The sequence below is a fragment of the Lactuca saligna genome, chromosome 4 (genome assembly GCF_052625555.1).
Source record: "Lactuca saligna cultivar CGN05327 chromosome 4, ASM5262555v1, whole genome shotgun sequence".
Lineage (NCBI taxonomy): Eukaryota > Viridiplantae > Streptophyta > Magnoliopsida > Asterales > Asteraceae > Lactuca > Lactuca saligna.
In genome coordinates this window covers 215,921,404-215,993,492 of record NC_136420.1, presented here as the reverse complement: position 1 = coordinate 215,993,492, position 72,089 = coordinate 215,921,404, and positions in this window count along the sequence as shown.

Below are 72,089 nucleotides of genomic sequence, written 5' to 3'. Positions count from 1 at the left end.
TCGGTACCTGTCTACTGATGACCTGAGAATACAAGTTATTTTGAAAGAGAATACAAGCTGGTGAATTCATAAGTATTTTAGTGTCGAGGTTTATTATCAAAACGTTTGAACCTGTCGCAAGTATGAGTTGTAGATGTATGTAAGTGTTTGTAAAAGTTTGAATCTCTCAGAAAAACCTATATTTTCTGTTAAAGTAGCCCTCTACCAAGGCTTAACTGTTTTGTATGCTCGTTTGATGTAAAAGTGTGTAATTTCCCAAGTGTAACTATCATTTAACAAAATATAGTTTGTACATTAAAGTTTAAGTGAGGTTAACACCAAAATGTAATGGGTAAATTATTGTAGTACGGTAGTTTTGTTTTATAGGAACTACTGCTGTACTAACTACCTTAAACCGGATTTATATTAAGGTATCATGTGATAAATTGCACCATACTATCGACTGGTAACAACGACAACGTATAGTCGAAAAATAAGGTATGACGTTTGGCACCCGCAGACCTGTCGGTCCCGCTGTAGCTAGCAGCGAGGTGTAGGATAGTCAATCCAGTATAGATCTATACGCAAACTCACGCTCTCCCTCCAAGAGACTCTGGCTACAACTCGGGTCATGACAATTAAGACATGCTCCCATAGAGTGGATCACAACTGTTAACGTATTCGTGTATATGCAATATAATGTTACTTATTCTAGTATCATTGTATATGTTCTCTTAGTAATAAGTATTGACTCCTGAATGAACTGACTCGTTGATCTAGAAATCGTAGTAGTATGATCCTATGTTACCCCGATGGTAACTTACTAATGATGTGCTGATAAGTATGAATATGGAAGTACTTTTATGTCTATACATGTATATATGATATATAACTAATATTGTAACGACCCTCGGATGGTCACCCGAAATCCCACCAGACCACATCTCAGTGCGCGAAAAGGAAATAGGGCGGATGGCCTTCCTAAGCCCTTTAGACATTACTTATATATCTATACATATATGGGCATGCAATTTATAAGTAGTAAAACAAAGTTTAAATAAAAGCATTTGATAAGTAAAAGAGTTTGTGAAACATTTTGAAGTAAAACAGTTTGAACAGTGATAAAATCATTGGTTTCCTAGTTATTAATCACATGTGATTAATGCAATCACATGTGATCGAAGCAATAACTATAAGTGTTTAACTTGTATTCCCCCCATTAAGTATTTAAAACATTTAAAAGCATTTCAAAGGTTGAATAAAGGGGTATGAACTCACTTGGAAGCTTGAAGATAGCGAGATCGAAAACCGGGCAGAGTTTCGTCTCGGGAAACGGATTTTTCTCTGGATTCTCGGGAATCTCGGGAGTAAAATCAACTCTCGGGACTTGAGCAAAAATGACCAGGGCTTCGGGGTAGTGCGAGCACGGAAAACGAGGTAAAACGCAAGAAAAAGGAGAGTGAATGAGCAATTTTCCGGAACCCCTCGCACCCCTTTTATAGGGGCGCTGAACCGCCTCCGTACGCGGAGCGTACTGGTGTACGCAGCGCGTACGCGACATCATCGCTTACGTATTTCGGATGGGGCGGGTCGGATGGGAAGGCGGGTCGGGTAGCTTCGCATAGGGCGACGTGGACGATCCAAGGCCGTGGCCTCGAGTACGCAGGGCGTACGAGGGTACACGGCGTGTACCTCGGCCCTAGGCTGACTCCTCTTCGGATAATACCGAATTTTTAATAAAAATTATATATAAATTATTTATCAAACTTCAAAAATTCATATCTCCTTCATACGAACTCCGTTTTCGACGTTCTTTATATCCCCGCGAAGGTGAGACTACGATCTACAACTTTCGTTTAGATTCCGTTGGCAAATTCGGAAATTATTTTTATTATTTATTTATTAAAATGACGTGATTAAGGAATTTCTTTAAAAATTCATAACTTCTTTATCTGACGTCGGTTTTTGCTAGACTTTTTACCGTTGAAATACCATTGTCGAGACCTTCGATTCTCGTTTAGGTCATTCCGGCCAAATGTCGCTCGATCTTCGTTTCGAGTTTTTAGCTGTCTGTTGCTAAGCTGAACTTGGAAAAATCATAACTTCAATATACTAAGTCGGATTTGGGCGTTCTTTCTACGTACGATCATGGTTTAATGATATTTAAACATAGAAGAATTTAAATAGAAACTTTTTGGACATTTTATTATCAAAGTTAATTTTATTAACTCAAAAATGTTTACAATACTTGACCTATTAGGCCATTACAAAGAGTTAAAATATCAGGTTGTCACAGCATGCAGCTTCAACATTGGATCTTTCAGACTGAAGGGACCGTTGAAGATTATCGACCGAAGCGTTTACGGTTTGAGCATTCTTCTTAGTAGTAGCCTGCAAGGAATCTAGAAATAGGTGAGCTTCAAAAACTAGTTTATTGACTTTTGCGGTCGCTTCCTTGCACTCCTTAGTAGAAGCATCAACAACAAGTGAGGCTTGTTGACACTGTGAAGTAGAGTTTTCAATGGTTTTCACTGCAGCAGAGAGTGAGGCACTGTGTTCTATAACAACAGATGAGAACAAGGCCTTTAAAGCAGCTTCAGAGTAAGATCCAAAGGAAGAGGATGAGAGCAGTTGATCAAGTTTTTCATTCACTGCCTTGAGATGACGCTTTGTAACAGGCTCATCATCATCATCGTCACTTTGTACACGGTAAGCACTAAAATACGTGGAATCAAATCCCAAGTCCTCACCGCCTAGAACAGGGTTCTTTTTGTTGATTGAGTAGGAGATAAGGGTTTGGTAGTGGTTAGAGGTTTGGTTGTAACAGGTGGAGTGGGGGCGGTAGAATGAGCACATGTGGTAGTAGTTTCTGTGAATATGGGAGTAGGGATGGGTATAAAGGCGAAAGGTTATGTAGAGGGGATAGGGAAAACAGGAGGGATGGATACTGGGATGGTTACAGGTGGAGGTGACGGAGGGTGAGAGCCAATTGGAAGTTCTGGGGTAGGGGAGCAAGGCGGAGTATCACCTCGGCCTGAAGCCTCATCATCAGAGGTTTTGCTCTCAGATTCTGAAGGAGGAGCATTCTTATGTTGGGGAGGAACATACTCTAAATTTGAATCACTAGAGGATTGTAGTATAAGCCTCCTAGTGGGCTTCTTTTGCTTCTTCGGTTGAGCAAGTGATGTAACAGCCTTATCAGACTTTCGCTTCTTAAGGGTTTTCCCTTTGGTTAGTTTGGAAAATTGTGCCTCTTTCTGGGTTTCAGTTTTCTTGCCCCTTTTCGCTGGTTTGTCAGCCTCTTCAATGGAGCGAACCATGGCTAGGGGAAGATCTGTTGGACCTAAGGATGGAGTTTTCCTATATTGTTGCAAGACGTGACTCGCTAGTGAGACACGAGGAAGCATCGCTTTAGGAACAGATCCAATAAAGGAGAATTTGGTGGGATCTGTGACAATGATTTGGGTTGTGTGAAAAGTAGCAATGGAGCAGAGAAGAGAATCTGCCATGAGTGGAACATGTAGTCAATCCATTGCCCAGTTGGTGATGATTGACCAAAATCGCCCACAAGAAATCTCAAAATGCCTGGATGCAGAGACCAAGCTTTGTACCAGTTGTTGCCAGATGATTGTTCCAAAATCCAAATCAATCCCATGATACAGCCCATATAGCACAGTCATAAAAGACTTGCTCGCCCCATCTAATCCGGCACTGCGTCCAGATAGTCCTTTGAACAACAAAGTAAACAGGCCATTCCATTAAGGAGGAAGGCAGGACTTCTTGACCTTGGTTAGAGTAGTGAGGACTTCAGTATACCCCATCTGATAAAACATGGAAATTAATTGACTAGTGGTGATGGATTCAGGATGTACCAGATATTTTTCTTGAGAAAGACCAATTAGGGCACATAAGCGTTGCTTAGAGATAGAGGTCTTCTCATTGTGGATCTTGAAGTGAATCTTTTCATGAACCTTGTCGTAGTAGGCAATGGAGTAGACAAGAGAAATACATGACCTTGGTAGGACTTCGATTTTGGTCAGCGCTTCGACAAGAGGTGAGTATTTGAGACACTCAATAACATATAGCATATAAGGTTCATAGAAAAACGGAGTGAGATCAATGATCAGGTTCTGTTGGGGTTTGATTGTGAGAAGTGGTTGACGAACAGAAGTATCATGAACGAACGAAGAGTCTGCCATTGTAGAAGCTTGGAGAAGATGATGAATAGTAAGAGAAATCACAGTTGTTGTTTGAGAGAGTTTAGTAAGTGATAAAAGGTTAAAGAGTACCGTTCTAATTCCTTTTATACCTACATGGAGGAGAGAGAAAAATCCGGCTGAGATCTTGGATTATTTCAAAAATAGCGCCTGACTTGACGGATGAACAGCTGGCATACCAAGGATGACGTAGGAAAGAGAAAGGACATTTCCTTTTTACATACCATTCCATAAAATTCGCTTTTTCAAATCGCCAAACCGATTGGATAGCCGTTGAGTCAGCTTCCACTTTATCCTAATCGTCACTCCAAAATTCATTTGAATTGTCGTTGCTTGTTATGCTTTATTGAATAGCCTTAAAAAAAACTAGAGAGTGGAAAATTCAAAATTTTCATGCATAGGGTGTAAAGGAGAAAGAAATAAAGCAACCGTGTTGGGATAATCTGTGATGCCTTAAATAGACATAAAACAATGGATTCTAGGCATGAATCACTTCCTTCAAAGTCAAGAGAGACATTAAAGTGCTTGCTTGGTTTCCCATTAAATAACGATCAATAACTTGTTAAGAAGTGTTGAAAGGCATCTTTTTGAAGGTTATTGTCACACCCCAAAACCGGAACGGCGGAAACGTTCTGGGGTGGATGACGTCATGTCAAGTATCACAACACATGCATTATAGTAATCAAAGTACAACAAAACATTGCATTAATAGTAATAGTTTTACATTGTTTACATTACAATATATCAGAGTAATACAAGTAAATATAATAAATACAGTATGGTACTAATCTATCTTCATCAACAGCTGCGGGGATGTACCTGCCTAATGCTGACCTGAGAATACAAATTATTTGAAAAGCGAGTATCAGAATTTTTACAAATGCTGGTGAGTTCATAAGTATTTAGTGTCATTTTAATCAAATAACTTTAATAAAAGTGGTAGTTTTAGGGTATCCATTACATTAGTGTCTTTTCCAGAAAATCCTATATTTTCTTTAATAAAAGCAGTCCTCTACCGAGAATGGACGGAGTTATGTGGTAAAAAGTAGTTTTCCCTTAATCACTAGCATTATCAAAAAACATAATTTGATTATTAAAGAAAGCAAGAGAAATCAGGGAAATAACATATGCCTCAGTAGTGAGGACTACTAACTAAGGCAAAAGGAATCATGGACTCCAAGAGAGTATCGAACGAATGACATGCGTGGCTCAGTCTAACAAAAGGAGATATAGACCCCAGACGGTACCAAATGAAAGATACAGTTAGTAAGGTCTAAAACAAAGGATACAGACCCCAGACAGTATCAAATGAAAGATACAGCTAGTAAGGTCTAAAAACGGTGTGACTCCAAGAATGGGTTTCCAGCATACAGTGTAAGTTGCTGGTGAAATACCGTTACCTTAAGGCCATGAATTATAAGGCAACCTGGGATACAGTGTGGAATAACCGAATCATAAAGTGTGAACGAATAGTGTGGAATAACCGAATTGTGATGTATAATGTACAGTGTGGAATAACCGAATTGTGATGTATAACGTAAAGTGTGGAATAACCGAGTTGTGATGTATAATGTACAGTGTGGAATAACCGAATCATAAAGTGTGAAAGAATAGTGTGGAATGACCGAATTGTGATGTATAACGTACAGTGTGGAATAACCGAATCATAAAGTGTGAACGAATAGTGTGGAATAACCAAATCGTAAAGTGTAAACATATAGTGTGGAATAATCGAATCGTGAAGTAGGAGTGTTAACCAGTATAAGTGAAGTAGAAGCAATAACAAGTATAAGTGAAGTACAAGTGTAATAAATATAAGCAAAGTAAAAGTGATAACAGTATAAGTGTATCACGAAGTGAAAGCGTTATCAAGTTAGAACTTTAACTAAGGAGGAGTATCAAAACATGGAAGAAAACCTTTATTCTTGAGGAAGTCACGACAGGGTATTCTGTTGTAAAATAAGTTTGAAAACCTTTAGAAATTCTTTGGAAACCTTTCATAAACCAGTTTAAAATGAACTTTGATAAAACAGTACGAGTAAGAGTTATGAACAAGAGGAAACATTTTAGAAAAACCATTTATGGTATCCTACTCGGTAAAATAGTTTACAATGTGGTAAATTCTTGTGCATGGGGGTTATCAATCACATGTGATTGATATGATAACTGGCATGTTTAACTTGTATTCCCCCACTATAAAACATGTAAAAACATTTAAAACGTTCATTCAGGGGTATGAACTCACCTGGTGTAAGTGGATCCGACGAAGGTGTCGGTTGGGTGGTCGGTGTCAAGTAAAGACTTGGACACACTTTGTGACCTATTTAACATATGATAACATATGTTCACATACAATTAGTATATTATATACTAATTAAACAAATATACGCACCCTAAAGAGCAGAAAACACTTTGGTTAAGTGTTTGGGGTGTCCCGGGTAACATCTAAGCGCTTGAATGGCTTAGGAATGGAGTTTACTCTCAAAGAGTAAACTCTCCATATGGTTTTTACGGCCATGGGACAACTCCCCATGAGTTTACGGCCGTAAACTGATGGTGAGAGTGTTCTAGGATGTTTAAAGGCTTATTATCGATCGTGGAATTTTGCTAGGTCTAAAACTAAATGGTATGAAGGGATTTAAGGCTTTTAAAGGGACAATATGGGAGTTTATGGGCCATGAACCACCCCTATGGGAGTTCACGGCCGTGAACTCCTACCCTTTGATTTTATGGAATTTTAAAGTCCCTAATTCACTTCCAGTAATTTGAAATAAAGGTCTAAGGCCATTTGGGGGACAAAACCATCTTTTGACATAGTTTGGGGGTGTTTACGGCCTAGACACTTGATTGGGCTGTAAACTCCAATTTACCCCACATTTCCTTGTGTTTGAATGTTCTAAACCTGAAATAGCAAGCCCTTAATTTATGAATTAAGCCTAAGGGTGGTTTGGGAGTGTTTTTTGGGCATTTATACAAGCGTAAGAGGTGTTTACGGCCTAAGCCTATGCTTGGGCCGTAAACTCTCCTTTAGGCCCTAAATCTTTGTGTTTTCATATTTAAACACTCCTAGATAAATTCCTTAATTGGTATCCAAGCTCAAATAAGGAAGAATCGGGACTTTTGGCCACTTTTTGGGGGTTTACGGCCTAAGGAGGCTCTTAGGCCGTAAACTCCTTTTCATCAGTTTATATGGTCGATTTTTGGGGTATAATCACAAACTAAGATGTCTAGAACAAGCTAGGGTAAGGGGACTTACGATTTGGAAGCGTTTCGTTGCGGATTTATGTCGAAAATGTGATTTATGCGAGAGGGTATAGAGAGAGGGTGATATGGGAGTGGGAAAAGAGTGGAATGAAGTCCACTCCCCCTTATATAGGGGTTTGAGTTGGGGCTCAGTGGAATTCTACCCGATACTGCCGTTATACGGGGCTTTTCGTCGCACCCGATTTAGTGGTCGTAATAGAATTGAAGTTTTTTCCAAATTAACATGGAAATGTAATTTAAGTGTTTTTATTTACTTTATTATGACTATAACGACATAAAAATATAAATAGATAAAACATTTATTTATTTTACGACCTCGACTTAACGAACTGTTATAGAATGGAATATTCCGTTAACTGTTATGGGGTAATGTAATGGAATAAACTTTGGGTTGTCACAGTTATAAAGGGTGGCTTTTGCTTCAATTCATAATTTCGATACTTGACATATGTCCGAAACTAAATGAAGTATTTGTGAGATCATTGTGATCTGTTGAACAAGTAGGTAAGATATCTTTTATGGTGACAAAAGAAAGTATAGAAATCTCAAAATCAAAATTAAACTGGATCTTTAGAGGAAGAAAAGATTTGGTTTTAGACAAATTCATAAAAGATCACTTAAAAATAAAAACAGATTTCAGTAGGTAACAATTAAGATCTTGAATATAATAATTCACCATCAATTCATTATGGGTGTTGAATTGTGGGTTTCACTTAGCACATAGTGGCATGAAACTAAGATCATTAACACAGATTTGGGATAACCATAAACCTCAGTGGTAAATGTTGAGAGTCTCAAGGGTTATATTGGTGAAACGAAGTATAATGGAGAGAAATTGTAGAGATGGTATAAAAACCGAATGTACCTCTGCTCTAAAGAAAAAGAGTGACAAATCAATGTGAGTAGAGTAAGGTAGCTCATGATTAGAGTGAATAGTACAACCTAGATTGGGAAAACAGGATTTGTATATATCATGTTATTAAGGCTTCACACAAAATCATTCGAGGCTTTAGTCAACATACAACAACATGCTTCTAGGGACGCCTAACTAATTTGATAAAATAAAAGAAATATACCTGTTGTAGCTCCACCATCGAGAATTACACTTATACAAAGAAAAATACTAGATAAAAAAATAAAAAATATATTTTTGTATTTTGTGAGAGTTGTTTAAATGAACGAAAGAGAAAAATATTTTGGATTTTATGAATTAAAAGAAGTATTAAAAGGGTTGTACAAAAGAATACAACCAAAATGCCTTGGAAGCAAAAAGAAGCGAATGAGTTCAGAAGGACCGAACCCGAAATAAACCGTGCATTCGGTTCATTTTGGTTCATGGTCGAGCCAAACCCAAAATAGACCGAATTATCGGTTCATTTCAGTTCGCTTTATTTCACTTCTAACCTTTATTGAAGCGAAGGCGATTTGGGCACTGATTCTGCTTCCGTCATTCCTAGGCCTTGTAGAATCTTCTTGAAGCTTGCTTTAGGTAAAGCCTTAGTGAATATATCAGCCAGTTGATCAGTCGTTCTGACAAAATGGATTTCTATGATGCCATCTTCGACGTGATCTTTGATAAAGTGATACCTCAGTGCTATATGCTCGGTCTTCGAGCGTTGCACTGGGTTGTGACAAATCCTAATTGCGCTTTTAGAGTCGCAATATAGTGGGATTTTCTTCATGTTTAGCCCGTAATCCTTAAGCCGACTTTGTATCCATACCACTTGAGATGTGCATGATGTTGCAACAATATATTCAGCTTCTACAGTGGAGAGAGTGACACAAGTTTGTTTCTTTGATTGCCAGCTAACCAATTTGCCATCTAGAAATTGGCATCCTCCAGTGGTGCTTTTACAATCTAAACCACAGCCACCTAAATCAGCATTAGAGAATGCTTGAACAAAGAAACCAGAGTTGGCTGGATACCATAGACTGAGAGAGGAGGTTCGCTTCAGATAGCGAAAGATGTTTTTCACGGCTTGCAAATGAGGATCGCGTGGGTTAGCTTGAAATCTGGCACAATAACATACTGAAAACATGATCTCAGGTCTACTAGTTGTGAGATACATCAAAGACCCGATCATTTGACGGTAAAGCGTCATATCTGCAGCTGGTTTTCCAGAGAGGGTGCTAGCTTTGTACCAAAGGCCATTGGCACTTTAACTTTGGATACTCCCATCATACCAAACTTAGCCAAAAGAGTCTTGGTGTAAGCCTCCTGATTAATAAAATTCTTGTGATCTGCATAGGCAAGAAAGATACGAACAGACTCTAATCTTGTAACTGGAGTGAAGGTCTCTTCATAATTGATGCCTTCTTCCTGACAGTAGCCTTTGACCACCAGTCGTGCTTTGTTACAAATGTCATTCCCCTCCTTATCCATCTTGTTTCTGAATACCCATTTGAGACCGACAACCGAAGCATCCTTTGGAATTGGAATAAGACGTCATACTTTGTTTCTTTCAAACTCATTTAACTCATCTTGCATGGCTTGAACCCAGTCTGAATGATCAAGTGCAGATTTAACTATCTTCGGTTCAACTTTGGAGACAAAGGAGTTGAACATGCAAAACTCTACTTGTGAAAAGAGTGCAGCTTGTTTCGCTTTGATTTGAGATCGAGTTCACACCTTTTCTGAAGATTCCCCAATAATTTGACTTTGAGGGTGATCTTTGGTCCATTTGATAAGTGGTGGGTAATTTGGATGATAAGTGGGATCCAATTCTGCATTTATTTCTTCTTCTAACTCAGACAGAATGTCATCATCATTGACATTGGTGTTCTCCCCCTCGAAGGATGAAGACTATTCAGAATTTGGGTTGGTATCACCTCCTTCGATTGGATTATTAGAAGAGCTTGAAGAATGATATGATAGATTCTCCGCCTGGAACGGTGTACCTTGATCATGATGAAGAGATGGACCATCCCCCTGGACATTAGGACAGTCACTTGAAAGTTCCCTTGCTTCTGGCCTATCGGTTTCTTTTGGATTGTTCATCAGCTATCTTTTGAGCAGCCTCGCCGATATTTTGTTTTAGATTATAACCTTTATTGCCTTTTGCAGTTGATTCAGAGTCAATCACCTTTTGAGGCTCATCAAATGGAAGCAAATATTACTCAAAAAGATTTGAAGTAGAGGTTGTAACTTGGCCATTCTTTGGAAAGATTTCTTGCATTGCACCTTCTATTGATTTCATCTTCTTAACATAACTATCATCAAAGGTGACACAGTATGTTTCTTCAATCTTCTTTGAGCACTTATTGAGAACACTATACGCCTTGGAATTCAGGGAATAACCTAAGAATATTCCTTCATCAGCCTTAGCATCAAACTTTTTTCGATTCTCTCTGGAGTTGAACACGAATCATCTTGAACCAAACACATGAAATAATTTCACATTCGGTTTACGATTGTTCTAGATCTCGTAGGGAGTGATGGAGAATCGCTTCTTTAAATATGATCTATTTTGAGTATAACAAGCAGCAACAATTGCATCAGCCCAGAAATATAAAGGCAAGGATGCAAAGCAGAGCATCGATTGTGCTGCTTTACACAGAGACCGGTTTCGTCTTTCAACGATACCATTTTGTTGAGGAGTGTATGGGGATGAGAAATTATGAGTCGTTCCCTTTTCAGCAAGAAAGTCTTCAAAATACTTGTTCTTGAATTCCAAACCATTGTCGCTTCTCACGTTACGAACAACTTTCCTTAGTTGAGTCTCTATCTGTTTTATAAAGAGCTTAAGCTTTGGAGTAGTTTCTTACTTTTTCTTCAAGAAGAATACCCATGTAAATCGATAGAAATCGTCCACTATAACCAGAATGTATTTGTTTCCCCCAATGCTTTCAATGGACGAGGGACCACACAAGTCAATATGTAGCAGCTCTAACGGTTCTATGACCTTAGTATTGATAATAGAAGGGTGACTTTGCCTACTCTGCTTTCCCATTTCACATGCTGCACAAAGATGTTCTTTATCAAATTTAAGAACTGAAAGACCTCGAACATGATCGCCCAAAACCAACTTGTTGATATCCTTGAAATTCAAATGAGAATCATTGATGCCATAACTAGCTTTTCATCTGAGTGAGCCTTCGTGAGTAAGGAAATTGCAGGTTTACCTTGAATTCGGTTGAGGTTCAAAGGATAAATTTCCCCCTTTCACTTTGACTTCAACATAACGTTATTAGATTTCTTCTCGACAATCTCTGAGCCTTCATCGTCAAATGATACTTTCAATCCAGTGCCAACTACCAGCTGTGATACACTGATATGGTTGTGTCGGAGCCCTTCAACATAAGCCACTTTTCTTATAGAGAACTCGCCATTAGTGATCATTCCATAGACTTTGATAGTACCAAATGAGTTGTTGCTGTACTTCACAATACTACCATCCTTGAGAGACCGAAATTCCCTCAATTCTTCCTTCCTCCCTGTCATGTGATGAGAGCAGCCACTATCAATATACCATTCTTCGTCAAACTGCTCATCACGAATAACCTACAAAATTTAAAGTAGATTTAGGAACCCAAAGTTTCTTAGATCCTTGTGAACTTTTACAGAACAGGGAATAGTAAGAGAAATATCAACCATGTAAGTACATTTAATTAAAGTTGTTTCATCTTTTCTTTTTATTGTGAAAACTCTAATTTTATTTGGTTTAGATGCAGTAGGATTGGGATTAGTGGTGTTAACATCAGCATTCTTTTGGATCTCCTTTGGATGTTTGTTATTTTCTGGAAAGAGCTTTCCTTTTCCCTTTAAATCTTTTGACGAAAGAGAATTGGAATTATAGGTGTTGGGTTTAGAAGTTTCATAGGATATTTTGTGTGTTTCACTGAGCTTGAAGGGATGAGGACTGAAACTAGTATTTCGGCTGCTCTTTGGTGTAGGACCGAAACTGCTCTTTCGGTTGCTATTGGGTGTAGGATCGAAACCGCTCTTTCGGTTGTTATTGGATGTAGGACCGAAACTGCTCTTTCGGTTGCTATTGGGTGTAGGACCGAAACCGCTCTTTCGGTTGCTATTGGATGGAGGACCGAAACCACTCTTTCGGTTCCATTCGGTCGAGGAATCGAAACTATCCTTTCGCTTCCTTTCGGTCGGGGGACCGAAACTACACTTTCTGCTCCTTTCGGTCCAAGGACCAAAACCACCCTTTCGGTTCCTTTTAGTCGAGGGCCCGAAACTACCCTTTCGTTTCCTTGATTCCTCTTGAGATTTGTGCTTCTTTTCAATCCTTACATAGTGAGGATTTTGCGATCTCCAAAATTGTTTCCTTTCTAAGAGATTCCAGTGGATGTTAGCCTTTTTCCTTGAAGCAGGAGCCTAGTTATCACTCTTTGTGGTTGGCGTAGGTTCCCCCAATGAGGTTTTGGTTCCACTTGTGCTTGGCACATCATATCTTACAGGTTCATTTAAGGGTTCGGGTACATATCTACCTTTTACTCTCCATGAGGTCTTTTGAAATAGACCCTTCCTCTCATCAGCATTATCTATTGGTGCTGACCAGAAATACTCGTCACAACCGCCAGCATTATCTTCTTCCACCATAGCTGTCAATTCTACAGTTTGTTGTGGAGTGACACCAAGGACTGTGTAGATTTGATTTGGAGTGGTTTGTACCTTTTGATACACAACAACTTTTTCTTTAAAAGTTTTCGCCTTGTCTGTTGACGAGCGAGTGAACTCCACTGAGTTTTCAGAAATCAAATTTTTACTTGTTTCAGGTTCGCTCTCGACAAATTCAGAACAGTCCACCAAATCTTCTACAGAGATTTCACTCAAATCATCATCCTCGTTAAGTTCAGATGCATTTTCAACATCAAGTATATTTTCTGAACTTAATTTGGCATTCAAGGAGTCAAATTTTTGTACAATTTCGGTTCTTAACTTCAATCTATCATTCTCATCTAACAGATTTGTAAGCATGTGCTTGTGGTCCTTGGACTTTATGTAGGACTCAATTTTGTCAAGACCAATTTTATATGAAAGAGAGACTTCGTCAGAAGATACAACTCTTTCATAGTTGTAGGCTTCAGCATCGATTTCATCCTTCTTTAACTCAAGGAAGGGTAAAATCATGCGATGTATCTTCTTTCCTATTTCACAATCAAGATGCAACTGAGTGATATTGAAATAAAGTCTTTTAGCAACTAAACAAAACATATTTCATTGTTTTAACAGTTTAAGATTGTCTCTTTGTAAATAAATCGAATCATCCATAGACCTAATCAACTCTTTCTCCTTCTACTCGATCCACATCCTCCTTTCCTCACTCTTTGATGAAATCCTGCTAATTTGATCAGTTAGGTTAGAGTTTGTGACACTGGTTTGGGTGAGACTGCTACTTATGCTTGAAAATTTAGATTTTAAGTTATTTAATTCCTTTTCATAGTTAGTGACAGGTATTTTTAGAAAAGCAAGAATATTTTGTACCTTCTTGATCAACTCATCACATTCGTTGACCTATGCACTGACAGGTTTGGCAGAAAAACCTTGTCCTCTTGCTCCTTTTCGCCTTCTATTCCCCCATTGGTTGTATATCCTCTCATTTGAGACACACCTTCCGTTACCACAACGCACCTTCCTGTTACAGGTTCTTCTTTTACCAGCATAGCCTTCCCATGAGTGGGCTTCCTGACTTCTTCATCCTCCGAATCTGTGGACCAAACTTCCACACCACTAAATTCATCATGGTTGTCTGTATCCTGCATAATTAAAGCATTCATAGTAGTATTGTTAGAAGCATACTTTCTTTTCTTGATTTCCTCCAGTCTTCTCAGGAGGCTTGCTTCCTCATCTTCATCATTTATCTTTTCTTCATTCTTTTTCAGCATACAATCTTTCGTAATATGGTTCTTGCCTCCACAGTAATGGCAATCAAATCCTGAGTCTACACCAACTTTCCCTTCTTTCTTTGAGTCTTCAGACTTTGACCCCATTTTTAGTTCCTCCTTGATCCTTTCGGCGCTGTAACTTCCCTGCTAGTTTCGGTTCTTGTTGGCTGGGAACTTCCTTTTGATTAATTTTCTTGGATTACATACCATCATGGCATATTCCTCACCAGTTTGATCATAGTCAGCAAGATCCAATTCCTCTTCTTCTTCAACCGAGCTTTTTCCTTTAAAGACAAGAGCTAAAGAACCCAAACTAGAAACCACATTTATTTCCTTAGACAGTGCACTTTCATGGGATTCCAAAATACCCACTAGTTTCGCCAGAGAATATGACTTGAACTGTTCATGAGCTTTAACTGTAGATATAACAGCCATCCATTCGGATCTGAGACCGTTCATGAAAGCAACCTTTTGTTCGATGACTTTCCTTTCAATCCCATGTTTTTTCATCTTGCTTAAAAGATGATTGAAGCGATCAAAGGTTTGAACAAGTTTCTCTTCAGGCTTCTGCTTAAAGTGTCCAAATTCAGATAGCAAGAGAGTTTGAATTGAATGTTCCAAGTCTTCGTCAGTGGAGTACAATTCTTTTAATCTGTCCCAAATCTCTTTAGCAGTGGTGCAAGAACTTACCAAACGAAACGTATCTGACTGCAAGGAAAACCGTATCATCCTCAATGCATTGATGTTGCATTGAAACTTTTCCTTCTCATCTTGAGGAATATCTTTGACATCGTTAACAAGCTGATTGTACTCCTTATGAGTTTTGACAATCTTAGAGGTGCTTGAGTGAGCAAATAAGCCAACAGTGATCGCTTCCCAGATCAAGTATCCATTATCCTCCTATCCAATCACATAATCTTCAAAGTGATGCGTCCAAACTTCATAGTCTTGTGTATAGAAGATTGGTATCCTTGTCGTCGAACCAATGTTGTTGGAGATGTTGATTGGATTGGTTTGTGAATCATCCATGGACATTGTAATGACTTTTGATCGATTACCTGTAAAAGATCAAACTTGTAATATATCGTTAGAGTTAGATCAACGATTAACGAGATACGTCAATATGGAATGACGGCTCAATTAATATCTATCAATGCGGAATTAAAACCCTAATAACTTCTTCGATGGAAGAGATGTGTATGAATTACATAGTCTCCTGCTCTGATACCAATTGATTAGAATAAAACTCTAGATCGATTAGATCTTTCACAGGTATGAATATGAAAATCAAACAAGACAAATACAGTAAGAGAATGAACATAGAACATAATAAAATATGAGCTTATGATTTAATAAAGTCACGCCTCAGCAGAGCTCGATGAAGAACTTCCACTATAGAGGCGAGCTAGGGTTTACAAAACTCAAAGAGAAAATTTATGAAAGCGTTAACTACCAAGACTGCATGCATGCAACTTATATACTAAACCCTAGAACAAAATATGCATGGATGCACAGGCCCAATACCGTCAATCAAAACTGGGCTAAGGACCGAGCCCATGACGCAACATAATAATCCCAACATCCATTCCTATGAAATCAGTGTTTTCTAGCCTCTGATTAGTTCTGTCGGTGTATCATATGGAGTACCTTGAGATGATTCCTTGGAAGTGCACATCAACAAGGATATACATAGTCATCGTAGAAACCAAGAAAATGGAGGAATGAAATCAATGCAGTAGATGGAGAGATGAAGAAAGTGTTGTCTGTACGTCAATAAAAACCCTAAGGAGACACATTCAACATGTAAACCTAGACATTTTAAATGAGGTTAAATGAGGTGGCCTAGAAGTTACCAACTAACCCCTTCATTTCTTCGAAATTGGCTAAATAGACCCAAAAAAACAAGTATATTCCCTTAAAAAGCACGAAAATAACATAAATGATTTGAAAAGGAAAATATGGAATATATTATAGGGCTAAAGTGTCATTTTCCCTCGTAACTTACTAGTTAATATACTAATATTGATGTTAAAATAATTGATTCATCCTTCATGACAGATACTCAAAAACCAGACTCTAACTAGCATCAACCATGTTGTCTAAAAGTGCTCAAACAAAGAATATAACACCCCGGCCAAAGCCCGATATTACTTATATATTGACGACATTAATAAATTATAGAATTTTCCTCTAAATATATCGTTTCAATGATATGCTTTTGTTTTGAGAGTTTTTATAATGCGATGAAACAAATTTGAAATTCTTTTGTATTTAACGAAATATAAATTTTACATAATAATACTATCAATTCAACAGGCAAAAAGGGATGAACCGTAAATAAAAACCAGATAAAAAGAAAACTAAATCTGGCCAAATGAAGCAAAATTCAGTCCAAAAATATTTTTTTGGTTAAACATAATGAATACTAGGTTGTCAAATATATATCATGAAGAACTAACCAACATGCTACCAACCGAACCAATATAGTTGGTTATCAATATGTTTGATAGCCAATATATTTGGTTTGTGGTATTGTACAAATTAAGTAAACTTGATACCAGTGGCGGACCTTAGTGGTGCCCAGGGTCCCCAGCCACTGCTCCGACGCTGGCACGTAGTGTAAATTTTTTTTAAATGTTTTTTTAATGTTTTTTCTATTGGGTGCACCGACTTAAAACACGAGTGACACTACTAATATAGATTTATTTGGAATTTTTTTTAGTGTCACCCCTATGAAAATGTTCTGCGTCCGCCACTACTTGATACTGTAATGGTATTAAATTTTAGATACTATGATATATATATATATATATATATATATATATATATATATATATATATAGAGAGAGAGAGAGAGAGAGAGAGAGAGATATATATATATATATATAGAGAGAGAGAGATAGGTTCATATATAAACCATAACTATTGTGTGAATGTATAGCTAAATTTCAACCAATCACTTGAGAAGGGTATAAAAGTAATTTAATTATATTTAATTATGGTAAACTAATTAATTCCTTAATAATTTCCCTAATATATTGTATTACCCGTATTTATCCAACCCTTTTTTTCACCCAGTATTTCCTCCTCCATCTAAAGACTCCCCTCCGGCAACATAAGTCATCGAATGCTCATATCTAGCAGCAAAAGTCCTCAATCGGAAGCTCCCTTTTAGAAACATAAAACCATTCCGTCGAAAGCTCCCTTTTCACCCTTTCCCCATTTCCTTCGTCCTCCCTAAAATGAAATTGCTAGGGTTTTACAGTCAATGAATTTGGATGAGTATGAGTTGTTCTTGCTTAACCATGACATATTCCGTCTTTCATTTCGGTTTCTCCCACACTACCACCTCCAACGTCGACCTATTCCATCCTCAAGCTTGCCCTCCTCTACCAGCGCCTCCCTCATCTGTAAGTTTCTCTTCTCCAAAAATTAATGTCTATTTTGATGTCCCGATGTACACCCTTTGTAAATCTTTTGATGTCGATATTCTTCTATGTTTCTTGATCATTTGGTCAATGGAGCTTTTTCTACCATTTAATCAACACTACATGAACTGTCTGGTGTATGGAGACAAAAAAAAAAGTTTTATAGAGCATAAAATCTTTTTCACATAAGAGGACGATGATGAATTTGTTTCTCCCTCACCAGGTTCATTGATCTTTATATTCTTAAATAATAGAACACTAAAAGTAATTTTATCGATTACAGGTTTTAGTTAATTCAGTTTGAATCGTGTATTTATTGAGTTAATTTGAAGGATAGTTCCATATAAGATTTCATAACTGTGATTACATAATTTCTAAATTTGTTTGTAAAACAAAAAAAGATAATATTTTTTTATGATGCATTTTCTTAGCTTTTCTCTTGGGTTTTTTCTCTTAAAAACAAGTTTTGGTAAAGAATAACCCACTGTATAATAGATATTCTTGTAGAATCTATGAGATTCAATTTGGTTAAAGTAATACTTTTCATGTTCTGTTAAGAATTATGCAGATTTAAGATTTAATATTTTGTTTCCATGTTTCTAGCATCGTGACTTTCAATTTGTAACGGTTTGTAGCCACATATTCTTATAGAATGTTGTGTATTTGGTACATGTAAAACTAGTTGTTGAAGAAATATTCTAGAAGAATGAGTGTGGTATTCATTAGGTAAAAAATAAACACTGTTATCTGGTGACGCATTCTTATAGATCGTGGCTTTTAGCCCTATATTCTTATAGAATGTGTGGTTTATTAGGTAAATGTCAAAATGATTGATGAAGTAATATTCACGAAGAATGAATGTGTTTTTCATTTGGTAAAATTTGGCACTTCCATTCTGTAAGAAATATGTAAATTTCATCCATTTTGTTTTTGTTTTTTTTTTTTTAAATTTTAGTAAAGTAAAAAAAATAAGAATGCACACCCTGTATTAGTTAAAAAAAAAACAAAAAAACACAATCTATTTTTTACCAACTTGAAATGTCATAATGCATCTGTATTTTTTTCTTATTTTGGATAAAGTGTTTTTAGATTTCAGGTTATGTATGCTCTTTATTTCATTGTTGGTTACATTGATCTTGTGTTTTCTATCAATGTGTTTATTTATCAAAAGGTTGAAAAACAATATGAAATTACACTTTTCCAAACATAAAAGTTGTTTTAAATCGCTTTTTATTTGATTGCTATAATTGAGTAATTTGTCTTATATGCTTTCATATTGTAGTTGAATTTAATTTTCAACATTCATCCTCATTTGTATGATGAGTTTTTTTTTTTTGAATCACGGATGATAGTTACCAGGGATCTTATCTTGCATAAACCTCTCACCTTTTTGTCTTAATATATTTCTACATGTGGATTTACCATGTTCTTCCATTATTTTTGTTATTTTTGCTTGTCTTCCGTTGGCAATATTTTCAAGGTATTATAATCTCATTTTGTTTTTCACACTTTGTGCTCAATCTAATGTTAGTATCATATTTTGCTTTTCTGTGCTAACTCTATATTATTGATTCATTTATAATGCATATTGTCTACTTTCAATTGGATTTTGATGACCTTCCTCATGACAGGTCTATCAAGGTCTTGATGTTGGAAGTACAAAACCTACTCTAAAACTTATACTTGATGTCACGAGGTGCAAGAACAAAAGATCATATGCATGTTTATTAGAGAAGGGTTATATTCTTCTTTAAAATTTATTGTATTCTTTGTTGTATTATTCTTTACGAATGTATTTTATTATTTCAAAAATGTTATATTATTCTTCAATAATGTTAGTTGTCCAATTATATTTAATTTTTTATTCTTCAAGAAAGTCTTTTATTGTCTTTTATTTTTTCCAAAATGTAACTATTATTGTTAAAGAATATCATATATAAACTTATAATTTATTACTAATCAAAATTGAATTGCATCATTGGAGACGTTCAAAGCAAACTTCAATAACAACTTATTTTTCAAGAATGATAACGATATGAAAAGATGAATTCTTAAAGAATTTACAATATGCATAATTTGTTATACCATATTCTTATAGAATGTACGTATAATAATCACCTTTAAAAAAAACTCTAGATACGATAATTAATTTTAAATGCGAAATAATAGTTTTATTTTTTGAAAGCTAATTTAATTGTATTTCTTAATATCTTCACTTTCCATAAATTATTATTAACCACTTTGACTAATTTACCCTTATAATTAATTAAATATAATTATATAATACATGTTATCCTATATTATTAACATGTACCTTAAGATCTTAACCTTTCATTATTTTTAATCTAATGGACCAAAAGTAGTCATACATTCACACTATATTTTAGTTCATATTTAATACTAACCATATATATATATATATATATATATATATATATATATATATATATATATATATATATATATATATATATATATATATATATATATATAACTTTCTTTTATTACTTGATTAATACTTTTAACCTGGAAAACCAAAATCCGATATAAACCTGTCAGTAACACCACTCTCAAAATATAAAATCCAATGTTGGTGGTAATCACAAATCATTTTTTAAACATAACTCTAGTGAGGGTGGTAAGTACGAATCATTTTAAAAGCCAACCTTATTATAAATTAGAGAGACCTTAAACTAATATTAGAGTGGGTGGGCCTAGTATTGATTCAATGAGATAGTCTTTATAAACATGTGAGGACACATGTGATAGAAACATTATACATATAGTGAATTATACCATATAGTATATTTAAACCGTTGAAATTCATGTTCTTTTCTTTCTAATGTAATTCTCTTATTAAATAAAGTTCATGATAAATATTCGAATTTAATTCAAGTTTAAATAATATTCAAATTCAATTAATTAAATATTTAGATTTAATTCTAATTAAATAATATTTAAAATTATTAAAATTTTTGAATATTCATATTTAAATAGTTAAAATTATATTTCAAATTCAAGGCTTATTCCCAGATTATCGAAAAAAATGTAAAATTTGAAAACCTGCAAAATTGCAAGATGCGTCCGCATCTAGAAGAGGCTGTGTCACGCCTGGGACAAGCATATTTCTTTTTTCTTTCATGGATTTCCTCAAAATTTATTCTATTTACTAAGACCCATTAGGCTCTAATATTATTCTTTGGGCATTATTAACATCAAGTACACTATCTAAAGGTAGCAGAAACAAATCAAAAGATTTCCTTGTGCACATGCATCTAATAATATAGGTTTTACTTTTTATAGGAACGTATAGAAAAACCAACAAAACAAAGAATTACCAACCTTTAGATTTCTTCATTGTCATCTTGTATATGTTAGCTCGATGCAAAGGATGTAGGATCCAAAGTAGAACCTCTATAATGAATCAGACCCACAACACCAAAAATAAAAGGATGAAACCTATATTAGGCTTTATATGAAATTCTCTAAACCTTAGTAGAAAAGTTAAGACTACGTTCAAGGGGAGAGAGAGAGAGAGAGAGAGAGAGAGAGAGAGAGAGAGAGAAAGTATGGATGAATTTCTAGGAGGAATAATTAAAGTCAGGGTTTTACTCATAGCAATCTATTTATAGGCTACAAATAGAATTCTAGAAAGATACAAACTCTTAATTTTTATCCATATGTGACTCAAAAATGTCATATCCCTATCCATGGATATATTAAAATCGTCCATATGAGGCTCTTTGGGTGCTTTTGAGGTATTCCAGTTAATCGGTTTGATTAATTAATATTCATCTTCTTTAATTAATTAAAACCGTTTAATTAATTATCAAAATAATTAATATTCTCCATTTCCTAATGTTATTTGGGTCATAAGGGTAACCCAAAGGACCCTGCTATTATTAGAAATATTACATAAAGAATTAATGACCTTGGGCACTATTTCCAACATAGAAGACAACCTACAAGATAAGATGTAACAATTATGAGTTTTTTGTGATGTCGTTTGGGCTCACTAATGCACCACCAACATTCATAAATTTGATGAATCATGTTTATAGGACAATGTTGGATCCGTCTGTCATTTCATTTATTGATGACATCTTGATCTATTTGAAGGCGAAGGAGATACAAAAGAAATCATTTATAGAAGGGAATAGAGATATTAAGGAGTTACAGCCTCTATTCCAAGTTTTGCAAGTGTGTTTTTTTTGGTTATGGAAGGTTCAATTTTTATGAGATCTCACTGACAAGAATAGTATTCTATTTGATCTGGCCAAGGTTGATGTGGTGATGCAGTGGGAGGTTTTCAAGAATCCCTATGAGATTAGGAGGTTTCTTCGTTTGATCGAGTATTATCAGAGATTTATTCAGGATTTCTCCAAGGTTTCGGTACCTTTGAGTCAGTTGACTAAGAATAATGATGCTTTTACATGGGCCGAGGATCATCAAAATACTTTTGAAATCCTGAGACATAAATTATGTGAGGCTCGAGTATTGACTTTACCATAAGGTATTGGTGATATGGTTGTGTACTGCGATATGCCCCTTCAAGAATTGGATGCATTTTTGGTGCAGCGAGGCCAAATGATTGTGTATGCCTAAAGGCAATTGAAGACTGACGAGGATAATTATCTGATACATGATTTGGAGGCATTATCTATATCGGGTTAGGTGTACCATCTACAAAGATCATCAAATTTTGATGTAACTTATGGATCAACATAATTTGGATAAGAGTGTCACACCCCCGAACCAGACGTCGGAAACATCTGAGGGCTCTTGTGACTTAATTGAATACCATCACAATGATTATACATGAATCATAACATCATTCATCACCATGCATTGAAATATTACAACTGATCTTGTTTACATTCAGTACATTGTTTTAAACATTACAATTCCATAACATAAACCGTTTGATCATTAATCTAAGCAAAACACCGTGACATAAGTTGATACATATTCTTCTGTTTACCTGTTACCTGAAAATACAAGTTATTTTGAAAACGGTCAACATATACAATGTTGGTGAGTTCATAAATAATGTTATGGAAAAATGATTTTTGTGAAGATTGCAAACGCAGAAACTCCAATATTTTCTGAAAGGAGTATTTGTAAAAAAAAGTGTGAAGATCCGTAAATATGTTTGTCAATTTGGAAAACATGAATAATTGTTGAAGTTTGTATACATCACATAGGTTAAAATGCTGAACTCCCCGGGAATACCCGATGTTTTCCCAATGCGTAAATTACATGACTTGTTTATTGTTATACCGATACGACGATTGTTTTTTATTACCTAGGTGACATTGGATTAATTAAGGGTTGTGAGTTGTTACAATCACGCATTATTGAAAATGACTAGTTTATAACTACAAATTATGAACGATCCTTGAGGCCGTCGTCCATACTACTCACATAATCCAACCACCCTGACTTCTCTTGTTTAACATCACAAATCTGCTTACTCGGTTTCTCATAGCCCCACAACCGAGGAGAAAGGAGGGTAAGAAGCCTCCTTTATTTCCATAAGTCATTCAAGGCTATCGGGAATGCGAAAGGCACTTGGCCCGACTCGCATTTGACTTCTAGAATTCGCTAGCAGTACTAATGGGCCCTTGGGGCCCAACAGCACGGTAGAAATATTAAAAGTCCTTTTACATGGAATTAGGTCATAGAAGGCCCATTAACATGTAAGCACGTCCCCTTCGGGCCCAAAGATCATGCTATTGGGCTAGCAAGGCCCAACAAGCACGATTTGAAACTTTCAAGCCCAAAGATTGAAAATTGACTCCTCGTAGTTATCGCGTCTTTATTGAAGTACTATGGTTTATTGATTTTTGTTTTGTTTTTGATTCGAGACCGAATCAATTCGTTTGATAACGATATTGGTCGTTGAATGTGTATTTGTTATTATGTTTCGCCGGTAGTCGTGGATCTCGTATTTTGTCTTAAGGGATTTGTTTGTTTAAAAGTATGATTTTTATCTTTTTACAACCCTTGTTTTATAAAGTTAACACTTTTAGTCCTTTATAGAAAAGAATTTCCATTTTAGTCGTTAAACAATTTTTCTTGACACTTTAGTATCATAACATGTTGAGAAGACGTTTTTAGCCGAAATTTGTTTTGTAAACAGCTTAAGTCCTTCCAAAATGAAGTTTCTCGGTTAGAATCCTCAATATCACAACTTTGTCAATTTTGGCCCAAAATAGAAATTTTTTACATTTTTGATCCTTTTTGAATTTGAAAAACATTTTTGACCTTTGAAATGGTTTCAATACACTTTAAATCCCCTATTTTACAGAAATCTTCCTTTTCAGCCCCTCCATCTTAGAAATCTCACAATTTGGGCTCATTGGGCCGAAAAGCCCAAATTTAGCCCATTAAATTCAAATTTTACATTCTAAGCCCCTCAAAAATGTTGACATTCAGAAAAATTGTTATAGAAACTGCTTGGACCCTTTTGAACCTCTAGAAATTATAATTTGTCGGTTTAGGCCCTTAGTTTTGTATTTTTGACAATTTAAGCCCAAAAATGGGTTTTATGTCCAAATATGTTCATCCTAACCAAATGAACTATTTTTCTTGACTTGATTAGTGTAAAATGGTTTAGGTTAGGTTTATTTCCTTTCCCATGTTTTAGATCTCGGTTTTACATACTTGTTGAATAACATATTCATCACAAACACAAGATATCACACACATACATGCATCAAATCACACATAGCATACATTTACATATAGATCTACACATTTACTTATATTCTCCCCCATAAAAACTCATAAAAACCGAAAAGAAGGGGTATGAAACTCACCTTGTGGTTTGGATTTGGTTTTGATGAAGATTTGAGAGAAGATTTCGGCCCTAGCAACCTTTTGAGGAAGTTTTCGAACTTAGATGATTCTAGGGAGTCAGATCATGAAATTGCTTGAGTTAAGATGAGATGTTTGATAAACTAAGAGTCTAGATCTTAAATCTAATTATAAAATTACCTTGGATGATGATTTTTGTGGAAAGTCTCTTTGAAAAGCTCTTGATTCTTGAAAATTTGATGAAGAAAGGTGAGGATGTTCTTTGAGAGAGTTTGTTTAATAAAAATTGGATGAAGTGTGTATGTTTGGGAGCTCTCGGCCGAGAATCAAGAAGGAGAGAGAGAGAGAGAGAGAGAGAGTTGAGATGACTAACTTATATGCATATTGGTCCATGCATGGAGGTATGTGATGTATAAATTAGGTGGCAATCTCACAAGTCAACTCTTCATTCTTTGGGTTAGGCTTGGGCCGAGATTTGGAGAGGGAAAAAGAAAAGGATTGGGCCTTGTATCCTTAAGCCTATTTCATGGTTATGTTAAGTGATGATTGGTTCAAATAAATATAAATGTGATTTTTATGACCCATTAGGGCTATATTAGGTTAATTATGGCCCAATATGGTTCATTTAAATAATTTATTTCATTCTAGGATATGGCCCAAAATATTGAAATAAATGGAAGTGGGTCCAAATAAAGCCCATTTAAGAGTTCTAAGCCCAAGATAGTCAAATTGGAAGCTTATTGGACCATTGGGCCCAATAAGGAAGTCCTAGTCCAAAATGGACTTAAACAAGAAGTTCTAGGGTTTCCAATTGCTTTTTGAATATTTGCAATGCTTGTATGAGGTGTTTGATTGAAATTATGTTGTCATAGAGTAAGCATCATGCATGCTTCGCGTTTTTGATTCATAGTTGACATAAGTGTTGTAGTTACAAGGCACAAAATTTTCTAGTTGTGACACCATCCCCCCGTTAGAGGGAATTTCGTCCCGAAATCTTTTGAAGGCTAGATCTGAGAATGCTAGAATAGATGATGGTACTTTGGCTTCATTTGGTCTTCGCATTCCCACATGAATTCTGGCCCACGCTTGGCGTTCCACCATACTTTCACGATCGAGATGCGGCTTTGCTTAGTACACTTCACCTCCCTGTCCATGATTTCGATTGGTTCATCCATGAACAGGAGATTCTCATTGATTTCACTTTCATCAAGGGGAATGATGAGAGTTTCATCTGATAGGCACTTCTTTATACTGGAAACATGGAACACGGGGTGTACACTGCTTAGCTCAGCGGGTAGCTCAGTTTGTACGCTACTGGACCTATGCGGGAAACGATCTCAAAAGGTCCAACGTATCGTGGGTTTGGTTTTCCCTGGTTTCCGAAACAAATGACCCCTTTCTAGGGTGAAACTTTTAACAGTATTGGATCCCCGACCTGAAACTCTAAGGGCTTTCGCCGTTTATCAGCGTAGCTCTTTTGTCGGTCGCGCGAGGCTTGTAGTCGATCTCTGATTTGAACTATCATTTCTGTTGTTTCACGTATGATCTCCGGTCCCGTTAACGCCTTGTCCGATGCTAGTTCCTTTGCTAGCTAGGTGTTGCCCACCTCAGCCCAACACAATGGTGATCTACACTTACGTCCATATAGCGCTTCGAAAGGGGCAACCTTGACGCTTGAATGATAACTGTTGTTATATGAGAACTCAACCAAGGCTAAGTGGGTATCCCAAGACTTCCCAAAGTCTATCACACATGCACGAAGCATGTCTTCGAGTGTCTGGATGGTTCGTTCGCTTTGACCGTCTGTTTGTGGGTGATAAGCAGTGCTCATGTCGAGATGGATTCCAAGTGCTTTCTGAAGTGATTGCCAAAAATGTGAAGTGAACCTACTGTCTCTATCTGAGATGATAGACATTGGTACTCCGTGAAGCCTCATGATTTCTCGGATGTATATTCGTGTCAGTCTCTCCATCTTGTAGGATTCTTTTATTGGCAGGAAATGGGCGGATTTCGTCATTCGGTCAACTATTACCCATATAGTGTCTAATCCATCTGACGTCTTGGGTAGCTTGGTCACAAAGTCCATAGAAATCCCTTCCCCTTTCCACTCGGGGATTACTGGTTGTTGTAATAACCCTGAGGGCTTCTGGTATTCCACCATTACTTTGGCGCAAGTAAGGCACTTGCTGACACATGTAGCAATTTCTTCCTTTATGTTAGGCCACCACTAATGTTGTTTAATATCCAAGTACATTTTGTCCGAACCAGGATGGATGGAGTATCGGTTCTTGTGAGCTTCATTCATGACTACCTCCCTAAATCCTCCAAGTTTATGGACCAAAATACGGTTCATGAAATAGTATACTCCGTCCTCTTTTACCTCTAGATTCTTCTCCATTCCGCGTAATGCTTCGCTTGCTCTATTTTCCGCCTTCATGGCATCTTACTGGGTTACCCTGATCTGATTGGTTAGGTGAGATTGGATGGTTATTGAGAGAGTTTTCACACGACGATTAGAGTACTCTTTCGGCTCAAGGCATCGGCTACCACATTAGCCTTTCCTGGGTGGTACTTGATTTCGCACTCATAATAGTTTAATAGTTCAACCCATCTTCTTTGTCTCATATTCAACTCTTTTTGATTCAGGATGTGTTGGAGACTCTTGTGGTCCGTGAAGATGGTGCACTTCGTACCATAGAGATAATGCCTCCAAATCTTCAGAGTGAAGACCACTGCTCCCAATTCTAGATTGTGGGTTGTATAGTTCACTTCGTGTGTCTTTAGTTGGCGGGAGGCGTAGGCAATCACATTTCCGTGCTGCATGAGAACGCAACCTAAACCTTGATTTGACGCGTCGCAGTAGAGCACGAAATCTTCCGTTCCTATGGTAGAGATAGTACTGGGGCACTGCAGAGTGCTTGCTTCAGAGTTCGGAATGCAACTTCTTCTTTGTCCGTCCATTTGAATGGTATGCCCTTTTGTGTATGCGAGGTAAGTGGCTTAGCGATCTTAGAGAAGTTCTGAATGAACCTCCTATAGTAGCCTGCTAGGCCTAAGAATTGGCGAATTTATGTGGGTGTCGTCGGAACGGCCCATCCTTCCCGACTAACAACATGATCTAAGAAGTTCACGCTACGGAGCCAGAACTCACACTTGGAGAATTTTGCGTATAGCTTCTCCGTCCGCAGGGTTTCCAGGATTTTTCGGAGATGTTGGCCATGCTCTTCTTTGCTTCAGGATTTTTTCGGAGATGTTGGCCATGCTCTTCTTTGCCGAGGAATGGTCGACAGATTCGGTTCATTAGGTCGATAAATGCGACAGGGGCATTCGTTAGACCGAAGGGCATTACGACAAATTCATAATGTTTGTAACGAGTTTGGAAAGCGGTTTTGGGTATATCCTCTTCCTGGACCTTGAGTTGATGGTATCCAGATCTTAGATCTATCTTAGAGAAGTAACTAGCTCATTGAAGTTGGTCAAATAGATCGTCGATTCGTGGGAGTGGATAGCGATTTTTGACAGTGAGTTTGTTTAGCTCCCTATAATCGATGCACATCCTAAAAGATCCGTCCTTCTTTTTGACAAAGAGGATCGGAGCTCCCCATGGGGAGTAGCTAGGTCGGATGAATCCTTTACCCAGGAGTTCGCTGAGTTGGTTGGACAATTCCTGCATCTCAGCAAGAGCTAGTTGGTAAGGCGATTTAGCGAGGGGAGTTGCTCCTGGAACAAAATCAATTCGGAATTCAACTTGTCTCTCTGGGGTACTCCAGGAAGATCTTCAGGAAATACGTTTGGGAATTCACGTGCTACTGGAATGTCTTGAATGCTAACCTCGTCCTTGGTTTTATCCACTATGTGATCGAGGAACGTCAAATCGTTCTTTCGCAGATGCTTCTGTGCCTGGATGCACGAGATGAGGTGAAGGTTCGTGCTAGGTGTGTCTCCGTAAATGACTAGGGTTTCGTGATTGGGAAGGTGAAGGCGAACGACCTTCTCGCGACACATAATTTCAGCATGGTGGGGGCGTAACCGATCCATGCCAATAATCACATCGAAACTCCTAATGGAAACAAGCATTAAGTCTATTCGAAATACGTGTTGATTTAGAGTTAGGGTACATCCGATGTAGATTTCCCTAGTGGATTCGGTTTTCCCAATCGCCATTTCCACTGTAAAGGTTTCATTGAGCTTATGGGATTGTTGTTTTAACAAATGTTTAAACTTATTGCTCATAAAACTTCACTCCGCTCTGGTGTCAAATACGATGCATGCATAAGTGTGGTTTAGGGAAACGTACCGGTAACAACAGCGGGATCCTGAATCGCCTCCCCATGACCCATGGTCAGCACCCTTCCTGTTCCTCTATTTATGGGATTGTTTTTGTTAGGGCAATTTCGACGGAAATGCCCTGATCTTCCACATCCATAACAGGTGGGGCTAGGTCTTGCATTGTTGCCGCTGGTGTTGGTGATGTTGTTGTTACGGTTATTGTTGTTGTTGCTTACCTGTTGTTGATTCTGAGGAGGATAATGTTGGGTTTTGAGCATTCTAACACTTCCTAAGTGTACATGCAACCCTAATAACCTTGAATCTATGTTTGTCTAATTATCATGCAAAGTTGAATTCCAAGGCTATATTCCTATCTAGCATACATGGAGAACAATTTTAACTTGAATGATAGATAGAATAACTTACCTTGTTGTTGCTTATGTTCCTTGAAACCTTATGAACCTAGCACCCCAAGTGTGATGCCTTAAATGCTTCACACAACACCAAATGCTCTTGGAAAGACTTTTGAGAGAATGCACACTACTTGAAATCGGCCTAGCCCTCTTGTTTCACATGTGTAACCGATTTTGGTGGAGAATATGATTCTTATATAGTGTTGACACATCTAGCGTTAGACCATGTAAACCCTAATGTGTCATGACTCTTCATTTCCATGACCCATGGGTTTGTAACTCCCATGGAGCATCCTATGGGTGAAACCCAACTTGATAATCCATGGAGCCTCTTAGCCCACTATACAAGATATGGATGATTTACATAATCAACCCATATATTTAATTAGTTATCTTTTGATCACTTAATTAATTATAGATTAATTCTTTATCAAACTAATCAAATAATATTATTAAATGGACCATGTCGGGTCGGGTCAAGTACATACCAGAAATAGTTATGGACTTAGACACCTTATCCAACAGTCTCCCACTTGGATAAGTGTAATAACTATTACTGCAAGTATGACTTCAGGAACCGATCGGCAATCGTAGCTCTTTTTAAGGTTTCTCGGAACTGAGAAGATGATGGTACGCCATTTAAGATAAGTGATCATATAATCCTCTGTTCTAGATATCAGTCGGACAAATACATGGAACAATGTCTTACCTATTGTCCAACAGTTTGTTTCCCGATTTCCGATTTTTTTGACAAAGAACTTAATTGAACACATCAACTTAGTTCTGACCGGGCCCGGTACATAGGTCAAAACAAATCATTGAGGGGCCCAGATATCAGCTTCTAATCCAAGAAGGAACAGATAAACATTGACTCATATGTTTGTTCTACCACTCATTGAGTTACACACAAAAGCATGATTTATAACATCGAGTTACCAATGCGTTTTCGTACAATCAATGCATAACCAACTTGTAAGTAACAAATCATATCTCTAGGTTTGAAGATTTATATGATATTACCGTCTCACGATCACTCGAGATAGAATTCCATGAAGTGATTCCAGTGAGCGTGGGTTGAGTCCAACGCTCAGAACTTATGAGCACTCATGATTTTTGTAGCCTTGTCTAACACCTTAGACCTCTGCAACCAATCATGACAGTCTTGATTCATACCTACTTCCGACATATGACCGACTGTGGAGGTTTGAATAATATGTTATACCAAACAAAATTATTCTAGAAGTCAAAACATGCAAAAGAAATATAGTAAACGATTGACAAGAGATAGCAACACTTTACTCATAAATAAAACACCTTTTATTCATCATCGAATGTCAATTACACTTTACAAATTTCGAGGTTATCTAACTACTAAATCTAATATCATCCTTCAGCCCTATGCTCCAAGCATGCTGGAGATGCTTAACCCGAGTCAGACCCTTCGTGAGGGGATCTGCTGGGTTCTCATCCGATGATACCCTCTTTGCCACGAGGAGTCCTTCTATTTGATGTCTAATAAAATGGTATTCTCTGTCGATGTGACTAGATCTCCCGTGATCCCTTGGTTCCTTGGCTAAGGCAACAGCGCTTTCATTATCACAGAAAATTTCCATTGGCTCTTTAATAGCTAGTACAACTCCAAGGTCTCCAATGAAGTTCTTTAGCCATATAGCCTCCTTTGCCGCCTCGCTCGCTGCAATATACTCTGATTCGCAAGTTGAATCAGCCACTGTCTCTTGCTTGGAACTCTTCCAAGAAATTGCCCCTCCGTTTAGGGTAAAGACCCAGCCCGACTGAGAGCGGAAATTGTCCCTATTAGTCTGGAAGCTAGCATCACTATACCCTACAACTCCCAATTCATCACTCCCACCGAGGGTAAGGACCCAGTCCTTAGTCCTTCGTAGGTACTTGAGAATATTCTTTACCGCAATCCAGTGTGCCATGCCAGGGTTCCCCTGAAACCTACTAACCATGCTCAAAGCAAAGGCTACATCAGGTCGAGTACACGTCATAGCATACATGATCGATCCTACAGCCGAAGCATAAGGTATTCGACTCATTTCTGCTATCTCAGCCTCAGTGCTAGGGCTTTGTGTCTTACTCAATTTGGCGTTACTCTGGATGGGTAACTCTCCTTTCTTGGAGTCCTGCATGCTGAATCTCTTCAGCACCTTATCCAAGTAAGTACTCTGACTAAGTCCATTTAGTCTTTTACTCCGATCTCTCAAGATCGTTATCCCTAAAATATAGGCAGCTTCACCAAGGTCCTTCATAGCGAAACACTTCCCAAGTCAGGACTTTACTTCTTGAAGGGTTGGAATGTCGTTTCCTATGAGTAGTATGTCATCCACATACAATACCAAAAAGCTAACTATACTCCCCCTAGCCTTGACATACACACAAGATTCATCTTCACTCCTAGAAAAGCCAAATTCCTTGACCTTTTCATCAAAGAAAACATTCCATCTGTGAGGTGCTTGCTTTAATCCATAGATGGATTTCTCAAGCTTACACACTCTATTAGGGTACTCGCTGCTGACAAAACCTTCTGGCTGACTCATGTAAGCATCTTCAGCCAACTTTCCATTAAGGAAAGCTGTTTTGACATCCATTTGCCAAATTTCATAGTCACGAAATGCGGCTATGGCTAACATAACCCTAATAGACTTAATCTTGGCTACTGGAGAAAAGGTATCATCATAATCCACTCCAGGAATTTGAGAGAAGCCCTTTGCGACCAGTCGAGCCTTATAAGTGTGTACATTGCCAGCCATGTTGGTCTTCTTCTTGAAGATCCATTTGCACCCTACTGTCTTTCGACCTGGTACATTCTCAACCAAGTTCCAAACTTGATTGTCATACATGGATTGTATCTCGCTATCCATAGCCTCTTACCATTTAGCAGACTCGGGGACTGCCATGGATTCCTCGTAGTCGTTAGGGTCATCTTGACTTACTAGTGTCCCATCACTAATAAAGGTTTCACCTTCTACAGTAATATGGAATCCATAGTGATGCTCAGGTGCACTCCTAACTCTTGTGGAATGCCTCAGAGGTACAGATTCGTCAATTGGTACAACAGGAGTTTCCTCCTCAAGTTGAGGGCTAGAGTTTGAAGTTCCTTCACCACTTGACTCTTGAATTTCTTCAAGATCAATTTGCCTCCCACTGTCTCCTTGGCTTATAAACTCTCTTTCTCGAAATACTCCTCTTCTTGCTACAAAGACCACATTATCACTAGGTCTGTAGAAGAGGTAACCAAAGGATTGATGTGGGTAGCCAATGAAAATACACCTCTCGCTTCGAGGTTCGAGCTTATCATGAGTCTCACATCTCACGAAAGCCTCGCAACCCCAAATCCTGATTTGGTCAAGTTTGGGTACTTTACCAGTCCACATCTCGTGAGGAGTTTTGGCAACTTTCATTGTAGGGACTAGATTAAGGATATGGGCAGCAGTCTCTAAGGCATACCCCCAAAATGAGATTTGTAGCGAAGCTCGACTCATCATGGAACGAACCATGTCTAACAAGGTTCGATTACACCTCTTAGCCACACCATTCAACTGTGGTGTCCTGGGAGGTGTCAATTGTGAGACAATCCCACATTCCCTTAGATAGTCGAGGAACTCTGAACTAAGATACTCACCACCTCGATCGGATCGAAGCATCTTAATGTTCCTGCCCAATTGATTCTCGACATCCTGTTTAAATTCCTTAAACCTTTTGAAAGTCTCTGACTTATGCTTGATTAAGTAGACATATTCATATCTACTGTAATCATCAGTAAAAGTCAAATAATAATGATTAGCATCCCTTGTGGCATGTTTGAATGGTCCACACACATCCGTGTGTACAAGGTCCAACAAACCTTCACCCCTCTCACACGAGCCTGTGAAGGTTGACTTCGTCATTTTTCCAAGTAAGCATGATTCACAACTATCATTTGACTTTAGGTCAAACGACTCCAAGACTCCATCCTTTTGCAGTTGGCCTATGCGTTTCTCGCGTACATGTCCAAGACGACAATGCCATAATGATGCTTTATCCAAGTTATTATTATTAAGAGAATCAATACACAAAACATTATTTCCTAAGTTATCTACAACAGATACAGCTTCATACACACCATCACAAGGTAATGCTTTAAAATAAAGAACATTATTAAAGAAAGCATTAATCGAACCAACTTCATTATCAAATGAAAAGGTGAAACCATTTTTATACAATGCATGAAAGGAAATAATCTTTCTTGCCATTTCTGGCGAATAACAACAATTATTCAAATCTAAATTTAACCCACTACTTAGCGATAAAGTATAAACTTCAATCTTGGTGATAGGTGTAACCTTCCTATTCCCCGTGATTAAGTTTATTCTTCCTTGCTCCACATTCTCACTTCTTCTTAGTCCCTGTAAGTCACAACAAATGTGAATACCACAACCGGTATCAAGGACACAAGATTTAGAATGGGGTGAGTTATTAGAAATGATAGTGTAAATACCTGCATGGTTGGGTTTAACTTTCCCATCCTTCACATCTTGCTGGTATTTTGGGCAGTTCCGCTTCCAATGTGATTTTTCATGGCAATAGAAGCATTCAGCCTCTTTTGGGTCAGAAGAAGGAGTGACGAAACCTTTCTTGGTTCCACTTGAAGAAGAGCCATCAAGGGTCCTAACCTTGGTACCCTTCGAAGAACTCTTTCTCTTCTTCCCTCGACTTTTCCCGATTGCCAAAACCGGAGTGGAGTTGGAGTAGGAGTGTTAACAACCGACTTCCCCTTAAGACTTGATTCTGCGCTCTTGAGAAGTCCCTGAAGTTTGCTGAGTGTGACCTTCCTTATTCATGTGATATGTCATGCAGAATTGATCATAGCACGATGGTAAGGAGCGCAAAGTTATATCTATTGCAAGCTCCTCAAGGAACTTCACATTAAGCTTTAGCAATCGATCTACATACCTTTGCATTTTCTGCATGTGGCTCGTGACGGAATCCCCGTCCTTCATCATGGTTGTTATCATGGAGCTGATGATTTCGTACCTCTCTTGTCGTGCACTTTGATGGTAGCTTTCCATCAAATCTTGGTGCATTTCATAAGGGTAGAAATCCTCATAGGACCTTTGGAGTTTCGCTGTCATCGTGGCCATCATGATACATGCTACTTTCGTAGCATCCCTTTCATGTGCCTGAAAGTCAGCAATCTCCTGAGGAGTTGCAGTGATCTCATCAATCTCCTTAAGCTCCTTGTCAAGGACATATTCTTTGTCCTTATAGCGGGTAATCATCCTGATGTTTCTGATCCACTCATTGAAGTTGGATCCATCAAAAGTGACTTTCCCACACAAGTTCATAAGGGTAAAGGAGCCATTAGGATTAGAGCCAGCAGCAGCATTGTTTGAAGACATCTGAAGGAAGAGGACAAGATTAGTTTTGATATTAAGAAAGTCCTTAATAAAACACCCAAATGTAATATTAAGGTTAGGATCCAATCACAATATATTATAACTTAGAAGAGGTATGTCGTAATCCAAGTTATAACATATTTGAAAGGTAGGTGAATGACGATTCACCAATTTCCACCACGAAAACCGAAATATTAGATATTAGGTTTTTTATTGGTTCTTAGAAATTCCTAGATTCTTTGAGATTCAGTAAAATTTTCAAAGGCAAGTTTCAATCTCGAGTGTGCCCTCCAAGTTTTGTGACTGGGATACCGAGGATCACAAAACGAGGTCTGAAGTAACCATGCAAATCAATTGGTACCCTTAAAGTTTATCACTCAATCGATGTGCCGGTAAACCACACATGCTCCATCGATACTATAATAAACCTTAAGTCACGCTTTACCTACCTTGTTAAGTCCAAGTTAGTGTGCCGGTTAACCACACACGCTCCACCAACGACTTAGACAAAGTGTAAAGTGTAATTTCATGGATTAGCACCTTATTCACATTTTCCTAAAGTAACTAAGATTGGGTATTTAATAAAACATTTAGTTACTTTATAATATTCATCATACTTTTAATGAGAATTTATAAGTCCTTGTCCTACCCGTTCGGCTAACGACCCTCCACTAGTCAAGCGAGCGGTGGGTGAGAATGGACACCCATTAAGTTGCCATTTTATAGGCAACAACCTTATACCCACCTTATAGACCGGCTTCGTGAATGAGGTGTACTAGCGGTAAGACAACTTTGTTCTTATACACACACACACACACACACACGCACACACATATATATATATATATATATATATATATATATATATATATATATATATATAATTATTAAATTATAATAATATAAGTATAAGGGTTGAATTTTAACTTTTAAAATTCTAAGGGTTGGAACTAAAGTTTTAATAAGACTTTACTTGTTCCAAAACTTGAGGGCAAGTTTTGTAACTTTCAAAACTTTTCATTTCTTGTAACTTATGAGATTAATAGAGTAGTAAAATGAAGACTCTTCATTTTTCTAACTCTTGTGTTCTTTTAATGGTTTTAATTCAAGTGTGACTCTTGGTTTTCCATAACTTGAGGACAAGTTATGGACTCCATTAAAACACATTATGATCAAGAATTAATCTACCACATAGGTTACAAATAATTCCTATGATCATCTAAAACATCATAAGAACAAGAACATGAATATGAACACTTTCATAAATCAAAATTACACTTAAAACATTGTAATTTTGATAACTAGTTGTTGTAAATGAATTAGCAAAGACATTACACCATCTAAAACAAGTTTTCAAGTACCAAAACAGTTTACGGTAATGTTTCTAATCCATTTCCAGCAACTAAAGTCGAAAATTTGCACTCTGTCGACTCTACTCGCCGAGTGCATTCACCTACTCGACGAGTACGTTGAAAATACAAGTGAACTCGACGAGTCCCCCCATGGACTCGATGAGTCCAGCAGTCAGAAAACAAGTTTTTCGACTTTCTTCAACTTTTTAGCACAAATAACAAACAAACAAGCCTAGGCTCTACTACCACTGTTGGGTTTTGAGCATTCTAACACTTCCTATGTGTACATGCAACCCTAATAACCTTGGATCTATGTTTGTCTAATTATCATGCAAAGTTGAATTCCAAGGCTATATTCCTATCTAGCATACATGGGGAACAATTTTAACTTGAATGATAGATAGAATAACTTACTTTGATGATGCTTATGTTCCTTGAAACCATATGAGCCTAGCACCCCAAGTGTGATGCCTCAAATGCTTCACACAACACCAAATGCTCTTGGAAAGACTTTTGAGAGAATGCACACTACTTGAAATCAGCCTAGCCCTCTTGTTTCACATGTGTAACCAATTTTAGTGGAGAATATGATTCTTATATAGTGTTGACACATCTAGGGTTACACCATGTAAACCCTAATGTGTCATGACTCTTCATTTCCATGACCCATGGGTTTATAACTCCCATGGAGCATCAATGGAGCATCCTATGGGTGAAACCCAACTTGATAATCCATGGAGCCTCTTAGCCCACTATACAAGATATGGATGATTTACATAATCAACCCATATATTTAATTAGTTATCTTTTGATCACTTAATTAATTATAAATTAATTCTTGATCAAACTAATCAAATAATATTATTAATATATTAGAACTTATAATATATTAATAATCTCCAAGTGTTATTTCTCTCATTTAGTCTATCCAATTGCATGGTGCCATGCAACCCAAATGGACCATGTCGGGTCGGGTCAAGTACATACCAGAAATAGTTATGGACTTAGACACCTTATCCAACAGATAAGTCCTGCAGTACTTTTCCATGTGCCCCTTCCGTTTGCAACTGGTGCACTGCATCTCTCTGCATTCCCCATTGTGATGGGGACCGTACTTGATGCACTTGGGAAGATTACCGGAATAAGGTCTAGGAGCACTTGGAGCAACTGAGGCTGGAGCATGTGGTGTGGACGGAACTTGAGCGGTTGCAGCATTAACTGCCACTGTTTGCTGCTTCTTGGATGATTCGGAGTCTTGACGTCCCCTCCTCTTGTTGTTCTTCCCTTTCCTGCTATCATTTTCCTTCTTAACTTTCGTCTCTACTGGCTTCTCACCCTTCTTGTTGTTGTGGTCATACAGCTTCTTGGCCAATCTCTTGGCACTGTCGAAAGTTTCGGGATTTGTAGCTATCACGTTTCCTTGGATCGGGGAGGTTAGTCCCCAGATGAATTGCTCGATCTTCTTACCCTCTGAGGTAATCATACCAGGGCATAACAGAGACAGTTCGCTAAGCCTTGATATGTAGGAATCTATATCAACATTTTGAACAGTGAGATTCCACAGCTCTTGTTCCATTTTCTAAATTTCACCATGACGGCAGTATTCGGCCATCAGCATTTCTTTCATTTTTGCCCATGGCATGGAATTGGCTACGGGGAGTGTCATGGCTTCCACGTGTCCGTTCCACCAAGTGAGCGTTTGGTCAACGAAAGTGCATGCGGAAAACTTCACCTTCATCTCTTAAGGGCAATCGCATATCTTGAACACCGATTCCACCCTCTCGATCCATCGTTTCAGGGTGATCATTCCTCCAGTGTCGTTAAAGGTTCGTGGTTTGGCATTTGTGAAGTCTTTGTAGGAACATTTTTTGGTGGGTCCTTGATTCATCCTGTTGTTCGAACTTCCGACCCCTTGTCTGTTGACTCCTCGATTGTTCCCTTGGTGAATTTGTGCCATTGATGCGGTGACCGCAGTAGATACAGCTGCCTGGAATGCAGCTGAGTTGACTTCGGGTGGGGTTTGTCCAGGGTTTCCGCGAGCAGGTCGTGGAGGCATCTTTCTATCATAGAACGGAAAGATGTTGAGTGAATGTGGTTTTTGTGAGGGTGTGATCCTGTAAACTAGGTGCGTGGCACAAACTTAAGTACTTCTACAATTTATCATACAATCATGGATTCGTAACACATAGCAGATTATAACGTCATAATAAAACATATAAATTTTTTTTACTATTATTTTCCGAATTTGATACATGAAAATTTTGCTCGTAAGAGCATAATAAGTGATATTAGTTCGACAGCATAACGACTCTATGAGTAGTGTAGTCACTTAAACATAGAGTTGGTGTACATAGCATAGATCCTTATGACCTAGTAAGATAAGTCTATCCCTAACACTCCATGGTGTGTCCTAAGATAGTGAAGAGATCATATGCCGAAGTGTTGAGCCAACAACTGAGCCATCTCAGTCATCTCCCCAATGACCTCATCCCTCTCATGCTCAGCTTACACTTCACGTGCTTCCATGGCGAATAGTTGTTGCCGCAGGGCGGCAATCTCAGCTTCGGGAGAGCGATTCTCCCTTGTGGGGTTCACTGGTGGGGCGGGGTGGTCCGGTTGCGCCTCGTCGACAAATGATGTGGTGTTATCTTTTCCTGAGTCTTGTCCTTCCCCAATGTCATCATCGGTCTCCTCAAACTCGTAGTCAGTGTTCGTGTACTCGTCAGGTCCGACGTCGTGTGCTTCCTCTTGATTCCCTTCAGGTTCATCTTCAAGCATCCCGTGAGCCACTGGGACTTGATGACACTGAATGCCCTGCAGCTCTCCTTCCATGAAGGCTGGGAGAAGGTATACGAATAAACTCTCGTTATCCTATGACTCTACAACTATTGTATAGACTAAACGGATGTTCTCTTCTTGGAGATAAAGGGGTATGTTTTTAGGTTCCCTAGCTATCACGATCTCCTCAGGACGTGTGATAGTTATACCTTGGATGGAATGTAGTTGATCAAGCTGCATCCACTCCTTAATATGACTAAGAACAGTCCTGGCTTAACGGAGATACTAGCATTATCTTGTTTGGTTCGGTATTATGTTCTTTCCCTAATACAAGCAAGGATGTTTTTATTGTTATGTTTCACTTGTTTTGTTCAGAGTTGTGTTAGTCCCTCTTTTTGGTTTATAGTTGCATATCAATGTGTGGTTAGATATGCTAGTTCACTATAAATAGAGCTCTGATACCAACCTGTCACACCCCCGAACCAGACGGCGGAAACGTCCGAGGGCTCTTGTGACTTAACTGAATACCATCACAATGATTATACATGAATCATAACATCATTCATCACCATGCATTGAAATATTAAAATTGATATTGTTTAGATTCAGTACATTGTTTTAAACATTACAATTCCATAACATAAACCGTTTGATCATTAATCTAAGCAAAAGACCATGATATAACTTGATACATATTCTTCTGTTTACCTGTTACCTGAGAATACAAGTTATTTTGAAAACGGTCAACATATGAAATGTTGGTGAGTTCATAAGTAATGTTATGGAAAAATGATTTTTGTGAAGATTGCAAACCCAGAAAATCCGATATTTTCTGATAAGAGTATTTGTAAAAAAAGTGTGAAGATCCGTAAATATGCTTGTCGATTTTGAAAACATGAATAATTGTTGAACTTTGTATACATCACATAGGTTAAAATGTTGAACTCCCAAGGAAAACCCGATGTTTTCCCAATGCGTAAATTACATGACTTGTTTATTGTTATACTGATACGATGATTGTTTTTGATTACCCATGTGACATTGGATTAATTAAGGGTTGTGAGTTGTTACAATCACGCATTATTGAAAATGACTAGTTTATAACTACAAATTATGAACGATCCTTGAGGCCGTCGTCCATACTACTCACATAATCCAACCACCCTGACTTCTCTTGTTTAACATCACAAATCTGCTTACTCGGTTTCTCATAGCCCCACAACCGAGAAGAAAGGAGGGTAAGAAGCCTCCTTTATTTCCATAAGTCATTCAAGGCTATCGGGAATGCGAAAGGTACTTGGCCCGACTCGCATTTGACTTCTAGAATTTGCTAGCAGTACTAATGGGCCCTTGGGGCCCAACAGCACGATAGAAATATTAAAAGTCCTTTTACATGGAATTAGGTCATAGAAGGCCAATTAACATGTAAGCACGTCCCCTTCGGGCCCAAAGATCATGCTATTGGGCTAGCAAGGCCCAACAAGCACGATTTGAAACGTTCAAGCCTAAAGATTGAAAATTGACTCCTCGTAGTTATCGCGTCTTTATTGAAGTACTATGGTTTATTGATTTTTGTTTTGTTTTTGATTCGAGACCGAATCAATTCGTTTGGTAACGATATTGGTTGTTGAATGTGTTTCGTTATTACGTTTCACCGGTAGTCGTGGATCTCGTCTGTTGTCTTAAGGGATTTTTTTGTTTAAAAGTAAGATTTTTATCTTTTTACAACCATTCTTTTATAAAGTTAACACTTTTAGTCCTTTATATAAAAGAATTTCCATTTTAGTCCTTAAACCATTTTTCTTGACACTTTAGTATCATAACATGTTGAGAAGATGCCTTTAGCCCAAATTTGTTTTGTAAACAGCTTATGTCCTTCCAAAATGAAGTTTTTCGGTTAGAACCCTCAATTTCGCAACTTTGTCAATTTTGGCCCAAAATAGAAAATTTTTACATTTTTTATCCTTTTTGAATTTGAAAAACATTTTTGACCTTTGAAATGGTTTTAATATACTTTAAACCCCCTGTTTTACAAAAAACTTCCTTTTCAGCCCCTCCATCTTAGAAATCTCGCAATTTGGGCTCATTGGGCCGAAAAGCCTAAATTTAGCCCATTATATTCAAAATTTACATTTTAAGCCCCTCAAACAGGGGGTTTCATTATTGCTATGTGTGATTTGATACAAGTAAACTGTTTGGACCCTTTTGAACCTCCAGAAATTATAATTTGTCGGTTTGGGCCCTTAATTTTGTATTTTTTACAATTTAAGCCCAAAAATGGGTTTTATGTCCAAATATGTTCATCCTAACCAAATGAACTATTTTTCTTGACTTGATTAGTGTAAAATGGTTTAGGTTAGGTTTATTTCCTTTCCCATGTTTTAGATCTCAGTTTTACACACTTGTTGAATAACATATTCATCACAAACATAAGATATCACACACATACATGCATCAAATCACACATAGCATACATTTACACATAGATCTACACATTTACTTGTATTCTCCCCCATAAAACTCATAAAAATCTAAAAGAAGGGGTATGAAACTCACTTTGTGGTTTGGATTTGGTTTTGATGAAGATTCGAGAGAAGATTTCGGCCCTAGAAACCTTTTGAGGAAGTTTTCGAACTTAGATGATTCTAGGGAGTTAGATCATGAATTTGCTTGAGTTAAGATGAGATGTTTGATAAACTAAGAGTCTAGATCATAAATCTAATTATAAACTTACCTTGAATGATGATGTTTGTGGAAAGTCTCTTTGAAAAGCTCTTGATTCTCGAAAATTTGATGAAGGAAGGTGAGGATGTTCTTTGAGAGAGTTTGTTTAATAAAAATTGGATGAAGTGTGTATGTTTGGGAGCTCTCGGCCGAGAATCAAGAAGAAGAGAGAGAGAGAGAGAGAGAGAGAGAGAGTTGAGATGACTAACTTAGATGCATGTTGGTCCATGCATGGAGGTATGTGATGTATAAATTAGGAGGCAATCTCACAAGTCAACTCTTCATTCTTTGGGTTAGGCTTGGGCCGAGATTTGGAGAGGGAAAAAGAAAAGGTTTGGGCCTTGTATGCTTAAGCCTATTTCATGGTTATGTTAAGTGATGATTGGTTCAAATAAATATAAATGTGATTTTTATGACCTATTAGGGCTAAATTAGGTTAATTATGGCCTAATATGGTTCATTTAAATAATTTATTTCATTCTAGGCCCAATATGACCCAAAATATTAAAATAAATAGAATTGGGTCCAATTAGAGCCCATTTAAGAGTTCTAAGCCCAAAATAGTCAAATTGGATGCTTATTGGTCCATTGGGCCGAATAAGGAAGTCCTAGTCCAAAATAGACTTAAACAAGAACTTCTAGGGTTTCCAATTGCTTGTTGACTATTTGCAATGCTTGTATGAGGTGTTTGATTGAAATTATGTTGTCATAGAGTAAGCATCATGCATGCTTTCATGTTTTTGATTCATAGTTGACATAAGTGTTGTAGTTACAAGGCATAAAATTTTCTAGTTGTGACAAAGAGGCACCATAGATAATTGAACGTGGTGAAGTATTATGACTGTGAGATACTTTACCACCTTAGTAAATCTAGTGTTGTGGCCAATGCATTTTGTTGGAAGAAAACTAGTGTACTTCTATGTGGGCTTTGTTAAGGATGAAAATGGTTACATCTTTATTAGAGATGATTGGCTAGACAAATACCGAGCCAATCAAGGTTGATAACTAGAAGAAAGCTGATTAAGGGTCATGTTTCCATTATTTCCAAAGATAGTCAAGATTTGTTGAATTTTTATGGATGGATTTGGGTTTTGTACATTGGTGGGACCTAATAAATATTGATGGACAAGGAAAAAAAGTCCAAGTTTTCTATTTATCCTGGTGAGACTAAGATGTACAGGAATTATGAGATTATTATTGGAAGCCATGTGTGAAGCAGAATGTGGTGTGATTTATAGAGAAGTGTTTGACTTATTGAAAAGTCAAGACTATGCATCAAAAGCCATAGACATCCTTCAATCATTAGAGATTCCAGTATGGAAGTGGGAGTATATTACCATGGACTTGATTATCGTTGATATCCATGTTGGTAAGCGATTACACTATGTGGCGAAGCCAGTTGTAGTATTAGAGAGAAAGAAAAAAAAACCTTATGCAACAAGGTGATTTGGTTTGTGAAGATTTAGTGGTGGCACATATGGGGTTTCGAGTGGATTATGTATCCCAAGGATGAGATGTGTAGGCATTATCCAAAGTTTGTTTTGTAGAGGTGGATTTTGGGACGAACCCTAATTAAGTAGGGGAAAGTTATAACACCTATTTCACTGATATATTTATTTATTTGATGGATTACTTGAAAGACAATTTTGGAAGGACTTGATTTCTCAACGCAACTAAGAGCTGGTTGCAGTGCATGCCATATTTATTAGTTACGAAAAAACCATTGTGTAGATTCCTATGCATGGACACCATAATTCAAACCCCTTGGTCTTGAGTTTTAGACCTAATAAAAGGCTCTAACTCTAGCGTTTCCTCTAGTCTCCGCCTCCATCACTCTAGAGACCTCGGATTAAGAAAACACTAGCTTCCATCCTTTGTTTCCTTGTGTTCTTATTTCTTTAGTTTGTTACTTGAAGAAAAAAAAATTGTTGTTTTAGTGAAATAAAGCACGAACTAGAGAAGTTTCGGCCCTCTAGTCATCTTTTCAACCTTTGTAAAGTAATAAAGTTCAAACCTTTATGAGTGTTTATCCTAGATATAAACTTTTGGAGTGTTTTGGTTTAATTTGGTCCCATTTATTTTATATTTCTCTCATTTATTTCATATTGCTCTCTTATGAGTCTCATTCACTTTATTTCTTTCATTATCCTAGATTTAAATGTATGTGTGTCTAATTAGATATAAATAGTAAAATATAATGATCCAAAATGTGTTACTTGGTTGGGTTGAAAATTGATTTTCCATTTTTAACAATTTATTTATATTTGATTTTTCTTTAGGTTTTCTCTGTGCCTACCACTAACAATAAATGTGGTTGGTGCTACATCACCACCACCTTATCAACACACACATATACATTAGGTTGGTAAACTTACCAGTGTCCACCGCTACACATCATCATTTGTAACTAAAATTAAATAAAAAATGTAATGAAAATGCTAGATTTTTAATGAACATAAAAACATTACAATACATAAGCTAAAAAAACACCAACCAAATAAATTTAAAAAAAAAACACTGAAAAAAATACAAAACATTAAAAAATAATCCTAAAATTACATAAAAAAAGTTCCATAAAAACATAATTCAATTATATTAGTAGTCTTTGTTCATACTGTTTTGGTATAGATGCTCTGCTTGGTCTTGTCGAAGATCTTGACATGTTTCATCATTTTGAATTTCAGCTACTCTTATTAAGAATTCAACTGAACCAAGAATGAATTGTTGATCTGGGTTAACTATTTCATTCTCATCGTATGTGTAAATCGATATACCTTCATGTTTAATAATCATATTATGCATATATATCCAGTCAATCATGGAGCTATATCGATGCTCTAGCGGTTAGCGGAGGTAAAAAATCATGATTTTCAAAATAGTAGTTTGGAATAGCGGTGACACTATTTGCGTCGCGATTTACTGCGATTATGGTCACTGCTATAGCGTTGTTATACTGCTATTTGAATAAATTCCATATTTGGGCTATTTGATATTTTAAAAAAAATTATATCATTCAATTGAATAAAATTGTTTTTTCTTAGCCCAACCCAAAACTTTTGTGCAATTCCATTGAATAAAATTATGATTTTGTGACTGTGATGACTTCATTTGAAGCCATGCATGTGTTGTCATGCTACTCGTGTTGAATACTTACAGTAATGTATTATGATTAACTGTCAAATTGCATAATCATTTTATTTGCTAACTGTGATTGTGGTGAAGTATGATAAGATGCTAAGTATTACTTATGTTTTTTTGTTGATTGTGCTAAAATATGATTAGTTGTGATATTGTTAACCAGCCTGTGAAGTATGATTAACTAATTATGATATGTGAAGAATGGTTTACTGATTAACTAATTAATTGGATTGAGTTTAACTCTGAAGTATGATTTAATGAATAATGCTATAATATATATATATATATATATATATATATATATATATATATATATATATATATATATATATATATATATATATATATATATATAACTATACATAATATAAAAAATATTATATCTCCGCTATACCACCACGAGAATCACGATGTCAAATACGTTCGGTGACCGCTATTATATTTTTCAATGCGATCACTACATAGTGCATTATAATACATGAATACATTACATTTTGTAACCTTTAATTAATTCAAAGTCGTCCAACGTGTTTCACTACATATCATTTCTGCTTGAGGACTCTAAATATATTCATTACATCATTTCTTGCAGATTCATGTTTTTTTTTTTTTTTTTTTTTTTTTTCTGAACATCTTTTTTTTTTTTTTTAAGTTTCAGGTACCATATATTCCTCACAAATGTGGGGTAATTTGGGTATATTCCATCACAAAACGTAGTATCCATGTTTGTATTCAGGCTTGTTCACCGAGAAGGATATACTAGGTGTTTTCCTAACCAATATATCTTTAAAAAATGGGAATTGGCCAAGTACATTATAGTTATTATCAGACCCTACAACCCCAAAGAACCCATGCCAGATCCATAAATCTTGAGATGCAACAAGCTCTAGTATTATAGTAGGTTCACCTGTATCACATCGGGTATATTGACCGTGCAACACACTTGTACATTTTTCACATACCTATTGCGTACAATCAAGACTAGTGATCATTCCTGGTAATCAATGCCTCTCTTCATGTGTAAAATACAATTTCTCAATATCATGTATAGTAGATTCGCACAAATATTCTTTGTGAAAAATCTCATAAACACATGCACAAAAATAATCTACATGCTTATTTACGATTCTCTCAGATACTTTAAAATACTCATCTGATGCATCATAGCCTATATCATATCCTATCTAACTAAGTTCGACCACCATTTTTTGTATAGTACTAAAGCCAATCTACTTCAAGCATTTTTTTTTTAGAAATGATCTTATGTTACATTTAAATGTTACTAATACATAAAAATTATTCCCTATTAAGATAGAAATGATGTTCAAATGTTGCATCATTATAAAGATATTTATCGACAAAATATTCATGTACCAAAATTTCATGTGCGACTTGTTGATCTCGATTGACAACCAATCTTGTATTATTCGTATTTGTAAGATCTTCATTGACTATGTTCTGCACAACATTAAAGAATGTTGAGATTAACTCTCAATCATCATAATCAAAATTGGTAAAAATTCATCATTGTTAGAAGGTATGTAAATAGTACGGTTTATATATGAAATGGTATATATATATATATATATATATATATATATATATATATATATATATATATATATATATATGTTCAGGTTCATTTGTGACCATTCTAATTTTGTGAGACCATGAGACCAAATCTAAAAATAATTTTAAAATGCAAAATAAATGGAAAAATCCAAAAATTCTTTTGTTAAATATTATTTTCGAAACTTGAATTAACTAAAAAAATAAAATAAAAAATTTTGTTTTTTTTTTTTTGAAATATAATAAATAGAATATTACACTGACATATTCTAAATTTTTTTTAATGCAAAATAAATGGAAAAATTTAAAAATTCTTTTTTTAAATATTATTTTCGGAACTTGAATTAACTAAAAAAAAATCTTATTTTTTTTTTTTAAATACATGAAATATTCTAAATAAAATATTACACTGTACATATTCTAAAAATAATTTTAAAATGCAAAACAAATGGAACAATGAAAATTTTTGTTTTTTAAATATTATTTTCAGAACTTGAATTAACTAAAAAAAACTTAAAAGAAATTAATATATATATATATATATATATATATATATATATATATATATGCGTCTCACGGTCTCACAAAATTAGACCGTCTCACATGAACCTAACCCTATATATATATATATATATATATATATATATATATATATATATATATATATATATATATATATATATATAATCATAACCAAAACAAAAGATATGTTTAAACATAAGTGCCTAAAAGTTATATGGATGCAATATTTTGATTAAATATAATAATCATTCAATACAAAATAAAGTTTGAAAACTACTTAGACCCTGTTACCAAGTAATTCTCATTGTTCTTCGGACTAATTTGTAAAACAATTTAAGAAAGCAATATATTTGTTCTTGAGTTCAATTTAACGAAAGAAAATAAAGGAAATTAAGGGAAGAGAGAATAAAATAAAACAAATTAGTATTCTTGCGTTTTATTAAAGGTAAGAAGTGGAAGAATATAGGATGTTCATTTTTCCTCTTAACTTTCCTTCCAATTTGAAAATATTTGGAATGAAAGAACAAGTTTAATTTTCCTTTTACTTCTTTACAACTTGAGAACAAAAAGACAATTTTTTTTCTAACTTTTCTCTGCATTTCTCTCATTACCTTTTTCCTAAAACTCAAGAACTAGGCGTAAAATGATGTAAGGTTGCAAGAATTAGGTTTTCAACTTATAGTGACCTTTATTCAAACCTTCATAAAAAGAGTGAAAACATTTCAGAATTTCCTTTAATTTCTAAAATTTTTCTCAAAGTTAGGGTGTCCATGGATTTGCCTTTGTCATTAGCGGAATGTTGTAATTAGAACCATAACTCAAGTAGCCATTGTAATGGTTGAACGCTAGCTCGATACAGACGGTGGACAACCTAAGCGGTCGTCCAGGGTTCATGTCTTTACAACGTACAAAATTCGTAGAATATATAACATATATAGAGAGAAGATAAGCAACTTATCTATAAATGCTAAAAAAAATATTTTTCTATAAATTAGTTGTTTTTGTAATGGTATATATATATATATATATATATATATATATATATATATATATATATATATATATATATATATATATATATATATATTAGAGACCTATTTTTTCTTTTCGTACTGATCCCAATATATCTGTAGACCGGTTCTGATTGAACGTGAGGGTTATGATAAAGCAAAAGAACTTACGAGAGACCAAACATTCACGCAAGGAAATAATTATTAATAAAATATAATTACTATATATAAACATATATAGTGACCAAATGTCTGACCGAAACGATAGAAAAAGTTGTTTTGTTTTCTTAAAGAAAAAACAAAGTACATTGTATTCCCTTTATATTTTACATGATCTGCAAATTTGGGTTCAAATTTGGGTATGTAAAAGAAATAATTTTTAGCGACAAATGTAAGTTATTTATTTATTTGTTTGAAAACATGATTTATCAATAAGATAGAAGCTAATATATAGAGATATGTTGTTTTTTAAATTTTGGTATTAGAAAAATAAGATAACCATTTTATAGGAAAAAAAAAAAAACGTCTGAGAACCCCACTCACATGAAACTGCACAGATGTTTAAACTTTAAAGTAAATCAATGTAGGGGACCGGTCGGCGGTGAGCGAATCCGGTGCCGGAATTATTCATTGATGGTTTTAACACGTGGAGATAAGCCACTTGATAGAAGTGGGGCCAGACTCTCAAGATTATAATATATGTTATTATGAAAAAGATAAAATTATCCTGAAAGACTCTTATTATAATCATGATTGGGAACGCTCTTCAAGGCAGATGAGATTTGATCCATTCGCAACCAAAAGCCAAAGCCACTTGCATTACCATCGACATAACTTACTTCTCTTCGTCAATTAGTGTCGAACGTCTTCTATTCCCATGTAAATTTTGTTTTAACTTCTTGCTAGCTTAATAAAATTATGTATGTTGTTTTAAAGAAAAGAAAAAAAAATGAGAAGAAAATTGAAATGGTTTCATTAGATGGTTAGATTTTTTGGGTTTTGGGTAAACGGTGTTAGGTGATACTTTTTTTTTTGTTTTTCAACATAAATCGATTAAGGCTAAACAATGTTATATCGTTTTTACGGTCAGATAGGTAGACATACACGAGTTTTTGATTAAAATAAGGTTATTGAAAACGTATTTTCCAATTTAGTATGGTTTAAAAAATATTTACCAAATTAGTATTTTCTTTATTTTTCCTTTGTTTTTAAGCTTTTATTATTATTACTTTTTATTTTAAATATTAATTTTATACGTTTTCTTTTATTTGATTTTTTTTACTATCTTTTCTATTATATTTTTTAAATATTAGTTTATATTTTTATAAATGTCAATTTTTTATTTTTTTATTTCAGTTTTTTTACTTTTTTATTTTTAACTTTTAAAGTAAATCGGTAAATCGTATACAAATGTTTGCGCATAAAATCTTTATTTTAAGTCTATGGTATTGGTATTGGCATTTGACATTTCCATCATTTAGAATTATCCAAAATCATTGTAGCTACTATATATATTAATTAATATTTATTTTAATAGTTAATAAATTAATTATTAATTACTTTTCAAATGTTTTTTTGGGTTAATGTTGGTGTTCATCCATAAACTTTTCATTTTCATTTACATTTTGATTTAAATAGTCACTTCAGTTTTTTTAGTATTATAGCTCTTTAAATTTCAAAATTCACCTGTAAGAAATTTACCTGTAAAGAAACATCTGACATTGTCTCTACAACTGTCGGTATTATACCGTCAGTAAAACAAGGGATGAGGGCCGCCGGTAAAACTGCAACATAGGATTACCGACGGTGAAAACACTACCATACCCCATAGCGCAAATTATATAATCAATTTATGGTTGACTGTGGTACTATATATATATATATATATATATATATATATATATATATATATATATATATATATATATATATATATATTTTGTATTAACTTGTTTGGTTATCAACAAATTTACTTCCTACAAATTAATAATTTTATGTTATTAACTTCTTTGTAATTTTTAATTGGTAATATTTAAAAGTTAACGACAAGGGACAATTTATCATCTAAAATATAATTTGGTAAAGTTATCTAAAGATTTTTATTAACTAAATTTGAAGAAACTTTTTAATAAAACAACAAACTTTGTTACCAAGTTTATTTAATTGGTACCCTACTATCAATCAAATATGTTGACTATCAGAATATATTGGTAATCAACTTTTTTTGTTCGAATTAGAAATTGTTGGTTTATATATATATATATATATATATATATATATATATATATATATATATATATATATATATATATATATATATATATATAAAGTCAGTCATGTGCTACCCATGAAAACATACATTTTAGTTATATTCTGATGATGGAGCATGTGTGGTTAACTGACACGTCATTGCGAGAATATAAGTCAAAATAATGAGTCGCTCATGAAATTATTATGTTGATGGAGCATGTGTTGTTAACCAGTATGCTAATATGAGAATATTTTTATGTCGAGTATTAAACAGTTTTGCATGGTTGATTAACCATATAGTTAATTGTTTGAGGTTTCCCCACCATTAAATTTGAGATAAGCACAATCGAGATTATTGTGCCATTGAACGTAAATGAATCTTAACTTATCTAGAAGTTTTTAAATTTTGAAAGTGTTAAGTTGCATTGTATGCCTAAATAATTTTGTTATGTGTTTACAACATCCCTTTTGTCACACCCCAAAACCAAGAACGGCGGAAACATTCTGGGGCGAAGGACGTCATGTACAGTATCATAACACTGAAAAGTAGTAAACAAGCAACAACATTATCTATTGCATTAATAATATAATTTTAATACAAGTGTGTTTTGTCAAATTATAATAGACACTAAAGTATAAACAAAATGAAAGATGAGTCTTGAACGAGCTCCATCTTCTTTAAACCTTGCATCGGTACCTGTCTATGTTTGACCTGAGGATGCAAGTTATTTTGAAAGAGAGTATCAGCTTTGAAGCTGGTGAGATTATAGGTATTTTAGTGTCTTAATTTGTATATAAGTATTTGTATGTATATGAACTGTAAGTATTGAAAATGTATATGAACTGTAAGTTTTGAAAATGTTTTGTAAAACAACTGTAAATGTTTGAGAAACCCTAGAAATCCCTATGATTCCTACTACTATATAAGGGTGTCTTCTACCAAGACCTAACTGCTCTGAATGTAGCCTTCTACCAAGACTTAACTATTCTAAATGTTTGTTTCTTGTAAAAGTGTGTAATTTTCCCAAGTATAACCATCATTAGCAAAATATAGTTTTTACATTTAATGTTTAAGTGAAAAGAAGTAGTAGATATATGTAAAAGGAAAATTAATGTAGTACTATAATGTAGTGCTATAAGAACTACTGATGTACTAACTACCTTAAACCAGATTTATATTAAGGCATCTTGTGATTTATTGTACCATACTATTGACCAGTTAACAACGACAAATGTAGGTCGTAAAAAGGTATGACGTTTGGCACCCGCAGACCTGCAGGTCCAGCTATAGGTAGCAACAAGGTCTAGGATAGTCAATCCAGTGATCTATACATAAACTCACGCTCTCCCTCCAAGAGACTCTAGCTACAACTCGGGCCATTCCATTGAAGGCATGCTCCGATACAGTGGATCACAATTATGTCAATGTATTCATGTATATGTAATGTACTGAAATGTTCTACGTGTGCTAGCTGTAATGTGTGTTCTCTCTCTATCTAGCAAGAATAGGAATGTACTGAAATGTTCTAGTTGTAATGTATATTCTCTATATCCAGCAAGTATTGACTCATGAATGAACTGACTTATTGTATGATATCGTGTTCTAGTAATAGTTCTAGTATCTTCCTAAACTACCCCTATGATAGTTTACTAGTAATCTAACTGGTACGTATGGATATGGATGTATACCCTTGCTACCCAAGGGCATTGGATGTACTAGAAGGGCCTTTATGACTATATATGTACATATGATATATAACTAATATTTAAACGATTGACTTGTTGTTAATCTATAAAACGTTTTAAAAGCGTGGGTTTGATAAAACAGTTTAAGTATAAAGGAACATTTTTTGAAACACAATTATAAATGGGTTTGAAATGAAACATACAGAGTAAAATGTACAGTTTAATAAGGAGTTTTAAAACACATAAAGTGCTTATGAAAAACATTTGAAGGAAACTGTTTGGTAAAACGGCTAATGAGTAGCCAATCATTTGAATGCTATTTACTAATCACATGTGATTGATATAGTAACTAACATGATTCTACTTGTACCCCCCCCCCCTAAAACATTTGAAAGTAGTTAAAACATTGATTAAGGGGTATGAACTCACCTGTTGTGGGTGATACGGATGAACTAAAGAGGTAGGACTGTTAGGTGTCAAGTGAAGACTTTAGACACACACAATGGTCGTAATTACATATGAAGACATATGTATATAAACAATTAGTGATTATAACACTAATTAAATATGTATAAACATCCGAATGCGAGGAAAAGACTTTTAGTCAAGTGCTAGGAGGTTGATGGGTTGCAACAAAGGAGTGCAAGACCTCATATGGAAGTTTATGGTCAAATGACCATGTGTGTTGGAGTTTACGGCCCAGGGGAGTAAACTCCTGGCCGTAAACTCTCAACTAGGTCTCTAAATGAAGCTTAAATTTATTACTACTTAAGTGGTGAAGTGCTTCTAGGCTTAAACAAGTGTTAGGGCTTCCTTTTTAACTCCTTTGAGGAGTTCACGCCCCTGGGACCATATCCCTTGGAGATTACAGCTGTAATCTCCCTTGGGAGTGTGTTTGTGGTGTTTTCAAGTCCCTAATTTAACTAGGAACTAAATGCTAGTGTACAAGACTTTAGAATAGTTTATAGCACCATTTGGCACTATTGTTTGGAATTCACAGCCCTGGTACTTCTTGGGCCGTGAACACCTTACTCTTGGTGTTCTAATGGTGTTTGCTAGTCCTAAACTCATTAGGGTACATGTCTAAATTCAAGCCTAAGCCTTAGGAAGTGTTTGTGGCATCAAAACACCCCTAACTTGAGTTTTCGGCCCATGAACCATTTGGTCATGAGTTTGCGGCCGTGAACACCCATAGGTGTTGCTATTTTGATTGTTTTGGGTCCTGGACACGTCAAGGTAATGTGCTATGCTAGTCTCTTGGCTCAATGAAGGCATTTAGGGCATTTTGGCAACCTAAAATGGAGTTCATGTCCCAAGAACTTCCTTGGCTATGAACTCACTTCTAGCCATTGTTTCTAATTGGTTTTATGGTCTAAACATGTAATGGTGTCTTCTAGTTTGAGTTCCAAGGCTTTGTGGGACATTGGGAACTCTTTGGGCCCTTAAAAAGGAGTTTACTCTCCAAGTGTTCTTGGGCGGTAAACTTCCAAATCTTGGGGTTTTGATCCGATTTTGATGTTATAAAACACAATCTAAGCTATATAGTATAACTAGATAGAAGTACTAATGATTTGGGATAAAAACCCGAAGATCTGTGAGAGATAATTCGGCTTTTCTCTAGTTGGAAATGCAACTAATGAATGAATATGGTTCAGATTTCTATATATAGTCCTGAGATTTTTGGTAGAAAATATTTTATTCCTGGAATGAACACTAATAGCATAGAGTATTGGAATAACAGTGTTGCACAAAACCCTAGTGCATCCACTCTCCTGATATCTCCTTAAGTGCTAAACCTGAATACTCAAACATATACCCAAAGTCTAAAATTTCACTGTAACTGTTCCAACTTCTATTGGCTTGATATGGTTTGTTCAGAATGGAAATTTCGGGTTGTTACATCATCCCCGTGTTAAAGGGAATTTCGTCCCGAAATTAGAATTTAGATAAGGAAGTAGGTATGAATGATCGAGTCGTGAGGAGGAAACTTCCCCAACCAACCTTCACTAACTGGCACCAGCGTTGCTTTGTCCGCTTGACCTCTCGGTCGAGGGTCACTACGGTTCTATTATGAAGGCGAGGATCTCGACAAGTGAACTTACAAGAGTCCTAACGGAAAGATAAATTCTTAGTAACTAAACTTCCTTTCATCTTGTAGATGAAGAACGAAAACAACAATCCTTATCCTCTCCCTCCTCCCCCCCTCTTCAAACTAAAACTTCTCTCTCATATCAATCCCACATAAGGAGAAACTCCCCAGTCAAAACTATTTTGACTAGATTCGCACCTGAGGATTTGCTTGAGGTATGAGGGAAAATAGTATGTCGTTGATGAGAATCCCCATTATATGGTGATGAATCTTTTGAAGAAGATATAGCTACTTACAACAAATGTGATGATAAATCTATAGAATTTGCTTGCGTCATGTTGGTGACCATCTCTCATGAGCTTCAAAAGAGTTTCGTAAGTCTTGGGACATATGAAATTAATAAGCAACTTAAAGAAATGTTCCAAGCACAAGATCGGCAAAAAAGACTCAAGATCGTAAAATCCTTGATAGATCAATAATGTTAAGATGTAAATTATGTGTGTGTGCATGGTCAAAAGATGAAGTTGTGCATTGCAACAGTAGAGAATCTGGGTGTCGACTTTCTAAAGGAGTTAGCCATTGACATTGTCTTTAACTCGCTTTCTCGTTTATATCATCAGTTCGTCATGACCTATAATATGAATACTCTCAGCAAGATCCTCATGAAGTTTCATGGAATATTGAAAACTACCGAAGGTAATTTCGCTAAGACCAAAAGCTCTTACCTTGTTGCTCCATTTTTGTCCATTTAGCATGGAGATGCTAACAAGAAGTATATGTTTTCTCATGTTAATGATAAAGCCACAGTTGGATCTTCCAATCAAGGCCTTAAGAGAAAATTTGATTTTGATATAACACGTAATATCGACCCAAAATAGGTCATTTGTTTTTACTGCTAAGAGAAGAGTCACTTGAGAGTTAGCCGCCCAAAGTACCTTGAAGAATTGAAGAAGAACAAAGCCAATGGTGTTGGTTCATCATGTATTTTTATGATTGAACTTCATAGTACGTGAACTTCTAATTTTTGGGTTCTTGATATGAGATGTGGTACTTACATTTATTGCGAGTTGCATGTCCTAAAGGAAAGTAGAATACTAAATCATGGGGAGTTGAACCAGATCATGGGTAACTGAGGAACTACACCTATTACAAGGATCAAATAATACAAGCTCGACTTGAGTAATAAAGTGTCTTTTATTTTATTTAATCATTTATATTCGCAAAATATGGAACAAAACGACATTTCATTTCAGGCATTGTGTAAAAATGGTTTCAATTTGCTTGTGATAATAATAATTGTGACATTTTGGTGTATAAAATGATTCCTTTATATTTAAATCTAGTCTTTGTAAAACTGTTGTTTGTGTATGAGCTACTAATAATCTAATGTTGAATGTTGTTTCTCTAATACTAATGTACAGGAAAAATCATGCTTATGGCATTATCATCTTCTGCATATAAACAAAAATCACATCGTTAAGCTCCAAAAGGATGGGATCTTGGAATCATTTGACTTGGGGTCAAATGATGTATGCGATTCTTGTTTAATAGGTAAGATGAAAAAAGTACATTTCACATGAAACTATGAATGAGGCAATGATCTGATGGAACTAATCCCCACTGATGTATGTGGACCATAGAAATCTTCCACAACGCATGGTGAACGTTACTTTTTGACTTTTACTGATGACTTCGGTAGATATGGATATATGTACTTAATTAATAATAAGTCAGAAACTTTTGAATTGTTTAAAGAGTTCCAAAAGGAAGTTGAAAATCAACTAGGCAAAAAGATCAAGATGCTTCAATTCAATTTGGTGGACAATACTTGTGTCTTGAACTCATCGATAATCTAAAGGATTGTGGGATTATCTCATAATTTTCTCCTCCTAGAATGGCAAAACTAAATTGTGTTGACTAGAAAATAAATTGAATGCTACTTGATATGGTTTGATCTATGATGACCCGAGCTACACTTTCAATAACTTTTAGGGTTACACCATAGAAATAGCTGGTAATATATTGAAACTCCTACCAACTAAGAAGGTTGTTAAGATACCATCCTGAATGTGGAATAGATAACCTCACAGTGTTGCAAATTTGAAAATCTAGGATTGCAAAGTTTTTTGTGTTTTGTGAGGTAAACGATAAACTAGAACCTAGATGGGAAAAGTGTTACTTCGTGGGATGTCCTCAAATTGTTTTGGATATATATATTCTACAATGCTTTTGAAAAAAAGTGTTTTTTTGCTCGAAGAGGCTTCTTCTTTGAGAGGGGGCTTATATCCAAAGAATCAAGTGGGAGCCCAATTGATCTTGAAGAAATTCGTGAGTCAAATAAAGAATGACCACTACTTGAAACTACCACTCAACCAAAGGTTAATGAACCTGTTGAGCATACCGACATACTTCCAACTCCTCCAGCTCATAGATTTAATAGTCTTGTATTCCCTCCTAAGTTTTATGGTATTTCATATAGAAACCGAAGTAGACATACTAATGAATGATCACACACTATCTAGTATTGATGAACCATTTAGCTACAAGGAAGTGATGGCATGCACCAAAGATGCTAAATGGAGGGAGAATAATGAAAGTGAACTTCAATCGATGTATGATAACCAAATTTGGAATTTTGTTGATCCTGTGTGTGACACTAAAATCGTTGGGTACAAGTGGATCTTCAGGAGGAAGATCACCATGGATGGGAATGTGAAAACATACAAAGCTAGCCTGGTTGCAAAGGGTTATACTCAAACTCAAGGAATTGATTATGAGGAAACCTTCTCACCAGTAGCTAAGATTAAGTCTATTAGAATATTACTTGCCATAGATGCTTTCTATGATTATGAAATATAGTAAATGGATGTGAGGAATGCTTTCATTAATAGGAACTTAGAAATGGATGTCTACATGAGACAACCTGAAGGCTTCATTCATCTAAAACACCCTAATAGAGTGTCCAATACTGAGAGGTCCATTTAGAGACTGAAACAAGCAACATATAGCTGGAATCTTTTCTTCCATAAAAAAGGTCAAAGAATTTGGATTTGCTAGAAGTAAGGATGATTGTTGCGTATATGTCAAATCTAGTGTGAGTAGTGTGGTCTTCCTAGCATTGTATTTTGATGACATACCCCTTATAGGAAATTCAATTCCAACCTTTTAGAGTGGTAAAACTTGGCTTGATAATTGTTTCGCTATGAAGGATCTAAGAGAAGCAGCTTATATATTGGGCATTAGAATATATAGAAATAGATATAAACATATAGTTTTACTAAGCCAAAGTACATACTTCGCTAAAGTTTTGAAAATATTGAAAATGAAAGATTGTAAGAAAAGGTATATACCCATGAAACATATCATAACATTTATTAAAGATCAATTAGCTTGAACATAAGAAGAACTAGATAGAATGAGTGGAGTTCCATATGTGTATATTATAAGATCAATCATGCATGCTATAACACATACTACACCTAATATCTCATATGATATTAACTTGGTGAGTCGATATCAAGAGAGTACTGAAGATAATTATTGAAAGGCCATAAATAGTATCCTCAAGTATCTAAGAAGAACTAAGGATATGCTTTTAGTCTATGGTAGTAGAGAAGAGTTGTGAGTTACAGGTTCCACTAATGCAAGTTTCCATAATGATAGAGAAAATATGTGCTCATAATCAGGTAACTATTATTGTTAAATGGAGGAGTTATAACGTGGATGAGCTCCAAGCTAAAGGTTGTAGCCGATTTGACATGCGAATTTGAGTACATTATGGCTAGTGAAGTTGAAATGGAGCCTACATGGTTGAAGAATTTCATCATTTATCTTGGAGTTGTACCAAGCATCAAACAACCATTGGAGATCTTTTTGTTGGAATAGTGTCTAAGGCTGCAACTATATTTGGTAAGTACTTGACCTGATTGAGCATGGTCCTTTTGGGTTGCCTTCACCATAGCAACTTGATAGGATGATTTACAATGAGAGTTGAAATATTATAAGGAATAATAATATTGTTATTTGATTAATATAAGTCATAAATTAATTAGGAATTAATTTGGTGACTTAAGGAGATTAATTAAATAGAAGGACATAAACTGTCAAGTGTATGATAGTTATACTTTAGGCTATAATCCCTTATGGATAATGGGTGAATGATTTTAGGGGCTTTGGATAGACCTAAAATCCGTCCAAGGCTTATCATGAAAGGGATTAGGATTGCTTAGGGATTAAGTTATCCAATTAGGGTTTAAAGGTGAAACCGTAGGAGCCTTACAAGTATAAATAGACCCTGGGGGTCATGGAAATCGTCACCCTTGTTACTAAAGGAACCATGGCCGATTTCTAAGTCCCTCCCCACTCTCTCAAATCATCCTCTTGCTAGTTGGTGTTTGTAAGCCATTAGAGGAGTGACAATTGTGACTCTAAAGCTCCAAGGACCAGAAGATCAAACAAGTGAGTCAAGGTAAACTTATAACTCTGATTTCTCAATGCTATTATGATAGAATGATCATTAGAAGTCTTGGATTCATGCATATTCAGTTAGAGAAACCTAGATCCAAGCATTAGGGTTTGTATGTGCACATAGGAATGTTCATATGGCCAAACCCATCAGTGGTATCAGAGCCTAGATTGGTTTCTATTGAATTGATGCATTGGTTGCTTGTTTGATGCTTGCAAAATTCGAATTTTGTGTTCCTGCCTGATGAACTCGGTGAGTCCCATAGTGGACTCGGCGAGTCCATTGTGGTACTCGGCGAGTTCGAGCGTCAGAAAGAGCTAATTTCGGGATTTCTTGCTATTTATCCTTTGGATACTTACATTAATCATATTAGGTCAATATAAATCCGATTTTAAGATATAATTGAGTATATCATTGACCTAATTGAAGATATTTATGAATTAGTTAAATATTAGTTTCCTTATGTGATAATTGATTAATTATTTTAATTAAATTGGTAAATTATTTTGCAATAAATAATTAACTAAATCAAATATGGATAATTATGTGATTGAATGTTAATTTAGATTATTTTTTATTTGATCCTCTATGTTTTGAAAAGTTTAAAACCAACCCTCAAGTTTTGAAATTTATGTTTTGTGATTAAAAGTTTAATTTAGACAATTTAAATTTCAAACCCTAGAATTTTACAAGTTTAAAATTCAACCCTATACTAATATAATATTACAAGATTAATATATATATATATATATATATATATATATATATATATATATATATATGTATAATTTAAATGCTATTGTTACCATTAGTAGGCCTCATTCATGAAGTCGGTCTATAAGGTGGGTATAAGGTTGCTGCCTATAAAATGACGCTTAATGGGTGTACACTCACACCCACCGCTTGCTTGATCGGTGGAGGGTCGTTAGCCGAACGGGTAGGATAGGGCAACCTCATCTCCTCATTAAAAGTATAATATGAAATACAAAGTAACTACATGTTTTTCAAAATTCCCAATCCTAGTTACTTTAGGAAAAGTGAATTGATGCAATCCCATGAAATTACACTTTGCACCCTTGCTAAGAAGTTAGTGGAGCATGTGTGGTTTACCGGCACACTAATTGGTTCTAAGCAAAGGTGGCAAAGGGTGATTCATTGTTTATCATAGTTCGATGGAGCGTGTGTGGTTTACCGGCACATCGAATAGGTGATTGTTACAATGAAGGCACCATGTGAATTTGCATGGTAATTCACACCCACTTTGTGACCCTCGGTATCCCAGTCACAAACGAGAGGGGAATATCGAGATTTAAACATGCCATTGAAAAGTTTCAATGAATCTCATACAAACCTAGGAATTCTCAATACATTTAGAACTTAAAGTTATGTTTTCATGGTGGAGAATTAGTGAATCGTCATTCACTTACCTTCAAATTATTTGCATGTTAGATTACGGCATTCCTTTTCTAATATGTAAATATTGTTGTTGGATCCTAGCCCTAATTTTCTTATTGGGTGATAATTAGGGATCCAAATTCTAATCTATCGTTGTCCTTTCTATTTGTAGATGTTGAACGCGAACAACGTTGCTGCTAGCTCGTTCACATTAATGAGCCTTTGCCAAAAGGTGACTTTCGATGGAACGAACTTTAGCGAATGGATAAGATACATTTGCACGATTGCTCGCTACGAGGACAAGGCGTATGTCCTCGATGAGAAGCTCAAGAAGATAAATCCTGAAATCACTACTCCGGCTGAAATCACTGCTTTTGAAACTCATGTGCGTGATGCAACGAAGGTTCATTGCATGATGATAGCCACTATGAACTCCGAATTCCAAAAGTCCTACGACGACATGTATCCGTACGAAATGCACCAAGACTTGTTGGAGGGATACCACCAAAACGCGAGGCAAGAACGTTACGAGATCTTCACTAACATGATCTCCGCTAAGATGGGTCATGGTGAATCTCTAACCGTGCACCTGCAAAAGCTGCAAAGGTATGTCGATCATCTTCGCAAGTTAAATGTTGACTTTGGGGAAGTCTTAGCGATCGACATGGTGCTTCACTCCTTGCCTCTATGTTACAACCAATTTAGGATGACCTACCACATGAACAAAGAAGAGGTCACCCTAAGTAAGCTCCAAGGTCTCCTTAGGGTTGCTGAGAGCAATATCAAGGACAAGTCTATTGCACCCACTCCCAATCCACCCGTTGCTCCTGTTTTGGCCATTGGGCAAGGAAGAGGCAAGAAGAGGAAGGCTCCATCTAAAAGCCACCGCAAGGGAAAGTCCCGAGATGGTTCCTCCTCTAGTGGGACCAAAGTTGATCCCGCCAAGCCTAACTCTAACCTAAAGGAGGCAGAGTGCCACCATTGCCACAAAATAGGGCATTGGAAGAGAAGTTGCCCAGAGTTCCTGCAAGCTATCAAGGAAGGAAAGATCAAGCCGTCTTTCACAGGTATATATACAATTAAATCTAATGATTCATCTCTTGCTATTTCTTGGGTCCTCGATACCGGGTGTGGTTACCACATTTGTTCTGAATTGTAGGGACTAAGAAGAAATAGGGATGTGGAGCATGGTAGAATAAATCTAATCATGGGGAACAGAAGATCGTCGCCTGTGACCAAGATTGGAGTGTATTCTCTAGTGCTTAGGAATGGTTTATGTTTAGATTTGAACAATTGTTGCTATTTTCCAGAAATGGCAAGAAACATCATTTCATTTCATGGTTTGTTTAGACAAGGATTTAGATTTTCTTTTAATAATGAGAATGGTTCTATTTGTGAATATCTAAATGGTGTCTTATATTTTGAAGTAATAAAATGTAATGGAATTTATGAAACTGTTATGATTGTAGATAACCTAGGAAATGATGTTTTATGCATGGATTCTTCCAATAGTATGGATAGAGCATCCTTGTGGCATTGTCGTCTTTGACAAGTCAACAAGAAGCGCATAGCCCAACTCCAAAAGGATGGAGTGTGGGAGTCATTCGACCTTAGGGAAGATGACATGTGTGAATCTTGTTTACTTGGAAAGATGACTAAGTCACCCTTCACTAGCACATGTGAAAGGGGTGAGGGTTTATTGGACCTAATACATACCGATGTATGTGGATCATTTAGATCAACCACAAAGGATGGGAACCGCTTCTATGCGACTTTTACCGATGACTATAGTAGACATGGGTATATCTACTTAATCAAGCAAAAGTCAGAAACATTTGAAAAGTTCAAAGAGTTCAAGAATGAAGTGGAGAATCAATTGGGCAGGAAAATCAAGATGCTTCGATCCGATCAAGGAAGGGAGTACCTAAGTCTTGAATTCCACGACTATCTCAAGGAGTGTGGAATAGTTTCACAATTGACGCCACCTAGGACACAACAATTGAATGGTGTGGCAAAAAGGCTTAATCGAACCTGGTTGGACATGGTTCGCTCTATGGTGAGTCGTGCTTCACTATCTATCTCATTTTGGGGGTATGCCTTAGAGACTGCCGCCCATATCCTTAACCAAGTCCCTACTAAGAAGGTTGCCAAAACACCTCACGAGATGTGGACAGGGAAAGCTCCCTCGTTAGCACATATCAAGGTTTAGGGTTGCGAGGCTTTCGTAAGACGAGATACTCACGACAAACTCGAACATCGTAGTGAGCGATGTATTTTTATCGGCTACCCGCAAAAATCCTTTGGATATCTCTTCTATATACCAAAGGACAATGTTGTCTTTGTTGCGAGGAGAGGAGTTTTCCGAGAGCGAGAACTCATAAGCCAAGGAGATAGTGGGAGGCAAATCGAGCGTGAAGAGATTCAAGAGTCGATAGATGAAGGAACCTCTACCGTTGGCCCTCAACCCGAGGAGGAAACTCTGGTTGAACCGATTGACGATCCGAAAGAGTTAGAGTTCAACCCCAGTTATATGGTTTTCATGTTACTACCGAAGGGGACACGTACATTAGTGATGGTACACTAATAAATCTAGATGAACCTAATAGCTATAAGGAAGCCATGGCAGGCTCGGAGTCTGCGAAATGGAAAGAGGCAATGGACAGCGAGATCCAGTCGATGTATGACAACCATGTTTGGAATTTGGTTGATAACGTGCCCGGACATAAGACCGTTGGGTGAAAATGGATCTTCAAGAAGAAGACCCACGTGGATGGAAATGTACACACATATAAGGCGCGATTGGTTGCGAAGGGCTTTACTCAAACTCCCGGAGTTGACTATGATGAGACCTTCTCACCAGTTGCGAAGATAAAATCTATTAGAGTGATGCTAGCGATTGCTGCATTTCATGATTATGAGATTTGGCAAATGGATGTCAAAATCGCTTTCCTTAATGGGAAATTGGCTGAGGATGTTTACATGGCTCAGCCAGAGGGTTTTGTCGATCCGAAGCATCCAAATAGAGTGTGTAAGCTTGAAAACGCCATTTATGGATTTAAGCAAGCGTCTCGCAGATGGAATCTTTGCTTCGATGAGAAAGTCAAAAAGTTTGGATTTGTACGAAATGAATATGAATCATGTGTATATGTCAAAGCCAGTGGGAGTATAGTTAGCTTTCTCGTTTTGTATGTCGATGACATACTGCTCATAGGAAACGACATCCCGGCACTGTAGGAGATTAAGTCGTGGCTCGGGAAGTGCTTCGCTATGAAGGACCTCGGAGAGGCTTCCTATATTCTAGGAAAAAGGATAGTGAGAGAACGAAGTAAGAGACTAATAGGACTTAGTCAAAACACTTACTTAGATAAAGTACTAAAACGTTTTAGTATGGAAAACTCGAAGAAGGGAGAATTACCGGTACAATATAATGCGAAGTTGAGTAAGACTCAAAGTCCGAGTACCGAAGCCGAAATAGCAGAAATGAGCTGAGTACCATACGCTTCCTTAGTTGGCTCAATCATGTATGCTATGACTTGTACTCTCCCTGATGTAGCCTTTGCTTTGAGCATGGTTAGTAGATATCAAGGGAACCCCGGTAGAGCCCATTTGATTGCGGTGAAGAATATCCTTAAATACCATTGCAGTCGGGCTGGGTCTTTACCCTGAATGGAGGAGCAGTAACTTGGAAAAGTTCCAAACAAGAAACCGTAGTTGATTCAACGTGCGAATCAGAGTACATCGCAGCAAGCGAAGCGTCGAAAGAGGCAATATGGTTAAAGAACTTCATTGGTGATCTTGGAGTTGTACCTACCATAAACGAGCCTATGGAGATTTTCTGTGATAATGAAGGAGCGGTTGCCTTGACCAAGGAACCAAGGGATCATGGTAGATCTCGACATCTCGACAGAAAATATCATTTTATAAGACATCGTGTAGAAGAAGGACAACTCGTGGTGAAGAGGATATCATTAGAAGATAACCCAGCAGATCCGCTTACGAAGGGACTCAGCAGGGTTAAGCACTTGCAGCATGCTAGGAGCATTGGGCTGAAGGATGATATTAGTATAGATTAGATAGTGTTAGAAACGCGTGATAGATAAATGTAATTGACATTTGATGGTTAAATAAAAGAGTATTATTTATGAGTAATGTTACTATCTTATGTTAATTGTTTAACTATTGTTTCACTTTGCATGTTTTGACTTCCAGAATAATTGAGTTTATTAAGAATAATCGAATTATTCAAATTTTCCACAATCGTTCATATGTTGGAAGTAGGTATGAATGAAGACTGTCATGAATTGGTGTGTAGATTGTCTAAATGGTATTAGACATAGCAAAAGTTTGATGCACGTGCATGAGTGCTTATGAACTAGTTTTGAGCATTGGAACAAACCCGCGCTTGCTAGAATCACCTTATGGAATGTGATAAAAGGGTGACCGCAAGACAATAATATCATATGGTCTTAAAACCTAGATATATGATTTGTTATTTTTTAATTGGTTGTACATTGATGGTGTGAAACCGCATCAGTAACTTGATGTTATAAAACACATTGTTGTGTATAGTTGATTAATGAATAAATAAATGCATATAAGTCGAAGTTTATGTGGTACTTTTATCCTTAGAGGGTAAAAGTGATATCTCGGCCGCTCGATGATTTGATTTGACTTGTGTGCCATGCCCGGTCAGAACTAAATTGATGTGTTCGATTAAGTTCTATGTCGAATAAATCTGAGATCGAGAAACCAAATGCTAGACAAATGGTTCCATCTGATTTTCAACATGATATCTATACAGAGGACTGTACGATCCCTTATCTAAAGGACAAAATTGATTAGCTCAGAGTTTGACAACGTCGTTGAGAGCAACAATTGCTAATCGGTGTGTATAGTTACTAGACTTATCCAAGTGGGAGACTGTTGGAATAGTGTCTAAGGCTGCAACTATATTTGGTAAGTACTTGACCCGATTAAGCATGGTCCTTTTGGATTGCCTTCATTATAGAAACTTGATAGGATGATTTACAACGAGAGTTGAAATATTATAAGGAATAATAATATTGTTATTTGATTAATATAAGTCATAAATTAATTAGGAATTAATTTGGTGACTTAAGGAGATTAATTAAATAGAAGGGCATAAACTGTCAAGTGTATGATAGTTATACGTTAGGCTATAATCCCTTACAGATAATGGGTGGACGATTTTAGGGGCTTAGGATAGACCTAAATTCCATCCAAGGCTTATCATGAAAGGGATTAGGATTGCTTAGGGCTTAAGTTATCCAATTAGGGCTTAAAGGTGAAACCCTAGGAGCCTTACAAGTATAATAGACCCTAGGGGTCATGGAAATCGGTACCCTTGTTACTAAAGGAACCCTGGCCGATTTCTAAGTCCCTCCCCACTCTCTCAAATCATCCTCTTGCTAGTTGGTGTTTGTAAGCCATTAGAGGAGTGATAGTTGTGACTCTAAAGCTCCAAGGATAAGAAGATCAAACAAGTGATTCAAGGTAAACTTATAATACATATGTACATATATAATACATACATATGTATATAATATATATATATATATATATATATATATATATATTGTTGAAATTGTTTAGTCACACATATGTGTTTTTGTCATTCACGTGTTTTCGTATTTTCCGTTTTATCACGCATTCATGCAACCTGAAATAACTGATAATATTTGTTAGATTGTATAAAATCAGTTCATCTTATTTCAGTTATGGTCACATTCAAGGTTACATAAGAACATTTTTCAACAATTTTCCCTATGTGATCATTGCTGAAATAAGGACAGGTATGATATAATCATATTGACAGTTTAACTTTTGAAGATTTGAGATAAAAGATTTGTTAATAGATAAGATATATATATAAAACCATAGCAATTGATTTGAAAGTTTGTGACTTGGTTTTAACATATCTTATGTAAAAGATTTTCAGAAATTTGTTTCCGAATCAAAGTCTCGGGTTTGGTTATCAAAGGGTAGCCATATATGTATCTAAAGAAATTTCTTAAGATTTTATAGCATTATTAATGATGACAAATGGTTTAACAGGTCGATTCAGATGAACGCTCATAGGTATAGCTCACACTTCACTTGGGTGTTTGGTTGTTCTGGCAGCAGAACAAGTTAATGATCACTAAAAACGAGTGATATCTCTCTCTGACGATTCACACTCATATTGGAGGTGTTCAACTATGCTTTTCCCGAAAGGTCACTTAGTCTCATTATTATATAATCAATCACATAAGACTGGTTTCGGCATTACTCAGCGGGTTTCTTCATTCATACCATTTAAGTTCACTCTCTCTCCGTTGGGAAATACATGTAGAGGGGTTTAGCAATTTTCATAGTGCAGTTTGCAACTAAGAATCTTCAGTGATGAAGGCTACAGTATCCCGGGAAATCCATTGTTGTTGCAGCTTTTTCTTTGATGGTATCCTTTTTGTTGATCAATATCTATTTGTTGTAAAAGGATATTTTGTTTTAGCATCGAGAATTTGCTACATTTGAGAAAATTGGGATTTTTGAGAGTATCTATCTTGCGGGATTAAGATATCCCTTTTTGTGAAAAATGGTTAAAAACAGATCACGAGATCTTTTGATGTTTTCTTTGAAATAACCATTTGGTTGAACTTTGTTTGAAAATACCAAATGTAGAGTTTTTTTTTTTTTTTTTTTTTTTTTTTTTTTTTTTTTGTTTTTTTTGTTTGGTATTTCTTCGGTGAATGATTTAGCTTTCTTGTTGATTTTTCTTTATATTGTTTCGTCTTTTCTTGTTGATGGATCACGGGATCTTAAGACATCATTTTTGGTTGGCTTATATCTAGGTAGGGATTAGTGGCATAAAAGACAGTTTGTCTAGTATGTAAGAAATGAATGTATCGTCCCTGGTCATTTTGATATCTAAGCAAAAATGAGACCGTGACAAGGTATAATCGGATATACCTTATAAGCAATAGTGACACACCTAAGCTCACAAGAAATGAATTCCACAATGATTCAGATTGATGAGGCACAAATTCTCACATGGGTTTTTGTTTTCATCTGAACCTCCTAACCTTATGTCCCTTTTTAAAATCATCAATAATGAAATAAAATTGAAGGAAATAAAGTTATGTACATTATGAAAAGTAGAAGATTTGAATCTTCACTCCAATTGAGAATCAATATGACTTAAAATCTTCATCGAGCATAAGCATCTGAAAATTAAGTCAAAAGACGATTAATCACAAGGTTCTATAAAAGCTTATTACGGCAAGTCTTTTATTATATTTTTGAAGATTTGTTTTTCTGAATGTTTTTGGAAATATTGGTTATTTCAATGTTTTTGGTTTTTTTGAAAAGAAAGTAGTTTTCAAATGTTTTTGAATTTTCTTTTTGAGTGAAAGTAAACACAGTTTTGTACAAACAAAAAGTAAAAGTTTAAGGTTGGATGTTATCTGGATTTAACATTCCTAGACGGCCTAGGAAGTATTGAAACTTTGTTTCATCGAGAGCCTTAGTGAAGACATCGGCAATTTGATCTTCGGAGTTGATGAAGTGTAGTTCGATATGACCCTTTTGAATGTTGTCTTTGATAAAGTGATATCGAATGTCGATGTGCTTTGTCATGGAATGGTGAACGGGATTGTGAGAAATGGCAATTGCACTCGTTGAGTCACAAAATATGGGAATTTGTGAGATTTTGTAGCCATAGTCACGCAGTTGAGTTTGCATCCATATGACTTGTGAACAACAACTGGCGGCCGCGACGTATTCAGGTTCTGCTGTTGATGTGGACACACAAGTCTGTTTCTTTGAAGTCCAACTCACTAGTCTACCTCCTAGGAATTGACAGCTACCAGATGTACTCTTCTTATCTAGCTTGCATCCTCCGTAGTCTGAGTCGGTGAAAGCGTTCAGATGAAAATCAGATTTAGCTGGATACCAAAGGCCAAGTTTGGGAGTATCTTTAAGGTATTTGAAGATGCGTTTCACAGCAACTACATGGGATTCCATAGGATTTGATTGGTATCTAGCACAAACACATGTAGAAAACATGATGTCAGGTCTGCTGGCAATGAGGTACAAGAGTGATCCGATCATTCCATGATATCTTTTCTGGTCAACGGGTTTGCCATTTAAGTCTGCATCAATTTTGTATCCAAAAGCCATTGGGGTTTTTGCGGTATTGGATTTTTCCATTGAAAAATGAGTGAGTAGGTTTTTGACATAATTCTCTTGGTTGAAGAAAATGCCATCAGTTGACTGTTTAATTTGAAGTCCAAGAAAAGTAGTCATCTCCCCAATCATGCTCATTTGAAATTTGCTCTTCATTAGATCTGCAAACTTAACACTTAAAGATTCATCAGTACAACCGAAAATAATGTCATCAACATATATTTGTACGATTAACAGATGTTTATTAAAGATTTTACGAAAGAGGGTTTGATCAATTGAACCTCTTTTAAAACCTGATTCTTCGAGAAAGGTTGACAACGTGGCATACCAAGATCGAGGTGCTTGTTTCAAGCCGTAGACAGCTTTCTGCAATTTAAATTTGTGATTTGGAAATTTGGGATCTTCGAAACCTGGTGGTTGTTGGATGTATACTTCGTGATCTATCTCTCCATGTAGGAATGCACATTTAACATCCATTTGGAATACTTTGAAATTCTTATGTGCAACATATGCAAGAAAGATGCGAATTGCTTCAATTCGGGCAACTGGAGCATATGTTTCATCGTAGTCGATTCCTTCTTATTGTGAATATCCTTTGACTACAAGATGTGCCTTGTTTCGACAAATGATTCCTTGATCGTCAGTCTTGTTTCTGTATACCCATCTTGAACCTATAACAGTAACATCGGGTGGAGTAGGAACAAGATTCCATACGTCGTTTCTTTCAAATTTTGCTAGCTCTTCTTGCATAGCTTTTACCCAATTTGGATCTTTTATAGCAGAATGTATGGTTTTGGGTTCATTCGTGGATAAGAAGGCTCCAAATAAACATTCATTTGTGGATGCGCCTCTAGTCTGAATGCCTAAGTTGGGATCTCCGATGATTTGGTCTGTTGGATGATTTCTGGTCCACTTTATTAAGCGATTCTCTTCTGCTATAATAATTGGAGTTTCAGTATCCCATTGTTCTTCTTCGGGTGTTTCATCTTGGAATAGATTTGAAGGTTCCCCCATAAATGATGCATCGGGATTGTTTTGGCTATTTGGGGATGGGGTGTTTAAAGGAGGATTTGGTGTTTGTTCCAAAGAGGAAGTATGTGTTGGTGGTTCCCCCTCGAATTGATTTGCATCATTTTGGTTTGTTTGTGGAATTACTTCACTGGGTGTTCCTGTAAGGTCAATTAAAGTAGTTAGAAGTTCAGAATTGTAAGCGGTTTTTGGTTGTTCAAAAAGCAAATCAAGATCGATTTCAATGTCTATGTCAGGAGAAGGTGTTTGTTGAATTGGATTTTGAAAAATATTTTCAATCATTTTTGAACCAAAATGTTCACGATCCAATTTCCTAATATAAAATTCATTGAAATGAACATCGGTACTTTCTTCAATTACTCTAGTACGTTTATTCATTACTCGATATGCAGCTGAAGAAAACGAGTAACCAAGGAAAATTCCTTCGTCCGACCTTGATTCAAATTTTAAAAGGTGATCTTTATTATTCTTTACGAAGCATCAACAACCGAAAATATGAAAAAATTTGATGTTTGGTTTTCGGTTGTTAATGACTTCATATGGTGTTTTATGAAGATGTTTATGGATTAAGGAACGATTTTGAGTATAGCAAGCTGTGGCTATTGCTTCTTCCTAGAAGTATTGTGGCAGATCAGCGAAGATAAGCATTGATCTTGCAGCTTCACATAGAGTTCAGTTCCTTCTTTCGACAACACCGTTCTGTTGTGGAGTGTATGGGGCTGAGAAGTTGTGTTCAATTCCTTTGTCTTTGAGAAATGAATCTAGAGTATTGTTTTTGAACTCTAAACCATTATCACTTCGGATTCTTCGAACAGATTGTTTCAGCTTCAACTCGATTTGTTTAATGAAGTTGATCATCTCTTCAGGTGCTTCTGATTTTAGTCTTAAGAAAAAGACCCAAGTAAAGCGTGAGAAACCATCAACGACAACAAGAATGTACTTTTTCCCTTGTATGGTTTGGGTTTTGGCAGGGCCACAAAGGTCTATGTGCAACAACTCTAGTGGTTCGGATACACTAGATTCTGAGATGCTTTTGTGAGTGGATTTGGAAAGTTTTCCTTTTTCACATGCAACACAAAGAGTTTCGTTATCAAGCTTCAGAAGTGGTAGCCCTCGAACAAGATCATCGCCGATTAATTTGTTGATATACCCAAAGTTTAGATGGGAAAGGCGGCGGTGCCATAACCAACTAATATCTGCTGGGGCTTTAGATAGCAGACATATATCGGGTTTACCATAGATAAGATCCATGTCAAGTGGATACATATTTCCGGCATGGTCAGAATCAACTATAACATCTTTGGTTTTGGCGTCCATGATCAAGCTTCGTTGTTTGGTGAAAAGAACTTCAAGATTGTTATCACACAGTTGAGAAACACTGATGAGGTTGTGTTTCAGGTCATCGACGAAGGCAACTTTCTTTATGGTAAAATTACCATTTGTTATATTTCCATAACCTTTGATTTTTGCTTTCATGTTGTTGCCGAAGGTAACATCTTGATTGGTTTGTATAGGTTTGAAGTCACGTAAGTAGTTCCAGTTTCCTGTCATATGCTTGGAGCAACCACTATCAATATACCATGTATCACCATTGGGTTCTCCAGCATTAAGTACCTGCAATCAGACAAAAAGTTTAGGTACCCAAATCTGAATGGGTCCTGGTTTGTCAGTTGTTATTTTGGGTGCTTTTCTTAATGAATTTCTTTTATCATTTGACTTCACATTATTGTAATGGTTTGGTTTATAAAGATGGAATGGTTGAGGTTTGATTTGATCTATAAATTTTACCCAAAATGCGATTTGTTTTTGAAAACCTGTGGGTTGATAAGATCTGTGATTTGGTGAAAGATATCCTAGATGTGAAGGTTTGTTTGAAAAGTTTTCTTCATATCCGGGATGTGATGGGCGATTTTGAAACGCTTTTTGATGATGATGGTTTGAAACTTTCTGATGTGATGGTTTTTGAAAGTTCCTTGAATGATTAAAAGTAATATATTGAAAGCGGTTTTCAAAAGGTTTTTGAAAAGATTTTGGTTTTTGTTTAGAAACCTGTTTATGAGGTATGATGTAGGGTTTAACTGGTTTCTTTGGTTGTTTTTCAAAAATGTTTGGCTTGATTAGTGGGGTTTTGGTGACTTGAAAGGATTTTTTGCTTGTTTGTTGTTTCTTGGAGTAGTTTGTCCCAGACTAGTTTTTCCAACAATTGATGAAGTCATTGTAGGAAAAGCAGTTGGTATAGAAGTAATACCATCCTCATAAGTGGAATTTTCTCCATTCAAAAAGTTTTTGAGTTTAGTGGTTCCATCGGTATGTTTGATTTGGTGAGTTAAAGAACTTGCAGAGTCTGTTTCAGAATTTACAACTCTTTTGAAAGACTTTTTGAAAACACTGAAAGCAATATCATTTGGACTACAATTGATAATTGTTTCGTCATCTGAATTTTCCTCATTAACAGATGTGAGAAGATTAGGTAGAGTAGATTCAGAGTTGTCACAATTCGTCATGTTTTCCTGTTTTGCTTGTTCAATTTCAATGGATTCTCTTCCAATTCCTGGTCTATAATTCGTATCAATTTCGCTAGTTCCTAAGGTGTTTGCCTTGGTGAAAATATCATCACTTAGTTTTCTGGCAACTTTGATAGAATCCATATTCCATATCAGTCTTTTATTCTCGGTTTCAAGAGAATTGATTTGTTTTAAAGAATCAGTCAATTTTTCATTTAAAACATTGTATTTGTCAGTTGATTCTTGAAAGTCTTGTTTCAACTGAAGGATTTCCATTTCTAAAACATCTTTTATTTCAGAAGAAATGACTGACTGATTTTTTAGTTCCAAATCCCTTTTCTGAATTAGGGTCTGATTTAATTGTTCCAAGACGTGACTATAATCTTCTGATTTTCTTTCAACGTGTCTTTCCAATTTGCTTTTCGTTCTTGTTGATTCTCCAAATTTGAGTTGCAAGGTTTGTAACTCAGATTTGCAAATATCATAATTGACCATTGTGTCATGATATATTTTGAGATCAACTTCCAGACTAGTCTCAATTTTGGTTATGTGGGACTCAAAAATTGTTTTGGAAAAACCAAGTTCAGAGATCATAGACCATACCTGTTCTATGACGTTGGGAGCTCTTGATGGTATTTCAACACCAGCTACGAAGAAAAAGTTTGATTGTGCTTGTTCATTGTTAGCTTCGTCATCAGATGTTGGCTAATATTCCATGCTTGGTTCATGGATTGCCATTAATGCTCTTTGCTTTTCTTGGTTTTCC